This window comes from Lipophrys pholis, assembly GCF_963383615.2.
Source record: "Lipophrys pholis genome assembly, chromosome: 15".
Taxonomy (NCBI): domain Eukaryota; kingdom Metazoa; phylum Chordata; class Actinopteri; order Blenniiformes; family Blenniidae; genus Lipophrys; species Lipophrys pholis.
The window spans coordinates 4,962,477-5,018,538 of record NC_137642.1 but is presented as its reverse complement, the minus strand read 5'-3'; the positions used below and the strand labels follow the sequence as shown (position 1 = coordinate 5,018,538).

Below are 56,062 nucleotides of genomic sequence, written 5' to 3'. Positions count from 1 at the left end.
GAAATGCAAGAGAAACAATCAGTTACTCCCTTCAGAAAGTAGCAAAGCTCGCCATAAAGGACAACCACAAAGACATAATTTGTCCCTGGAAGATCTGCAAAATGCTGAAATTTCCATCGTCAGTTACTGCCAACACCAGAAGTTCAAACTGGAAATTGAAGCTCTTTCCAGAAACTCAAAGGTGAGCTGCCACAGTTCCATCTACAAGTTGGACCCCATCTTTAAGGACGGGCTGTTGAGAGTTGGAGGCAGGCTCCATAAAAGTGCAATGCCTGTGGAGGCTAAACATCCGATCATCCTTGGTAAAGAGCTGCATATTGCCAAACTAATTCTCAGGCACGCACACCGAAGTCTTGGACATGCTGGTCGATCTCACACTCTGTCGTCCATCAGGAGAAAGTACTGGATGCCAAAGGGCAATTCTGCCATTAGAAAGATAATTGGAGAGTGCAGCTTTTGTAAGCGCTACAATAGCAGACCTTTACAGCAGAAGATGGCCGACCTACCTGCCGCAAGGATTTTACCCGACCATCCACCTTTCACCAACACAGGGGTTGATTACTTTGGTCCAATCGAAGTAAAAAGAGGAAGATCCTGCTGCAGAAGGTATGGTGTGATATTCACCTGCATGGCGAGTCGAGCCATACACCTGGAAGTAGCATCTTCATTGGATACTGATGCATGCATAAACGCTCTGAGACGTTTCATAAGTCGGAGAGGACAGGTCCAGCAACTGTGGTCCGATAATGGAACAAACTTTGTGGGAGCGGAGCGAGAATTAAGGGAAGCTCTCGCCAAATTGGACCAGGAAGCAATAGCGGGAAACCTGGTGCAGGCTGGAGTAAAGTGGACATTTAACCCACCTGCAGGCTCCCATTTTGGTGGTGTATGGGAGAGGATGATCCGTTTGGTGAGAAGGGTCTTGAGCTCAGTGCTGCACCAGCAGACTCTGGATGATGATGGGCTGGCCACAGTGTTATGTGAAGCTGAAGCTATTTTAAATGACAGACCGATCACCAAACTGTCAGATGATCCCAATGATTTGGAGCCGCTCACGCCCAATCATCTGCTCCTGCTAAGAGGAAAACCATCAATTCCTCCTGGAGTCTTCTCGCTACAGGACCAGTATGGAAGAAGAAGGTGGAAGCAGGTGCAGTACATTTCTGACCTATTCTGGAAGAGATGGGTCCGTGAATACTTACCATTGCTGCAACAAAGACAGAAATGGAATGAAAGGAAAAAGAACCTTGCTGTTGGTGATATTGTGGCCATTATGGATCCATCTGCTCCACGGGGATCCTGGCCTTTGGGAAGAGTTTTGGATGTTCATCCAGACACTCATGGTTTGGTGAGATCTGTGAAATTGAAAACCAAGTCCAATATAATTGAAAGGCCAATTTCCAAGCTGTGTCTGGTATATGAGAACTAAAATATGAAAGGTGGTCAATACAATATTTGCCTCCTTTAGGTTTTGAGAATTGCCATGTTTTTTTTTGTTGTTTTTTGTACCATGTCAATTAGGGGCCGGTGTGTAGGAGCCAAATGTGATTTAGGATTGTGTACAAATGTTTGACCTGTGTGGGTGTGTCACTGACGTCATGCGCATTTAGATTGGGGCAATGAAGGAGGAGACAGGTGTTGACCCCGGAAGGGCACACAGGTTTTTGACCGCTCTGGCGGAGTTTAACGGAAAATGCTTGTGGTTTGTGCTCTGGACAATTGAACTTAAGAACTTAACTGAAATAAAGAGATTGTTTATATCTTACCGGAGCGTTGGACTCAATTGATGGACACAAAGCAAAAAAGGTAAACAATAGCCGCCTAGCGCGTCAGACCCACCTACCGAGGCAACAGCTCACCAGCCCAGTATTGGGTGGCTGGTATAGAAATGCTTTTTCATTTTCAGATTAAACTGCATTTTTTGACTCATAAATAAAAATTAATAACCAATCATCCAAACTACTTTTTAGTTTTCTTTGACAATACTGCTTATTCTGTGGCTTAATGAAAATGAAAAAGAAAATGATGATTAAGATTTAATTTTCAAAAGACACTCCAGCCAATAGTGACCAAAATCCATTTCGAATTGTCAAATTTGAAAATCAAAATGCATTTGCAAAAATACTTTTTCATTTCAAGGATATATGTTAAGAATTCTCCAAGTTATAGTGGAGTGTGGCTTCCTGCTTTTATTTTGAAGTGGGCGCTTTTATTGTTAAAGGCCGAGTGGGCACTTCCTTCCTCCTATGCACGTTCGGAGGCAAACACGTTTACGATGGTGAAGCAGTCACTGACGATGTGAGATATTATAATACTGCTGTGGAAAGAATGTGTATATGTCTCCTACCGTTTGTAGTAGTGTTGAGTTCGTGGAGGGATTTGTGTTCTATAGAATGTTTGTTTTTGTGCGTTAGCATCTTCGCGATTAGCATTGAGCTAACCAGGTTGATTTGATGACTGGATGTTTATAGACATTACGTGTTTATGGACATGGTTTGATGTTATAGTGAATGTTGTTTACTGCATTTGATTTACAGTGTGTATCATAGTAATTCTTTATTTTTCGTGTCTTTCAGAAAATGCTAAACCGTAAATCACCATGGCAAACTCTTACTAGTAAAATACAAAACTGTGTGCTCCGTTCACTTTATCGTATGCAGAATACTCATAATACCGTTCATAAGATTCCTCACTAAAGGACTGAAATCCTCTCTGATGTCTCGTGTGCTCTCTGACCGGAGCCCTGTAGTGGTCAGTTAGGCAAATTAATCAGCAACAGAGGTCGTATTCCTCAACAATATAGCTGCATTATCTGACTCATAAATGAAATTAATAATACTTTATTCAAACTGAATTTTCATTTCCTTATTCAGGTTGCACATTTTATGGCAGAACACCTAAAGAGGGAATTACTTTTTCGATGAGAGTGACGTCAGAGGATTCTCTACCTCTTCTGATTGTGCAGCGCATCTAATCTAATAAGCCAGAAGGAGCTGTGCATATTTGCGCTTGAGCAAGAGAGGAGACATGAGGGGCAAAGCAGCTCTTTAGAAGTTATTGAATGACGAGAATCAGTTTAATAAAAAGACGTGTTCACCAAATTGTTCAATGCTTGTTTTGACTTGTTTGGGAGGAGCCTGTGTACCACAGTACGTTCAGCCGCCGCAGTGCGTTTAGTGGTCGCGGTACGTTCAACGGCCGCGGTGTGTTCAACGACCACCGTACGTTCAGCGACCGCAAAACCTCACAGTACGTGAGCAGATCACTGAACAAGCACCGTTCCCTCGCTATGAGAGAATCTGACAATATGGCTCTGCCACGCTGTTTTTTTCATTTCCTGGTTTCACCGTTCAGATGCGAGGCAGTCAGAGGAAGGAGAGCGGCTGCTGACGTCACTCCCCTGCGCCGTTTGGAAATGCAAACTCAGATTGAATATTATATTCTAAAAACCCAGACTTATGTTAAACAGTTTATTTATTTATGTTTCTATTATTTTGCTAATCTTGGAGAGAAACGGTTTAATGCAAAGCTAAAAGGACATTATAAAAATAGTCTTTGAATTTAAATATAGTCTGTGTTGAGTCGTCATTAATATCGTGGTTTCCCTGAATAAATATCCATTACAAGCTCCAGTAGAAAAACAATGCGATTAATCGCAATTAATGACAGAAAATTGTGCAATTAATTAGTACATTTTTTAATCGATTTACAGCACTGATTCATACATAACAAATTAATTCAAATTTTTGTACAATAGTTTTCTAACGTGAGCAGCTGCACAAAGCCACTCTGAGATGGAAAGTTTTATTTTAGAAACTTGCGTGGGGGCTTGTTGAAGTAAGCGAAAGTGAAAGTCATTTGCACTCAGTAAAGCTGAATGTAACTACCACAGGAGTAACTCACAGCAAAACAGCAGGTTGTCGTGTTGACCGACCTGGAGCTCTCCAAAGTGTTAAAGCTGGATAAAATACTTGCAGGTTAGGATTAAATTATTATTTCTCCTCCCTCTCTCTTTGCCTGGCTCTTCTGTATATGTGATTATTGCCAGTGGCGGCTGGCCAATAGAGGACGCCAGGGCGTGTCCAGGTTTGTTAATGTTTATAAATGTTTAGATATGCTCATAATTATTAATAACTGAAAATCTAAGAGTTTAAAACAGCAGATCATTTATTTTGCAATTCTTTTTAAGGTTTCTTTCAAAGTATTCTAAAATGCTTTGAACGTTGTTTTGATGTGTTGTTTGAAAGTATACCTGATATACCTTTTGTTTTTCCTAAACTCAGGGTTTCAAGTAAACCAGCCTTAAAACACTTTCATTTTCTAAAAGGGACAAATTAAGCTTCTGCTTATTGTTAATGTTCACAATCACTAGAGTTTAATAATCACAGAGCACTTATTGTTTTATTTCGTTCTTTCTCTGGGTTTTCGGTGGGTTTGCGTGGTCCGTGTTTGCCGGCGACTGGCTGAGGCCATGTCGTCCGAGTTGAGGAAGCTCACCCGCAAACACGGGATCCGCATCTCGACACCTTTCCCCTGCAGCGTGGAGCAGATTGCGCTGGCTGTGGGGGAGAAGGTCGGGTACAGCAGCGTGAAGGCGGCGGCCCGGATAAACGGTGCCGTGGTGATCTTTATGGACCGGGTGGAGAAGGCCAACTCCGTTGTGGAGACGGGAATCACCGTGCTGGACAGGTTCGTCCAGGTGCAGCCGCTGTCCCAGCCTGCTGTCCCAGCGATCCTGTCCAATGTCCCTCCTTATGCTCCAGATGAGCTCTTAACTAAGGAGCTTTCCAGATTTGGAAAAGTCGTGTCTGGCTATAAGGAAATCCTGTCTGGAATTAAGTCTCCGCTGCTGAAACACGCGATATGTTTCAGAAGACAAGTATTTATGATACTCAACAACCGGAATGAGGAACTCAACCTCGGGTTCCGTGTGCGAGTAAATGATTATGACTACGTTGTCTTCGCGAGCTCGGCTGGCATGAAATGCTTTGGCTGTGGTGAGGAGGGACACACGGTGAAGTCCTGTCCGCTGCGGGCTGAGTCGGCTCAGCCCTGTTCCGCGGAGTAGGAGAGAGAGGAGGAAGGAGAAGGAAGGAGCAGCAGAGCTGATCAGGTGGAGGAGGCAGGAGGTAGCAGCAATGTAGATCAGGTGGAGGAGGCAGAGATGGAGGAAGAAAAAATTAAAAAAAATAAACCTGCAAAAAGGAGGAGGAAAAGAAAAAATAGTGAAACAAAGAAAATGTGTGGGGAGAATCGGGTGTCAGAAGACAGTGGAAACGAGTATGTGTCTGACAACAGTGACATTTCTTTTAACAGTTCCCAAAAATCCAAAACACCGTACAGTGCAGAAAAATTTAAGATATTTTTACAACAAACAAAAAACCAACATGGGGTGAAAGTAGAGGATCACTTCCCAGACCTCAGTCTTTTTATTTTTTCGGCCAGACTCCATCTGAGCAGCAGACAGGAGTCTGGCCTCACAGAACAGGAGGGTTGTAGACTAAGGAAACTTGTGTTGAAAGCCAAAAAACTTTTAGATGATGATGCTGGCAGCCAAGTTTGTTTTAATTAATGTAATTGTTTTTATCCTAGTTTTAAACATCTCTTTTATCATGGGATCTTTTATCTGAGAAAAAGACAAGCAATCTATCAGACAGCCACACTTAAAAAGATAGACGTCCTGTTCCTTCAGGAAACTCACAGTGATTTTAGTAATGAAGCTGAGTGGAGGAGGGAATGGAAAGGGGAGGCCATGTAGAGCCTCCACCCTCCTCTCAGTGGAGGAGTGGGCCTCCTCTTCTCCAGGGCTTTTAACCCCAACTCACTGGAGGTCCAGCACTGTGTACAGGGGAGGTTGCTTTTAATCAAAGCTCAGTTCCACCATTTTAAATGTGTTTTTATTAACTGTTACGCCCCAACAGCCGGTGCAGAGAGGAAGCAATTTTTCCTCAAGTTAAGTGAGGTGGTAAGTGGGTGTGGGTCGGAGGACTATTGGTTTCTGGGTGGAGATTTTAATTGTACAGAAGACGCGGCATTAGACCGCAACCATGCAGAGCCTCATCCAGCCTCTCAGCACGCCTTAAGGCAGCTGGTCCACTCTCAGGGCATAGTGGACGTCTGGAGAAGGATGCATCCTGACTGCCGACAGTATACCTGGTCCCACTTTAGAAAGAGCAGGGTCTCCTCAGCCAGGTTAGATCGTATTTATTGTTTTAAACGTCATTTTAATGTCTTTAAGAAGTGTGATATTATACCTGTTGGTTTTACTGATCATTGTTTACTTTTAAATAGTATTTTTATCAGAAATGTTTTACCTAAAAGCGCCTACTGGCATTTTAATTCAGTTTTAACCTTTGATAGAAGTTTTAGAGAGGCTTTAATGTTTTTTTGGGAGGTTTTTAGAGAGAGGAAGGGCGATTTTAGCAGTCTTAAGCAGTGGTGGGACCACGGTAAGACTCAGATCAAACTCCTGTGTCAGCAGCACACCCTAAATGTCACAGGTGACATCACCAGGTCTATGAAGCATCTAGAGACCGAGATAGTGGAACTGGAACATTTAAATGAGTCCACAGGAGATCGAGGTTATATTGAAAGCCTCAAAAGCAAAAAAAGGGCTTTAGCCGACCTGCTGAACGTTAAAGTGCAGGGCGCATTGGTCCGGTCCCGGTATCAAACCATCTCTGGGATGGATGCTCCCTCTAGCTTCTTCTTCAGCCTGGAAAAAAAGAATGGTCAGGGGAAAGTGGTCCACGCACTGCTCTCAGACACGGGGCAGGAGATCTCGGAACCAAGCCAGATGTGTAAGAGAGCGGTGGGCTTTTACACGTCCCTGTACAAGTCAGAGTACAGGGAGGAGCAAGGTCTCCTCGAGGGGTTCCTGCGGGGACTGCCTCAAGTCTCCGAGGAGACCAACAAACAGCTGGAGGCCTGCCTGGAAATGCAGGAGCTGCGGGCGGCACTGCAAGCAATGTCAACGGGCAGGTCTCCTGGGATTGACGGGCTCACCGCTGAGTTTTATAAAGCGTTCTGGGACATCCTAGGTAAGGATGTCCTAGACGTATTTAATGAGTGTCTGGCCTCTGGTTCCATGCCAGTGTCCTGCAGGAGGGCAGTCCTCACTTTGCTCCCTAAAAAAGGGAACCTGCAGGACATCAAAAACTGGCGCCCTGTGTCGTTGCTCTGTGTGGACTACAAACCCCTGTCCAAAGTACTGGCCTCCAGGCTGGGGAGGGTTATGGAGCAGGTCATCCACCGGGACCAGACCTACTGTGTTCCTAATTTTACAGTGAGCACCTGCCCCCAAAATGTCTGTGCACACCGAGAAGACAAGAGATGGAGGATCACATTAAATTGAGTTTAAAAAAACTCCAGTGTGGTTGAATTAAAGAGCGTTTCTTCAGAAAACAATGACAGATTGAAGTCAAACGAAAGGAAACAGGTTGAAAGTGAAACAGAACAAGGGTGAGGCTCACAGCTGCAGGTCTAACTCCACAACTTCTTCACTTTTACTTGAATCATTCTTGTTTCAGCTCCATGTCCACTAAAGTCTGGTCCCTATTTGGAAAACGAAGCAGGAAGCCTCACCAGAAAAATGACGGTCAAAACAGCCAGAACCGTGCGCCCGGCGGCCCCCATCGTTCTCCGCAGCGTCTGGTCAATCCTCAGCGGCCACACAAAGTCCTGGAAGTGGAGAAGGAGGAGGTAACGACGGGTTATCCTGTCTGTTCCGTCCCGAGTGGTTTCAGTGACTGAGGAAGCACCGCCGGGAGAGTCGCTGCAGGTACTTTCAACTCATGACGTGGACTTGTCCCCCCACCCCCCCGGACATAAATCCTCATCCCATTGTATCTTAGATGGGGGTAATTCCATTTTCTCCTCATGCATGGTGTTTTCCTTCAGAGATTCACAGATTGCACCCATTGCAAAATCCACCCACTTCAACAACACACAGGTGCGTGTGTTCCGGGCTCCTAATATGGTCACGCCAGGCGGCCACACCTGGTGAAGCAGGTACCTGCAGTGTGTGTGTGTGTGTGTGTGTGTGTGTGTGTGTGTGTGTGTGTGTCAGTCTCTCAGCAGCACGAGCTCACAAAAACAACTCAGTGTGTGAAACTCAACATTCATGTCAATCAGACTATCAGAGCTGAGTCAGTGGTTTCTCTTGAGGTTTGCCAGGACCTCTCTCTCTCTCTCTCTCTCTCTCTCTCCCTCTCTTCGGTGGATGCTGAGAGTGAGGAAGTGCTGTGGACTTTTCTTTTCTTTGTTAATGTTCAATCACTGTCGTGTGGAGCCTTGAAAGAGGAGACGGACAGAGTTGCCAAGTCTGTTTTTCCTTTATTGCTTCACAGAGCTTGACACTTCACTTGTCAAATATTTTGCTCTTGCATCACCGCGCTTCCTTCCGCAAACACGGGATCCACATCTCTGCTCCTTTTCCCCTGCGGCGTGGAGCAGATTGCTCTGGCTGTGGGGGAAGAGGTCGGTTCCAGCAGCGTGAAGGCGGCAGCCCGGATGAACGGCGCCGTGGTGATCCAGGTACAGCCGCTGTCCCAGCCGGCTGTCCAGGTGATCCGGTCTAATGTCCCTCCTTATGCGCCAGATGAGCTCTAGATTTCCAGATTTGAGAAGGTGGTGTCTCCCTTCAAAGAGATCCTGTCTGGAATTAAGTCAAGTATTTATGATACTCAATAACTGGAATGAGGAACTCAACCTCAGGTTCCGTGTGCTACTAAATACTTACGGGAGCTCAGCTGGCATGAAATGTTTGGGCTGCGGTGAGGGGGGACACACTGTGAAATCCTGTCAGCTGCTGGAGAATGAGCTTATCTGCTTTAGAAAGTTCTCCGGTGGATTCAGAGGAGTGAAACTGGGCTGTAAAGACGACTGGATGAACAAGTCCAATCCCTCTGGAGACAGGCTTTCATATACCTGAGTGACCGGACGTATCACTCTGTAATATGGGTATGTGAGCACAGGCAGCATGAAGTGGGGATGTTGGACACAAACTTTTGGCTCCACAACCTGAGAAAAGTAGCACAAGAAAATTCCAGGAGGACAGTGAAGTAGACACTGACAAAACAAAGAATCACAAACTGAAGAAGACAAAGGACAATACAGACATAAAACACACACACAGACACACACGCCCGACACTGACGGCTGTGACTTGACTGAAAAACATTCGGACGACGACGACGGTGTGGAAGATGATTCTTTCTATTAATTTTCAGATTCTCCTTCTCAGGATGAATCAGACTCGCACACTTTAAAAGAATGAAATGACCCTCTAGATGAGAGGTGCGGAAGACAATCTGTGGACATAAAGGTCTTCTTGTCAGACGTGGAAAATCCATCCACTCTGTCCTAGAAATGTAAAAACAGGCCAGGGTCAAGAAACCTGCCTCCACCAGTGTGACGCCAGCAGACCAAGCTGTCCCTCCGGCCACTCTGGGGGCCAAGAAGAAGCGCCGTGCCACCGAGAGTGCTGTCATCAGGGAGGGATGGACGCAGCCAGGCGCCAGCTTCATCCCTCCTCACAGATGATCCGTTCCACTTGTACAAATGGGCCTGTTCCAGCCCACACAAGAGTCGTGCAATGGCCGGGGAAGGCTCTTCACAGCCCGGTGAAGAGGAGGAGCGGCAGACCTGCAGAGAGCTCGTTGGAGCAGCCGAGTCTCACAAGCACACACCGGTGGCGTTTCCCTCCAATATAAACTCGTAACAAGGGTTGACTCAATTTAATCTTCTTATTCTTTTGCGAAGAATGGTTTGCTCTACATGAGTGTGAGTGGTGTGGCATTCAATGTAATCAGTTGTGTAGATCCTGATTATCTAGCATTAAGTGAATAATTGCCTCCGTCTGTGGCAGTGAGGTGAAGAAGTGAAGGACCTCCGTCAGCATCGTTCTTCCACACGTCTGCTGATTGGTGGTGATGACCGTCATTCTCTACGTGCAGTAATATCTAAATATCTCATCTGCCGTAAACCCTGCCGTTGTTCTTTACATACGCTGCTGTGTGCAAACTGGTTGTTTTGTTGACTCGGCCTTTTGAAACATCAGCTGGACTCTGCTGATCAGAATGGAGAACGTTTCACTGCTTTTCTCTGCTGCCGCAACTTCTGTTGCATAATGACATCACATACCCTCGTTGTTCCACGGCGTTCACAGCCTTGCCTACATTCTAACCGTACTCCCTGTAGTGGGGCCACGCAACAGACTTGGGTCTTACCGTATCGTCTCGGCCCGCTCCGCTCCGCACTCCAAAAGACCTCCATCTCCTGAGCTGATAGAACCTGCTCTGTAGTGTTCCTTGTCCAGTTTATTGTTCAGATATACTGTATACTCTGATAACATGATGTCACCATCTCTATGTCTGTTCCCTGGATGATTACCAGTGTTTTATGGTCATAAAGTGTTTTATGGTCATAAAGAACTTCCTGTATGTAACAGTGCTGCTCCATCCATAGATGGAAACACTCAGATCAACACAGTTGGGTCTTATCTAATCATTTCTCCATCTCTACTTCCTCCGGTTCTGATGCCTGATCAGCGGGTTCATTGTTCTGTTACCGTTGGTCTGGTGGAGGAAATGGCAACACCTGATAAATGACTTTGCTTTGTCAGTATTGAAGATCTGCCTTGTAACGTGACTGTCCTGTCCTTTCCCAGTGGGCCTTACTGTTAGTTTCTATTCTTTTGTTCTCTTTTAATTCAAGCTCGCAGCACAAAGATGACATGCACTAAATGGACATAACTTCTGATTAATCAACAATCAAAAAGGAAAAATATAGTAATATAAAATATAGTATCACACACTCACACAGAAGTTCCATCAAAGCAGATTAAATCATTTAATTCTTAAAATTCACACACCAGCACACTCTCTGAATATTGCACGTAACGTTATATGACAAACAAACAAATAAAACAGGTCCACAGTGTGGGCGGCATGGCTCAGTTGGAAGAGCGGTGGTTTACAAATTGTGATGTCTCAGGTTTGGTTCCCATCTCCACCTGTCCACATGTCAAAGTGTCCTTGAGCAAGACAGTGAACCCCAAATTGCTCCCAATAGATTGACAGTGCCTTGCATGGCAGCAGAATGGGTGAATGTGATTAACAATGTAAAGTGCAGTTGAAAGGTACAATAATTCATCCAAATACATGAACCTGTCTTGTAATGAAACTTAGATCAATAGACTGACACCTTAAGTACTGACAAATACAAGGAAATAGAAACTGGCCACCTTCTTACAAGATTTCAGTGTGAATTGATTCATTTAAACCAGAATGTTTAAATTATGAAAAAGCCTTTATATATCAGACCAAGTATTGTATTGTGATGAGCAGGAGACTCATCACTCTAGTGGCTAAACCGCTTATTTCCTAGTTAAAACCACTTTAAAGCGTTTTAAACATTGCTCCCTAGAAAATGGACTCTATTGTGTACTTACTGTTGATATAAATAGTAAAATGCACATGGGAATGAACTATATGAAGACTTATTTGGATGCTCTTCTCTCAGATCAGTGTTCCTTGCTGAGCTGCTTGGTGGGAGACTGAGTCCCAGCAGGATGCTGGTTGTCTGCTTCCCTTCAGGGTATCACTGGAAAAGTGCAAGATGCCATTGGAAGTCATGACCCCATCTTATTACCTGATGCTCAGGGAAATGACATTTGGAGTCAGAGGGAACAACAGGTGGATAGTATTCTTTTATTCTGCTGGTGCTCTGGGGGAGCTCGATCTTTCAGTGACGGAGCTGGGGAGTTTAGGGATCTCTACTTTATTTTCTACTGTAGCAACAACAACATGCTCACCGCACCGTGAACCTAAATGTCACTCACATACAGTCAAAGCTCAGCTATATAAAACATTACCATATGACACAATACGCAAGATATTTAGCCAAAGTGATGAAAAGTTTACAAGCCTGCCACTTCAACTCACCACTGAATGTCAACTTTAACACAAGAATGTCACTGATGGAGCCTCAACAGCAGCAGGAAGCAAAACATTTCACACACAAAGACACTAACTCCTGCTGCCAGTCACCAAAACCTCCACTGAAGGAAAAATGTTCTCTTCAATGCATGTTTTAGTGGTGTATCTATTAATAAACCACACAACAAATTGTAATGTTCACACACACAAAAATAAAATAAAAATAAAAAACCCTAAAATAACCACTTTAAAAATAATCATATATCTTGGGGGTGCTATGGCTATTCCAGGGGGAGCTACAGTCCCCGCCATTATGTTTACAAAAGCGGTTTGTTTGGTTATTGTTTTGTTGTTGTTGTTTTAAACGTTTATGAGGTGACCTTGGGTGTAGTGAAAGGTACCTTTAAATAAAATGCATAATAATAATAATAATATATCCACGGTTACTCACCTCCCCCCCTCGAGGAGCTGCTCCCCCGACTCACCACAACACCTCTCTCCACTCCAATAATTCATCACACCTTCATATCCCCAGGACCAACATCAGCCCCATGGGAGACCGGGCTTTCTGCTCCCTGTGGACCTTACTTCCACACCATTTGAAGTCACCACAGACCCAGTCTTTGTTCTGCACTTCTTCATTGAGTTTATACAGCAGTTTGAAGTATTTTATATTCTTGTTTTTAGCATTTTGAGATCCACAAATGTAAAATGCACTACAAATAAAATGTATTTTCATTATCATGTAAGCAAAAAGTATTTTGTTCAATGTAAAATAAAGAATCCAGAAGCAGCCTGACGTCTCTGATGATGCTGTTCTGCCTTGGGATGTGCAGGGAAAAGGTGAGCTCAGTGTTTTCCTGAGGTCGGGAACCTAAAACCTTTTCTGGTATTCTCCATGATTAAGCTGGATATGGTTACAAACACCAATAATAATCTTTAGTAATTTTAAAAACAACATATAGAACGGTCCCTACAAATGGAGATTCCATACAGCAAAATAAAAGCACTGAGTAACTAACAACAGAAATTAGACCTTGCATATGGGTGTATTTCAGGAAGAAGGCCCCACCTCTGCAGCCTCTCTCCATCAAAGGTACTTGGCCTTGAACTCACAATGAACCTGGGCTGGAATGCCCACACCACTGTCCTGGTGAAGAAGGCCCAAAAGAGGCTTTATTTCATCAGGCTGCACAGGAAGGCCAAGCTGACCCGTTGACCCCCCACACTGGCCTGCATAACCTTAACATACAAGTGTATTTATGGTAAATGAGAGGACATGGAGTGACTACTATATATATATCTTATAGCTATCTAACACATGAATAAGTGTTTCCCTGAGGAGATAAAGCAGCCGGTGAGGATGCCCTTAATATTAGGGTTAGATTGTGAAACAGGGTTTAACCATGAAACATCTTTGACAAGGCTATACATGACACTCATGGGCTCCAGTAAAGCATAATAAAGTTGTCATTGAAGGATTCACCCACTATGTTTAACAAAACGATTTCAGTTTCATTTTATCCAACTGAGCTTCACACGTCTCCCAGGAAACTCCACCGGCCACAGGGCTGCTCCAAACGGTGAAAATCTAGAATCTGTCATAGGACTAAACATGATACATCTTTGGAAAGGGCTTGATCAGGGGAGCAAGATTAGGTCAGTCTGGAAGTTCAAATTTGCTCCTGCTCAGAGATATTGTCCCTTTGGACTCTGACTTGGGTGCCTTTTTTAAAGCTTCTCTTTCAAGAATGAATGGCTCTAGAATCATGGGACCAACTGTTATATAAAGCTCTTGACTTGTACCACCATGCAAGCTGTGGCTTGACGTTAACACTAGTAGGGGGCATTACAAAATGTGGTCAAAATGTAATTTCACCTCTGTGTATCAATTTCATTTGTAAATGGAATTCAAATAAACGTGTTCCTCATCAATTTATACCCCTAAATGCACTTCCCGTTTTAGATTTCCCTCTTCTATTTAGGAAAAATAACTATTTTGAAGAAAGAACTACAACTTCCAATGTGATCGGACACGCCATGAAAGCTGTAGTTTTTTGGGGGGGGTTTAAAAACTCGGGTTACGTTCTTGAATTCAAACCCGAACAGGACAAGGGGAAAAAAAAAACCCAGTTGCGGTAGTGGAACAGCTGAAAATATGCTGCTGTGAAAGTATAACGCTTGTCGTGTGAAATAAGTGTTAAAAAGTACATTGTGGGAATTCTGTGTTTTTTTTATTATAAGTGTTTGGGGGATATCGCGCCCGTTACTGAGGCAACCGTGTCACTGGAGTCGTTTTATGCTTCTAACCTGAGGCCAGTGTGTGGGGAAGGAAACTATACACACTGAAATACGTCACAGCTTTTATTCTGAAACAAACAAAGACAGGACAGCATTTGGGCAACAGCGGCGTTTATAAACTTCTACAGTCTGTTAGTGAGTTTTTGAATATTTGTGGCTCTGCTGAAGAATGTGCAAGCAGCATGGTTCCAGTTATATTAGCTTTTTTCTTGTGTCATAGAGGAATGTAACCACGTTCAAATCCACACTTAAAAGAAATACACGTCGACAAAGTCAGCATAGATGCTTTGATTTGATTAGCAATATAAATGACATCCAGAACAGAATAAAAAACGAACAAACAAATGAAGGTACAATGTGGCTGAACGCTCACAATCTTAGTTCACATAAATATGTTAATACCAACCGGACATGCAGTATGTTGTATGTACAGGTACAAGAGGCAGATCTGACTGCAGGTACAATACCCGTGTAACGTGCCTGGGTCAGGGTGCAGGGAGTCAAAACCATAGTATAAAAACAAACAAATGATATAATGTAATGTTTGAGTCCAAGATTGATGATAAGATCAAGTGATGAACCACAACCCACTTTTTCATAAATCAGTGAAATAGAAACAAATAAATAAGAACAATCATTCTTTAGGTTTGTACAAATTCCAGTTTGTGTTGCTGTTTGGACATATTTTAAGATTTTCTATGACATATACTTTCAAATGATCACTGTGTACATAACCTAAAGCACCACAGGGTGACTTAATTGATAGGATTGTGAAGACTTCAGCTTCAGCAAACAGAAATACATTCAGCAGCATCGTAGTTATTTATACCTGTAGTAATACTAAACAATGACTGGATCTTTATCCTGCTAATGTTTGTGGAATGTACATGGGAAAAAGTTGGTATTTACAAATGTGGCACAATCTTACAGTGTAGAGGTCAGCACTCTCACCTCAGTGAGAAGATCATGGCTTTCAGCTGGCTGCCCTGCACGTCCAGTGTCCCCGGTCTCCTCCCACATCCCACTAACAGGCATGTGAGGTTGTGTTGGGAGAGGATATGGTTGGAGTGTGTGTGGACGTTTGCACTGTGAGGAATTCGAATGATTCAATTCAAACTCTGTAATCTGTAAGCATGTCCTGATGTCTGGACCAATGGAAATTTACAAATGAATATTCTGTTCTATCAACCTTTGATTATGGGTCTCATGCTCTACCAACTGAGCAAGCCGGGGACTAAGAGCCTGAACCGGGACTTGAACCCTTGACCCTCAGATTGAAAGTCTGATGCTACTGTGGAGAAGTGTCTTAATTCAAATGAATTCAAACATATGTGAAATGAATCATTGCACTGTGGAGAAAATTGTCTTTGAAAGTCAAAATCCCGTGACTGGAGCTGCAGTGAACTGTGCAGAGAGAACACCACATGAATAACTTAACCACACGTCGCTGGCCTCACACCAAGAAGCACATTCTGGTCAATGCCAGCTCTTTCTTTTCAAAATACAATATATGTGAGCAATACATTAGCAATAAATGACATGTCTTATCTGTTGTTGTCTCGAGGCTTTGACTCAGTCTTTGTAAATGGTGCATCTGTAACATTTATTATGATGGTGTTATTTCTATCTGTACCCCCCACCCGTGCTTCCATCACAAGCTGCACCCTGTAAACATGTCGGAGGTACCTCACCTGCTGGCTGACAAGCTTCTCTGGTTGGGTTTTATTTTTCTGTACCTGTGTGTGGGTTTTAGCCGTAACTCTGGCTTCCTCCCACAATCCAGGGTTGGAGGTTAAGTAGTTCTGCAAAGCTTTTAGAAGAACAACTCAAAAAGTGGGTGCCTTCTAAACAGTTTATACCAACAGACACCCCACAGACATCCAGTCCTGACCCTCTTGGAAACGCTGTGACACCAGTGTTACTGCGATTCATTGTCATCAGTTCTTGTAGGGTTTGTTTGTGACTTTGTCTATCCATCGCAGGAACCTGCTGACACGAGTGTACACCCCAGGGAATGATGGGTCACCACAGCCGTGACCCCAAGAGATGACACCAGTCAGTACCCAGCGACCCCCCTCCCCTTGGCAAACCAGCGGGCCTCCACTGTCACCCTGGCAGCTGTCCACACGGTGGCGCTCTGACAGGCTGCCGGCGCATAGCATGCGCCCAGTGAAGCGATCGCCATACCGCTTCTTGCACCTCCTGGCAGGGAGCAGGGGAACCCAGGCCTGCAGCAGGGTCCGGGAATACTCTGAGTCTGACGAGGGAAGCAGAGCGACAACTGTTATGGAAATCTTGTTTTGTCTCATAAAGAATGACGTGTAATTTTGCAGTCTGTGTTCAAGGATGACCTGTGTCAGCACTGTTCAAACATTTGTGCTGCTTTTGGTGTCCTTCAATGCAGTCTCAAAACAATTCCAGCCTTTAAGAAGGCACTGTCTGACTTCAGAGTTAGGCAAACTCCTTGACAATCATGCAGAGGTTGGACTGTGACTTTGTCTCTTTTTGCAAGAATAATGTAGTAAAATTGTCTTAAACTTTCTCAAATCGCTCTCAGTCTGATTCCTGTGTGTTCTGTCTCCCCGAGGAAAATTCACCTGACACAACACAAGAGTGAAGTGAGCCAGGAGCACTGAAATGTGAAGAATGAAGCGGGAATAAAAAGTGGCACAGGAACATTTTACACCACCGTGCTGCATCATGTCCTCTTTTCACAGCACCGGCCATGTTTGGTGAGGAAAACAACCACGAGCCGGCGTTTTAAAAGGAAAACTTTTACCCGACGACACTTCCTGAGGGTGCTGAGGAAGAACAGCGTCCCACAGAGACTGCTGGTGTCCTTCTACCAATATACCATGCAGAGCATCCTGACATACTGTACTAATGTGTGGTACAGCAGCGGTACGGAGGAAAGCGCTCCAGAGGCTCATCAGAAGATCGTCGGCCGGCCTCTCCAAACACTAGAAGAACTGCACAGTTCCCGCTGCCTCAGAAAAGCCCACAATATCATCAGGGACAGCTCACACCCAGGAAATTCACTGTTTGAACTGCTGCCATCAGGCAAACGATACAGGGCAATAAAAACAAGAACAAGCGGACTCAAACACAGATTTCACCCCACTGCAGTCACTTTATTTAACAACTAATGTGTCATATATTGTATAAGGGACCAGTGCAGTGGTTTCTATTAGAATCTATTCCCTCAGACTGGAAGCTTCCTGTGAGGTAACAGTGTTACCACTTCTCCCCCTTGTTTTTGTCTCCTCTGTCTCCAGTCCTTCACTCTTTCTCCTTTCTTTCTCTCGCCTCACGACTGTCCTCTCATGGGTATTTGGAAGAGCGTCTTTAGCTGCAGCCTCCTCCTCCAACACAGTGGCCACCGCTTTCTCCTGTTCAGCCTTGGTGGTCGCCATGAGGGGGTTTAACTTTGTGACCTCCTTCTTCTTCTGGCTCACTTCTATGTGGAGGTCGAGAAGCTGCTCTTTGAGCTCGTTGAAGATGATGCGAGCCGTTTCAACTTGGTGAGACTGGAGACTTTCAGGTCCTGAAGCTCCTCCTGCGTCTCTCTCAGGAGTCGGTCTTTCTCCTGGAGCTCCGAGTCTTTTTGCTTCTGTTCACGCTGTAAAGCAGTGACCTGGCTCCTCCTGCAGTTTCTCCTTCTCGTCCTCCAGGCTGCTGAAGCGATGCTGCAACTTGCTGTACTCTGCAACCATCTCCACACTGAAGTTGCGGTAGTGGAACAAGGCCGTACACAGGGCCTGGACTCGGGAGGATTTACTGCCGTTAACTCCTTGCAGTGTGCTTTTCTTTTCTTTTTTTTAACCTTTATTAAAAGCAGAATCGTCACAAAGCTGCATATTGATATCTGACACATTCTTGCCAGCCCCAAAATATTTTTCTTTATTTTATTTTTCATTCCTTAATCGTAATAATTAACAAAATATTCAACTCTTCAAGTATTCCCTTTGATTTTGTGCACCAGAGGTGATGAAACCCAGAAGCTCTGCAGAAAAAAGGTTTTGTTGAAATGATGCACCGTTTCCATTGTAGGATAAGCCCATCAATAATAATAATAATAAAAAAAACTAAACATATTTGAATAAATTCTTGCAAAAATTGTCACACCGACCGGGAACTCCTGTGTGGCAGGTGAGAATTCCACCACTGGGTTACAGCGTCATGACAAGCCGTCTTGCAAAGCTTCTGTAACCACACCTTTCACTTTAATCGCTTAACTTTTCTCTCTATTGAAGGAAAACGACATGAAGTGAGCTGCTACAATATTTGATTATTTGGAAAATATAAATCGGCACCTATGCTAAAGGAAATCAGACGTCAGCAGATTGCCCAGCATGCCATGGTGCCCTGCTGAATCGTGGGGCAGATAGGTAATTACCTCTGATACCCCAGCCAGTGATCACACAGGCAGCGGGCCTCTTCTCCCACTTGTTGCCCGGCTGTGGCAGACACACTGCGCCGGTGTGAGGGTTGAAAGACACACAGTTGCCCTCCGTGCCTTTGAGCCGCAGCAGGGCGATGTCGTACTCCCAGCCCTGAGTGCGGTACTTTCTGTGGATCTCGATGTGTTCAGGGGACAAGGTGCGTTCAAAGTCATCCTGCTCCTCCGTGTGGTAGTCTCCCAGGCGAACAAGGTAGCGGGCTGGATCTCTGCCGAACCTGTAGATTGGATATGAAGATTTAATCAACGCCAACATCGAGTGATGTCATTCTTATTTATGTGCAGACAAATAAAAGCAGCATTTTAAAGGATGTGAACATAAACAATATGTAATGTATGTCAATTCTGTAAACACACACACGTACTCTCCCGGTGTCCTCTGGGAGATGGCTAAATTTGTCAGGAGAGGCTAAATTATTTCTTATTCCTCATACAAGACCAAAAAGAAAAAAATAATGGAAAAGAATTGGAAGATAAAATCAAAACCATGAAACGACTTATGACACTTCCCAGGACGACCACTTATTGATTGAGCTCCGAAAATTAAAAATGGACTTAAATAAAATAAAGGACAATTGAATGAACGTATGGACGTTTGGATCCAATGTTTGTAATGACAGCATTAGACCAGTAGAGGGAGCCATCTCCTACCTTTTGAAGCAGTGTGCAGCGGTGACGACCCAGCATGAGTTGATTAATGACGCTCCACACAGCGGATGATTGCCTTTAGACTGTGACCTGAGCCACAGAGACACCTGCCAGGGCCACTCACCCCTGAAATCACACGGAACTCCTCAGTCAGCCTGTCAGACAGCTGCAAATTCCCCCTGACACGCCAGCCACTAAAACCTGTGCAGGAACACCTCTGCTGGGGTTCTATGTCATGACATTTGTGTGTGTTTGTGTGTGTGTGTTTAACCTCAGTGATTTATCTCCTCCTATGATCCTGCGTCGACGCCGCTGATTATTGAGCCTCAGGCCACAGGTCTGCATTGTCATGGCTCCATCTCCCAGGGGATCCAGAGTGTAATCGCAGATGACTCCGGCGTCCTCGCTGTGGCGACAGTCATGACCATTCTGACCGTCAGCCGCACACTGACCTAAGGACGTCTCCGTGCCTGAGCACCGCACATTGTCCAGATGGATCGGACCTTGACCCTCGCCAAAATACGCCATGGACCGAGCTTTAGCAGCACCTCTGAGAGGAGAGCACAAGGAAACACCCGGGGTTCACAAATATAGTCACATTTCTGTATTTTGGAAGCATTTAACAGATTGATCAGCCTGTTGAAAACTTTGATCTTTGTTAAAGCTTCACAGTTCAAGCACGAGGTCACTCTGGATTTTTGTTCCTTCTCTTCAGTGCATGCATTTACCTCTCACCCTAATGATATGTAATTAACTGAGAATGCCTTTCTTATCTGCTCTATAGATAATTCAGCAATAAATTAATGGATACATAAATATACAAATTGAATGAATGAATGAAATCAAACTTTTGAGGGGAAGGTGACACTAAAAATAACAGTAAGACTAAAGACAAAGTAGAGGACCAATCAACAAACCATTTAATCCATTTATTCTTGAAAATGGAGGTTAATCTGCTTACAAAGAAAAACTTTAAATCCTCTGAGGAACACATTTCTATGAATTTCCAATCTGAGAGCATTCATTCTCATGACATTTTTTATATAACAATAAATAATAAAATATTATACGAACTTGAATCCCAGCTGTCTGCAGACCACAGCCGCATTGATGTCGTTCCAGCCATCGTCGCACACACTCCCCCACTGGCCGTTGATGAAGACTTCCACTCTGCCCTCCTTCCTGCTCTCGCCAGCAACCAAACGCACCAGCGAGCCTGCAGGTAAACACTGAGGGTCAATTGTAAATCATCTCCTAAGATTTTGGTGGAGTGAGTAGCAGTGATTGTCTCTTTATTGTGACACCTGAGTTTGGCTGTACAAAAATCCATTGGGTGAACATCATGTTTCTGAATGCGCTGTGTGAGAAGTTGTAGAAAAATAGGCCTGCGTGATAGTTAGAGCAATGACCAACTTGTGAAAGCCAGATGACTGGGTCATAGCATCTCTACATTGCAGCCTGTCGCCATCATAGGTGGTCCAAGAAAGAGAAAACTGTGAACAAGTGGGCAACCAAGAGTCAGTATTACATGTGTGCATCTTGGTGCCAGTGGCAGTCATACCTCGATGGGTTAGGGCTGTTTTTTACTAAAGTAGAGATTCACATTAAGAAGATGTTTAAACATGGTATTATGGAACGTAGAGAAACTCAGAGATCTTTGTTCTTCTTACTCCTCTGAGCAGGACTGAGCGCAGCTGAAAGTCCTTCCTGCCTGCTGCCAGCAGACTGTATAACGCTGATATCTGACAAGTGTAAGGCATATTGCACTTTCTTGCACACGATGTACTTCAGCATGTCGCTGGTATAGTTGAACATTTAATATCTTGTGTTTCTCCTTGTGTGCAACTTAAGTGTCTGTTTTTGTATTTGCTGCTGGAACTACACAACTTATCTCAACTCGAGATGCAATCCAGCAGTTACAATATGATTTCTATTTAGATATTTATTTTAAATCCCTTTTCCATTGTCTAAAGTAAGGCATCCCAACATCATGGTGCTACCGCCATCATATTTTGCCAATGACTTAGGTTTTCCTAAGATGTTTTCAATGTTGGTAAGCAGTTCCCTTTCAAAACTCTTTTTCATTTTGAACAAAATCAGTTTGTTTATTTAGACTTGTGACTGAACAACATCTGTTGTTTTTCAAGTCAAAGTTCTTACCTCCAGAAGTCAAAGTGTTCGTTATCTCATTGGTGCCTTCCCATTCACAGCGCACTCCCACATCCTCATTGTGTGAGCAGTCATGCTGGCTCCAGTCGGAGTGTGAGCAGGCCAGTAAAGTGTTCTCTGTTCCCTGACACTGCACCTCATCGAGGAGGATCAGCCCTCGACCTTCTTCATAAAGCCCGTCAGGAGACACCTCTGCACGGCCCCTGCAAACAATCCACAAATACAGAAAATCTCGGTGAGTCCCGCAAGAGTGGTTTTATCAAGTGGTGATCAGTAACATCAGACCTCATGTACTCCCTGGTACGGAACACAGTCTGACACTTCAAGCTCCATGTATGCTGGTGTTTGTGTTTGTAACATGCAAAACATCTCCAGGTTTATTGATAAAGTGTTTTTCACAGATAAAATAAATCACAAATGCTGTACATGAAGTGGGAGCACTAAAACAACACAAGAATAATTTCAAAAAATTTGAAACTTTTTTATTTTGGAAAGGTTTTGGTTAATGGATTTTCCACTTTTGTTATTTAAGTGTTTTTTAAAAGAGTCCGTAGAGTGGAGCATGCGGAGGGACGGGAGCATGTCGTTCCATAGTCTGGGGGCTACAGCCTGAAAGGACACGACCCCCCGGGTTGTAAAGTGGGTCTTTGGGGGTATGTTCCAAAAATGCTATGTTTTCAAATTAAAACTAAATTAAATGAACTTAAAATTTTGATCATCATGCCTCAATTTGTCATATTGGGGGAAATGTCGAAGTTGCCCCATCGGCAGCAGCCAAACAGAGCGCCGCTCAGCGGGAGCTGGTGGGGACCGAGGCTCTTGCTCGGGGACCCGGGTGCCTGTTTTAGGGAGTGTGGGGGGAAACTGGAGAACCCAGATGAAACCTACTCAGACACGGCGTGAACATGCAAACTCCACACAGAAAGGCCCGGGCTGGTATTTGAACCATGACCTTGCTGTGAGCGCTTGTCAGGTCTCTGTGTCTGCCCCTGTGTGTCTCACCTCGTTTTTCCAATTAACCAATGGCCTTCTCCCTCTCTGTGCTCCCATCGTTGTGTTCCACCTGTGTCCACCCCTTCCTTGTATATTTAAACCCCTCTCACTCTGTTGTCATGGTTGGATCGTCTTGTCTACGTGTCGTCATGTCGCGTCTCTTGGCGCGTCTCTTGGCGCCCTTGTGTCGCCTTGTGTTCCATGGTCTTCCCTGGTCTTATGGAACTCTGCGAGTCTGCGCTTGGGTCCATCCACACACCACCTGCAATCCCTGACAGCGCTAAGCACTGCTCCACCATGTGGCCCAACGTCCGTTTGATGCCTAAACCATCTTCTATCTCTGCTGGCTGATTTCAGCTTGACAATATTTTCAGCTTAAACAAATGCAATATATGCTAGTTCTGCTAAATTATAGAATAAAATCCAAACAAATATCAGCCTGTCTGTGAGCTTGACACATTGGCAATGACAGCAGTAGGAAACTCTTCTAAACCCTTTGCGCATCAGGAGTAGTTCAGTCAAGTATCCTGCAAACGGAGCAGATTTTATTTTGTCTTGGACATGAAATCAGTTTTAAAGTAGTGCAGCCCTTCCAACATCCTCAAGAGATGACCAATTCCCTCCTCAGTCTCAGGCAGGGCCGCCGCGGCCACATTGACGTCAGACGCAGCGGTGGCGGCACCTGCAGTGATGTCAGGGGGGGCGTCGAGGTCGGGCCCACACGGGACTGCAGCGATGGGGGAGCTGATTAGATCGGACGCCTTCCCGGTGGACATATGTGTGAGGAAGGTGACTGAGGAATCTCATCAGGCGCTATTCACCTCTTCTGCTCAAAAAGGTTGACATGGTGTGGACTGGAGAGAGAGGACACACATGCTGCAGAGGACTGCTAGGTGAGGAGGGCGTGAGTGCAGCAGGACAGCAAAGAGAGTGTGTGTGTGTGTGGGGGGGGGGGGGGGGGTAATAAAATGGTTAAATGGGAAGCTGTGTCCGTTTTTCTATGCCCATCTGCAGAACCCAGGAGAGACCAGGTCCTGTGCTACAATGACATAGTTCCACATAACTATTTGTGTAACAACAGTTGCAGACAATCAGATTTTCAATGGGATGCCATAATGTGAAGAACATTAGAAAGTCGACATTTACTCATAAATTACTGCATGTTTCAGACAAAACATTAATCAGAACTGGATTTTCACACATAAAACCACCACCACCACATTCAAATCTGCAGACAGCCTTATACAAATTGAAAAAAGTGCAGTGGAGTTTGTACTTGAGACTTGGTTATCTGTGGAGGATGTTGGAGGACGGCCTGCATTACTTTAAGACTATTTACACTGATTTAAAATGAGTACAAGACACAAGGTGTTCAGGCTCAGAGGCAAAGTTATCAGGAGATGCTTGATGCACTGACCTGAAGCCCAGCTGTCGACACACGACCTGGGCATTGACTTCAGTCCAGTTGTCATCACACACAGTGCCCCAATGTCCCTGGTGGTAAATCTCCACACGACCTTCTCTGTGACTGTCAGCTCCCATCAGACGGACCGCACCATCTGCAGTCACACAGAACACATTGAACTGGACGATATAACAGCAAACGTTTTGTTTTTGAATCCCTTCACCTGTTCGACAGCCAAGTCATACACTGTTGTGTGATTGAGAGTCTTTCAATGTCAGAACAATTTTTGCTCCTGCAATAGGAAGAGATTTGGAATCTCCTACTGTTGCAGCCTTTATTAGAAACTGACATGGCTGCCAGACGGGACTGGGGCGGGACTGCTCAGAGAGAGAGAGAGGGGACAGCAACAGATAATGTCCTTGTTGATGACAGTTAAAGTTACCACGCTGATCCAAACACCTTCCAACAAGCAACCGTTGCACAACTAAACGAGCCTGAGCTGCATTTTCCAGGCATAAACATCGACTGAGTATCAAACAAACAAATACATAAAGGAACAAAAGAACAACACCCTATAGAGCAGTTAATGATTTAGATATTTTGCAGGATGGTGGCGTGCATGTGTGTGTGATATAGTAGCAAAACGTTTCAGCACCAGCGCCACACACACACACACACACACCAGTTCAATATCTGTTCACTATACATGTATTTTTACTTAACCTTATAAAAAAGACCTAAAGTTTAGTTTTAAGAAATGGTAAACTACGACACTAGATGAAGAGTGACCAGTATCAGTAATAGTTGAGATCGCCCGGCTCCTCCACCACCACATCCTAACCAATGATCAGCACTCTCCACCAGGGCATCGTCAGTGATCTGTGTCTTGGAGTTCACCTGCCAGAAGAATTAACCAGGGGGAGAAAGATGGAAATGAGTTCCGCTTAAACCAAACACCAGTTACCTCTGAGGCCACATGGAACCAAGACCAACACAAACTGAACCTGAACAAGTTTGAAAGTTCCTCAAATTTATTCCCAATTTTATTTGGCCTCAGCGATCCTTCTGATTTCTGCATGTTAGTAGAGAAGACTTATCTTATTTGTTTGAGAAAATAGTGATCTGATTTCCTGACTTAAACACTGAGGTGTGAGACTGATGTGTGAATTAGTGTGTTACTTTCCCTGGACCTTACCTGTGTAAGGATTGCAGGACACCCCTGCATCGTCCATGTGGTTACAGGTGTGCTGCTCCAAGTTGCTATGAGGACATTCTTCCAGAGAGAGTTCATTACCGGTGCACTGAACCCTGTGCAGGAAGATGGGACCAGAACCTGGTCCAAAGTGGGTCTGTGCCAATGCTTTAGCCACGCCCCTGTTGGTTAAGACAGAAATCTTTAACTTTATGAAGGTTCCACGTTTACCAGTTGTTTGTATTAATACAAAGAAGACATTTCAAATGTGAGAAAAGCTGCATTTTGACTGAAAATGCCTGTAAACTCTTTAAGGAGCTAAAAGGTTCCTGTGGCCAGTGTTGCCTGCGTTTCCAGAGCGGCCGGCATGTAAAGCAGCATGATGACGAAAGGAAAGAGAATCAATGTAAGTGCAATACGCCTCCAATCTGGGGGTGGGATGGGGTGATGAAGAAGTCCAGTCATACAACAACAAGCTCAGTTCTTGACTTTGCTTTATTGCATTGAAAACAGTGAATTAACACGATACTGAAAAAAAGTGAAGGGAATGTAAAACACCAGAAAGCTTAATAAAGAAAAAAAGGTCTGCATAGAGCTGCAGACCTTTATTTAAATGAGGTGGGTAAAGTACACTATTGCAAGTCGTCATCCAATCAGTTAACGTCAACCCTGCTTGAAGAACTCCCATCAAATCATTACAATTGAACTAAATCACATTACAATAGAAAAAAGTATCTGAACAAAATGCTCACTTAAAAAAAATCATTAAGATTGAAGAACATCTGGGGGTACTCTGGAGGCAGCAGGTGGCGCTGTGGCCGATGGTGGTTATCATCATATGTCTGTGAGCAGACCCGGACACTCATGCAACATGCAAAGTATGAGGCCAATCGGACCGTGGTCAGGATATTTCCACTGCACTTCCTTTTTCATGGCGAACAGGAAGATTTTAATTAGTTTTTCTCATCAGCCCTTTTTTCTATCAACTGGCCAAATTTCAGGTAATTTGGAATTCCCCCCCTAGGATGAGTTTGCCCTAGAAAATAATCAAAATGTAAAATTCTTCGCCCAGTCTGATGTGTGTACACAGTTCTGTCCATTTTGTCCTTCAAAAACGGTTGTATGTGATAAAGAACAGTTGTTGTTGTTGTCTATTGCAAAGATTGTAGAGAGGGCTTCTGTAATGTTAAATGATGAAATGGTGGCAACCTCTTGCCTTTTTCGTGGAGTTTGCTGGTTCTTCCAACAACCTGCACAGCTGAGCAATTTACTTTTGCTCACAGGGATGAATATGTGTCTGTGGTTATGGGATGGCTTGGTGTCAGGTGGGATTGGAATAGGACACGTCTGAGGGACGAGCAGGTTGAGACAGTGACCTTGGACTTAATTCCAGGTGTGTAACGTAAGGACAGGACGGGTCAGGATCTGAAAACAGATTGCAAAATGTTCTTACTTGCCAGTCAATCAAACATTGCCTTGCCTTGTTCTGTGCTTCAGTGTTGTGTTATGTCTCCTGATCTTACAAACAACATGCAGCGCCTCATGGAACATTCAGGAACAACCAACAAACAGTGGGCTCTCTCGTTCTGTTCACTTGGTGCCAATTCAAACTCTAACTATTTTTGGGGTAATATTATAAATTCCACATATTACAAGTTGCAAAATGCTTTTAACCACGCTGTTTGCACCATTTTCACACTGAAACAGACGTATTTCTTTCTTACCCAATGCCCAACTGTCGACACACCACCTCAGCATCAGTGTCATCCCACTCGTCATCACAGATGGTTCCCCACCTGCCCTTGTGGTAAACCTCAACACGGCCCTCAAACTCCTCAAGGCCTCCAACCAACCGCAGAGGGCTCCCAGTGCCTGTGAAGGAAAATGTGGGATTTTAAAACAAACAAAAACAAAAACAAACAAACAAACAAACTGATCTCTTCACAACCCTAAACCCTGCATTTGTGGGCAGTGGTGGCCGAGACGCTAGAGACGAGACTTGGGATCAGGAGTTCGCAGGTTCGATTCCTGCAGCAAACCATTCACCACTGAGCCTGACCCTTGACCCCCATCAGCTCCCTGGAGGGTCGTAGGCCACATGGCTGCCTAACGCAGGTAGAATTTCCCCGAAGGGATTATAACAGTTAAATGCAATATTACTGCTAAACAGTGACTTGTAACAACAGGAAACTCTGTTACCACAAGTCCCAGTGTTTTCTGGGAAATTCTGTTCACAATCTGAGTTTAATGAAACATCAGTGACTGTTGGAATATGTGCTAATGAGTGTCTTAAAACTAGTCTGACAATCTGAAAGGCTTCAACCTGTTTTAATTCATATATGGATGAATGAATATTTCATGAAAATGTAATATGACGATTATGAATCTTGTGTGTATGTAGTCTGAAGTGACACGATAACCTCACCTTCAGGTTCAGCACAAACCAGACCTGCTTCGTTGCCATGGCTACAGTCACCAGCGACAAACTTCATGGTCTGGCATTTTAGTAGAGAATTCTCATTCCCGCGGCAACTGAGCCGCTCATAGTGGAAGACAGATCCTGGGCCAAAGTAGTTATGCTGCAGGGCTGTACCGATCTCACTGCAGAGCGCACACACACACACACACACACACACACACACACACACACACACACACACACACACACACACACACACACACACACACACACACACACACACACACACACACACACACACACACACACACACACACACAAACACACGGACACAACTGAATTGAGCAGAGTGAAAGATAATACGTCCAGGGGTAGGTACTAATAACTTTTGGAAAAACGACTTAGTAGCTTTACTACGACATACTCTGAGTGACCAGTCAAATGAAGCCAGTCACGTGACTGTCCACAATCTTTGAGCTCATTGGGCAGCCTGCTGCCCGCCATTAACAACAATGGTGACAAAGGACGCCGGTGATCCGGAGCCGGAGGAGGCAGAGCACCTCTGGCATCACACACCACCAACGTTCACCTACAGTTATGTCATACGCTGTCAGCCCTGTCTGCACAAACATGGACATTTCAGTTAACAACTTAAGCTCCACAGAACTAATTTTAAACCAAAAGTAAGTAAAATTGTAAAGTTAGTTCTGGTTCTGGTCTTTGTGAACTGACAGCATGTTGCCATTCAGCAGCAGACAGGCCAGTCTGCACAGCCGCATCTCAACATCTCAGAAAACACTTGTCCAGGGCGTCCAGCGGCCAAGCAGCTGCTTTTTCCTACCTTTTTAAAATGTTATCCGTGAAGAATAGTCCATATTACAAAAAAATCAAACTAATACTAAAATTACCGAAAGCAATAAGTTAATACTAAAATTAACTCGCAAGCATGTATAAAAAATCCTAATCAAAACTAAAGTGAAATGTGAGACATGAAGACAAACCAAAATAAGAAATACAAACTAATGAAAAATTGAAAACTATTATAACTTTAACCCATAGTAAGGACTGGCTCCAGCTCCCGGTGACCCTGCACAGGATAAGGTGTTATACTGTAGAAGATGGATAGACAGATGGATTAATACAGTAGTTTCTCTGTATGTGGAAATAATACTGACATGATAACTGAGAGATATCCCCTTAACTGCTGTTGATCAAACAGTGAATAATGTATAGAACTTATCAATAAAACATCATAAAATACAACAAAATTGGTAGTGGTAGATAGTCATATGTTTCTTATAACCTAAACACATGTCAGAATGCAAAAGTTGCATAAATGTCATTATGAATAATATAAAACCAATGTAAACAGAAAACAGAAACAAACTTTTTTTTTTTTTTGAACAGGCTTGTAATAGAAAGTATTTGTTTTGCTTGTCATGCCAAATCTCATATGACAGTGACTCCAGCGGCTGCTCCTTTGGTCTGGAGTATGTCGTAGCTGGTTTAGATTACAGCCTGTCCGTGCCTCTCTGTGGACACGGCACTGCCGGCTGTAATCTCCAAACAACTTCGTCTCATATTTCAATGCCCGTCTGCCCACTTTCCACTACTCAACACGAGTTCCCCTAAAAGCGGGTTTGACAGTTCTACAACAGCTCAACTACAAAGTCCTCCAAACAATTAGAGCAAAAACCGAGAAGGGTTGTAACTGTCGTCTCGCTGTTCAGAGGCGTAGTCCTGGAGAATTTCTTTCCTCACATGCTCTTATACACGAGTGATAAACGTCTCTCACCTCAATCCGAGCTGTCTGCAGATGACGCTGGCGTCGCGGTCAGTCCAGTGAGTGTCACATACCGTCCCCCAGTTTCCATTTAGGTAGACCTCGAGACGCCCGCTGTCGCTTGATGACCCCCCCACCAATCTGACTGCTCCTGCAGGAGAGGAGACGAGAAACAAGGACGTCTCTTACTACATATAAGGGACATTTCAACTAAATGTTGAAAGGTAATAAAAGCTGACTTTGGTAAAAAAAAAAAAGAAGAAGAGGAAGAAGCCAAGAGTAACAGCTGAAGGCTGAAGGAGGTATTGAGACTGGTAAAATCAAGGTTGAATTGTCGGAGAAGAACATGCAGCATTCTGTATGTGGTAACAGGAGCAGCATTATTTTAGGCTGTTTTCTGCCCCACAGCTCACACTGCACACCATAGCGGAGGGGGAATGGTGGCGTTATGAAATGTATGTGGCCTACAGGATCATATCTGGGTTTCTGTCCATCAGCTGAAGCTTACTACAAGTTGTTTGAAGCGACAACAGATCAAACCCAAATATTTCAACAAATCCACTGAAAAAAAAAAAGCCTATAAAAATCCCCCGTTTGGAGCCCAGACCTGAAACCATTAGGGATGTTGTGAAATGAGCTGAGCGACACCTTCACAGCAGACACCATGAGAAACTGACTGAGCTGAAACAAATCTGTAAAGAAAAATGGTCCAAATGTTCTCCTGAACACTGCAGCTCTGATAACAGCTTGGACGAACCTGCTGAGGTAAGTCAAAGTAACACTTGAGCTAATTTATGACTCAGATCTTGATTTTAAGACCAATTCACACAGAAAACATTAAAAAAATTCAATTAAAGTCCACACATACTGCTTCCACATACTTTGTACACTGCAGGAAAAAACGTTTGTGGGATTCCTAAACCATGTGGTAACTCATAAGAAAAACCAAAGGTTCTCAAAGGTTAGGGGACCACTAGGGGGCACCAGGGGGCTTTATTACGGGTGCAGTGACAGAAAAAAAAAAAGGTCAGCACCCTCGCTGTACAGTGAGATGTTTGTCGGTTCAAGTCCCAACAGGACCTCTCCAGTTTCATTTCGTTGTCCAAAAACACAAGTTTGATGTTACTTATTCACTCTCATGTATTTGTAGTATTAGTCTGTATTTGTGGTTACCTTTTGTTATCAGACACTGTTTTCAGCTCCCCACAACCCCAAATGGGCTCAAACTGAACAGAAGATTGATTAATGATTAATCATTTTAAAGGTATAATTCTGAATAATTTCATGGAAGCACACATTATCACTCCATTTGTTGCAGGTCTAATGACGATGAATTAAAATCATAAATGAAGCGGAAGAAACTGTTGCTCACCCTGCCGGCAGTCGCAGTAGGCCCAGCTAATGGCACCAGAGCTCTGTCTGAAGAAGCACCAGGGCTTGACCTCTCGGTCCGGGTTTCGGCAGAAGCTGTGGTCTCCCAGCCCTCGGCCCGGATACTGCTGCATGTAGTCTGGGAAGTCAGTCCATCTCAAGCAAAGGGAGCCTGAGTCTGTGTGGGAGACTGAGCCGTTGTAGTAGCCCAGTTTCGTGAAGCCCTCTGAACAGGACCGCGGTGCTGTGGACACAAACAAACCTTCAGTCATACTCGCCTTTCAACACTAAATTATGTTGGAATTAACAACAAAATACTGTAGCTTGTAGCTATAAAAAATTCCATTCTATTTACATTAAATGACTAAGTTGACTTCAAGATCTAATGGGGTTCCAAAATAACTTGAATTACAAGAAAAGTTTTTCCTCAATGAAAAAACAAACGTGATGTCCAAATGTCTGATCCATACTTCAGAGCAAGGATTAACAAAAACAAAGCTACTGAATCCTGTGAATCCTTGATTATGAGATATTTTCTGTTTTAACCCTTCTTGGGAATCGCCATCCTTTTTGAATGTCGTCTGTTGTTTTTTCATTTTTTCTTTGACTTTGTGACAGATTATCTCCCAATTTCATTCGTCTTTCTTTATACAGTTTTTGCCAAATTAAAATTGATGGGAAATGTGTCCATTTTATACAAAAAACAAACACCAGGATGTCGGTTGGTTCAATATGGAAACTCTCGAAACTATGATGTGTCGGTTTTCCTTTGCAAAATCGTTGCTGTATATTTTATAATTTATGTTTTGAAAATGTTTTAATGTTTGTTATTGTAACTTGGTGCTGCTGCTGTCTTGGCTCAGACTCCTGACAACAAGATCACCTGGTTAAATGAAGATTGAATTAAAGATAAAAACTCAGTAGAGCGCATACCTTCACCAACGCCACATTTGTTTGCAGAACCAAGTTAGCAACGCTAGGATTGTAGGACAACTCGTCAGTGGACAACTTATCAACGGACAACTCGTCCACGGAGGAGATTTCAGAATGTTTTGGAGAAAATAATTCCTGTACAATGTAGTTTTACATATTAGTTCTAATTCATATTTTGTATATGTTTCATATGTCTAGTATATGTATATATATATTTAGCATAGTATTATAAGGCTTTGTGAAGAATGGTCTTCTTTGTGCACATGACGTCCACCCCACCCCGAAACTTCGGCACTGCTGTGTGCTGAACGTCCCAGCTCCCTAATGACTGTATCAGTCATATTTTAATCATGTTTATCATGTAACGTCGCTACTGTCTGAGCCCCGCAGCTCGTTAACGTGTTGGAAGGTGGGCTTCTGACAGTTTAACAAGCACCAGAACGCTTCACTCAAAGCTGTCATCTATGAAGCGGCGTTTTAACTTTACGGACTATTTCTTTTCAGAAATCTATTTCTGAAAATTGTATTTCTGAAGACCACATCTGAGCCGGTGCACGGTGCCCCTGTTGAGTTTGCGCTCTGGGCAGGTGCCAATGTTTATGTTTTGTGTCAAATAAACTTACTAATCCTTCCAAATGTGTCAAATATACTTTGAAATCCAATCCTTCAAATCAATAATGCTGAAAAAAATAGTTGTGGACGAGTTGTGTGCCGTTTTGGAAACACATACATACATGCTTACATACTAGCTTTTGTTAGTGAAGGTATTTACCCCAGAAGAACACTCAGTTCTCAGAGTGCTACTTATTGGAGGTTCCTAGGTTTTCTAAGGCCCTGTTTACACGACAAGTTTCACGTGACAACACTGCAGCAGCGGACACACTGACAATGATGTAGTTAGTATGCTGGGCCACTGGAGGGAGCTGTTGCTTGATTTTGTAGTGAAACCACACAAACGTGTGCAGAGAACAATTCGCTATAAACATGAAGAAAATGTAGAGAACCCGACATTCGCATGGACTGATGACACATCGGATGTTATCAGGGGTGAGTCTCAACTATTAAACTACTGACATGGACGATAAAACTAGAATACAGACCGCGAGTCGTACCACTACGGGTCGGCCATGTTTGTTTACAACTAGATAAGCAGTAGGGAGGGGGGAGATCTGCAGTAACAGGCTCCGTAGTCTCCAGCAGTCTCTGCAGGAGGGAATAGCGACCTTGAAAGAATCTTTCCACCTTGGGAGCCGGGATAAAAACTTTGCGGATACAGTGGATCCGCACACTGGTGTCGTGTAAACGGACCACCCAAAAGTGAAGAAAGTTTTGCAGATACAGTCGTATTTGTTGCCTAAAAGTAGAATGGAGGCAGAGGTTTCAGCATGAATGCTCCTCTCATGTGGAACCAGCTCCCAGTTTCAGTTAAAGAGGCTGACACACCTTTTAAGGTGAGGCTGAAGACTTTTTTATTTAAAAAAGTTTACAATTACAGCTGCTTCAGGACACCCTGGGACATTTTGGAGTGAAGCTTCTCTAGGTTTAGACTTTTGGGAGAAGCTTTACGATTGCTTCTCGGTTTCTCTCTTCACTACCTTCCTGCAGGATCTTTAAACTGAAGTTCCTGGTGTGAGCCCTCCAAAACATCTGCAGTGAGTGGATCTATGACTTTGTTATGGCAGTCTTTGTTGCTTGTTCCTCTCTGACTCTGTCCTTTCTTTTCCTCTTTCTATCCTCCAGTCCCCACAACAGAAAGGTTCCACCTCTGTCTGCTTCTGTAGAAAGTCTCTACTAAATGTTTTCACATTTGTCATTTGTAACATCTAAAATGGGCAACACGTTTAATACGTTTCACCTCCGTCCAAGACATTTGGTAGACATATGCAGCGTGTTGAGCTGCACAAAAATGTCACTGACACCCATACCCATGTCCGGCCCGGTACAGAATTTACCAAATCAAATCATCATAATAATGACTGCATTCATTTGACCTTGTCCTGTAATGCCTGATTCCACCGCCACCGTTGACCTCGCAACTGGAGTCCTTGGTAACAAGCTCTGTGTCATGTCAAACATGGAACATTTCCCATGTTCATCTGGTGAGCAGATGGTTAGCAAAACAATGGTGTGACTAAAATGTAGGGAAGACACTTAAAAGCATCCAGAAAGCAAACGCCACCGTAAAACTGATCCATAAAACTGCTTCCTGAGGAGACGCTGCATGGCTGGTTCTCTCTCATACACACACACACACACACACACACACACACACACACACACACACACACACACACACACACACACACACACACACACACACACACACACACACACACAGCTCTATCTGTGTGCCTCTTCCCTAACCACTGGCTTTAACCATCACAGCTAAATATCTAACCCGAACATACAACCTGACCTTAATTGTCAACGTAAATCTGTTGCTATGTGTAAATCCTTTAAAGAATGTGAACTAGGCTGCACCTGCCCTCCGGTTCCTGCATGGTTGGTCGGCTCTTACAATTTGGGCCCCATAACGAGCACAAACAAGGGCAAATGTATTTAGCATTGACTTATGATCACACCGCTGTTCTCGATGCTCAATTCCCATTTTTTGCTGGCATCCGATTTTTTTGCGTGATCATTTCAAATGCAACCTCCCATGAGCCTTATTTGTACAGACGTTACCTCAGCACCAGCAGATCAACAGTAAAATTTCTGAGTATCTTTCCATTTGTTGCGAAGCCTCATTTCTATAAACCATGAAGCATGAAAATCCTGATTTTCAGCTGGTCTTCAGGCACTTTAACCGTGACTTTGCACATGTGGCTGCTGGTAGGAGTGAGAAGAGTGTGAACAGTGTACGGGCATGCTGTGACTGGAGGAGCAGAAAGATGATGTGGCATGATAAGAGGAAAGTATAACCAAGTACCATGCAGGATACTGTGTACTTCAGACTGGTTCTAGTGAAGGATATTGGCATTCATAAGATGAGTGGCTGTGAGGTTCAGAAGCATTCTGACACACAGGTTAGATCATAGGTAATCGCTCAAATGTTGGTTGTTACATTAACAGGTCTTTAAATATGCATGTGGAGAGTCGGTGAAATGTATGTTCTTGAAGGGGTCTGCAACAGCCTTAGAGACACATGGAGCTCTTTTGCCTTTCATTAGTGGCGCTAAAGACTCGGTCCAGAAGAGACTTGGTTCCAGGTCTGGAACCTGTCTAATGTTGGACTGGTTTACGACATAAACTGTTCTATGTGATGGGAAAAGACCTCAATTCTGCATTACATGAAAAAAATGTCTGTGAAGTTTACTTGAAGATTTCCCCATTTGTGTATAGTAGAATTATCCATAACAGAATCACGTCCACATTTTGTGGAGGTCTCCCACCATGTAACCCCTTAAGGCTCCTGCAGATTTGAACAATCTCATAAGTTCACAGCCCGCCACACTGTGTGACGCAAATCTAAATAAACGAGGCCACAATATGAAGTTTTTTGTGTGCTGGCTGTACGATGAAACACAAACTGAATCGCAGCCTACGACGACGTGGGTCGACTTGATTGTGCAGGAATAGCGCGTCCTAAACATAAACGTGAACGGAGCCTCGCCGTTTATGTCGTAAAGCGCTCGGAATGAGAGGCCAACTTGGGATGCTAATTTTGTAAAGGGAGCTTGAAGTAAAAATGCATTAGCATCGACTAGCATTTAGCATTAGCATTTACTATTATGGTTTTTCATTTTCCAACAAAACACACAGCAGGAGCTACGATCACACCAAATGTCTGAAGCTGTCTGATATTAATCGCAGGTTGTCTTTGGTCGAGGGACCAGGACGTCGGCCGTTCTTGAACCAGTCTCACTGTGCGACGCAGGAACCCTACACTACGATTGTTATCTTTTGTCTGTGTGTAAAGGCTTTTAGGAACCTTACTGAATTTTTATATAAAAATATGGATGATTTAGATGTAATCTTTTGGGGGGGGGGGGACTTATTTGATATTTTAACTTTCAATTATATCTAGTATATATTTACATAGTAAATTGGGATTGGCTCCAGCTTCCTGGAACCCTGCACAGGATTAAGCATTATAAAAGATGGATGGATGGATGGAGGGAGGGAGGGATGGATGGATGGATGGATGGATGGATGGATGGATGGATGGATGGATGGATGGATGGATGGATGGATGGATATGCTATTCTGTGTAGAACAACAGCTGGAAAGAATTTCCCTCTGGGATTAACAAAGTATTTTGCATTCTATTCTTCCATTCTACACACTACCCATTAAGCACATTTTATGAATATTGAATAATGTCTGGTATTGTTTATGATCAAATGCAGTTTCAAACAGGCTCAGCCTTCAGCAGAGATGCTGCTATTTGCTGGCTGAGACTTTACTGTACACGTTCTCCTTTGTACAGTATATTCTTCAGTTCACCCCCTACACTGCGTTTTACTTATATTTCAGCTTTCAAGTTTATTCACTGTACTGATCAAGTATTTTTAACAACATCTTCCGTCAAAACATCAAAATCAGTAGCTTCATACAATCACCCCATGGAAAGTGCAAGTAAATAAAAACTGAGACAATACGATTTTCATAGTTTCATAGTTTATCTCAGCCGCTTGTTTTTAGTCATTGATTTAAGAACCTCCAACATCCAGATTATCGAGCATATTCCTCCTACTAACTGATGTAACTTCAGATTAACTTAATGAGTGAATCAATCCTCAGACTCTCATGGTGCGGACTGCCCAGTCAATCTGTCAGATTGACACTGCAGTGATACAGCCATGTGACCATCATTAATACTTGAGATATGAGAAGGGCAATGCAGGTCATAGGTGAGGTTATTCAAAAACGACAACATCACAGAGGCTGAACTGAATCCATGGCGTCACTCCGTGTCAAGCATTTAACACAATATATCAGAGAGGTTCAAACTGTTCACATTTCCCCTGAAAGTGACCCACAGAGATTTTAAGATGAGCCTTACCTGGAATCTGCACTCTGAGTGAGTATCCCGGTTCAGACACCTGCGGAGGAAACACATTGCAGAATAAATGATGATGTTGAGTTACGAAGAAGAACACAGCTGTCACATTGCTATCGTAACACATTTTTCCTCATTAACCACGAGCCTATTCTCTGTATGGACATGTTGTAGAGGAATTGCATTAACACAAATATGTAGTCAGACATTGTCATACTGAAGTAGTCCTGTGAGAGTGTTCGATTCACTTTCAGTACTATGATCAATCTACTAGATGTTAACCGGCCCAGTGCCACTAGAGGGCCTCCAAACCAGAAACACACATTAAGTGTGAGTTAGCTTCCTGATGGGGTTCCATTTGAAGAGCTCCAAAGTGAATGTTTGCTTTTATAAACAGTTTTCTACAAGCCATAACTTGGCCAACATTTAGCTGAGGGGCAACTACTGCAGAACTTCTAATCATGTTCAACAATCTCTGAAAATGTCAGGCATCTGACAGAAAGAATTCAGAAGTAATGACTCCGTGAGCTTTGAAAGTCTTCGCAGAGTAGAGCAGAGCAGAGTTTGATGTCACTTCCTGTTTCAAGGCGACATAACTTTTTTAGGGGGCCGCCATGGACGCCGTTTGACTATGACAGATTTTAACAGGCTTTAATGAGGAAGACCAGATGTATATGCAGGGCAATTTGATCTGTCTCTGCTGTTTGCAGAGGTGGATTGATGTTCTGGTTGAAGTAGTGTTGAACTTGAAGGTACCCGTACAAATCATTTTGTTGAAGACTGTCATGATTCCTTATACGCCGCCGGCTGAGGGGAGTCAACATGCTCCCTCATGGCAAAGCGAAACCACGTTTTTCTGAAGCCTAAACAAGTCTGTTATCCAAATCTGACAGGTAACTTTGCATAAACTGGGATACACGATGACATTTTAACACATTCTCAATGCTACTGTCAACCTTGTGGAAAGAAACAAAGCAATTCTCAAAAATTTGGTTTTCTTCATAGCCTAACTTCTAATTGTGGTAGAATCATAATCTTAATTGGCTGTACTTATGTTTTTCAGGTCAAAGAATCCAGTAATGCTACTTCTGACAAGTTATTTCTGACCAGTTTTAAGAAATCCAAGATTTTTACCATTAAAAAGTACATTTTTGAGTGGCCCCATTCACAACATATTTGGGGCAACATTATCACGATCATGCTGTTGATAAATGTCAACAACAAATACATGTGAATAGAGAAAAACAGTGTGTTCAATATTTTATCTTGAACAATCCTTTATCCCTCAAAACATATCCCTATTGAGCGAATCTTGCGTCATTGCTTATCACATAAACAATGTCGACAAGATTTACTGGTGTTTATTAGCACAGTCACGTATCCATTTGCTCTATTTAACTCACATTTGTTTATTATAAATTGGAAAATTCCCTTCGTGGACTGTGGCCCTGTCATGGTAAATGGACTTCACTTATATAGCACTTTTCAACTGCGTGAACAACTTTACATTGTTAATCACATTCACCCATTCACACACCAATGGAGGCTGCTGTCATGCAATGCACTGTCAATCCTTTGGGAGCAACCTGGGTTCAGTGGGCTCAAGGACACTTTGGTATGGGGACAGGTAGAAATTGGAATTGAACCTGCAAATTTCCGATTGCGAGACAACCGAGCCATGCTGCCTTGTGTCATGGCAGAAAGTCTTGTCTGGTGCAGTGTCCTTCAGAGTAATGGCGTCCGGAGCACATGCTCCTGGTAGTATCACCCAAGGCGGACAGGTCTGGAGTGAAGGCCCAGAATCTGGGGGTGATGTGGGTAGTGTTTGCCAACACTATATATATATATATATATATATATATATATATATATATATTTATCTTTTCTTCACAGGGTCTCACAATCACACATATTAATGAATTGTGTGTCACTATGGCGCTGCATGTCGTGCATTGTGACAGTGGCACTGTGGTGCTGGTGCTTCAGAATAAAAGGCTCACCAGATTGTCTTGGCGTTGCAAGTACGACGTGAGCATGTACGTGGCCATATTTGGCGGCCATCTTGACTGCTGCAGTCGGCCACATTAATGTGGATAAATGTTTGTTTTGAAAAAGAGAGATTTTTTTTTCAACATGAACTGTTAAAGGTGTATAATGAACACGTTAGGTGTATATACTGTGTATATATTCTCTTCTGTCTTGAGTCTGTTTGCTGCTCATGCGAAAAGAAACATGATTAATATCGAAAGGAAATGAATGATATTTAATTGGGATTAATCAAATCAATCAACAGCAACCCTGTGATTACTAAAATTACAAATTTTATCATTTCACAGCATATATGAAAAATATATCAATATTGAACTAAATCTCGTTAAATTTATGGCTCAGTCATTCATAACATTGATAGCTTCTTATGTTGATCCCTTAAAAATACATCCCACACCACACTTTAACTATTTACCTTATTTTCTAGACTGGAGACTGTTGAGGGAGGAGGAATCCTGACAGTATTCCAGAGTATAGCAAGATAACTGACTATAAGTCACATTTTTTAGTTTTAGTTTGGCTGGTCATGACTTGTATTAATAAGCAATTTATTGTATACGTCAAACTATACCAGTAAATACTACCTGGAACCACTAGGTGTCACTGTATGACAAAATAACAAATCTCCATCACTACCATAACTGAATTAACCCAGACCCTTGAAAACATCTGCACAGATACATATAAATGTAGTTTGGTGGCATAACTTTCACAAATATTGGTTGAGATTTCCAAATTGAGCAAGTTTAATATTAGACAATCAAACAGAAGTGCTGTGTTTGCCTGGGAGCCAGCAGACAGCAGGTTGGATATCTGTTGATTCCTGGATTATCTGCTGTTACTGCAGGATTGAGACTTTCTCCTCCTCCTCAGTCTTCATTCGTCCCAGAGAAGTGCAACAAGTTAGTCATTGGCAGAAGATGGAGAAAAGCTTAATGTGTTATTTGTGCACCACCCAAAACTTAATATGACTGGCCGCTTCCAGCTTGAGTCGTTTCATTTGCAGTTTTGGGAGCAACGTGTTACAAAAGTAATGCAATTACAGTAGCTTATTATTATTTGTGGTAACGCAGTAATATAATCCGTTACTAATAAAACTATGGTGATATCATACTCTATTACTATCGTAGTAACACACGTCACAACATACCTTTAACCTGCTTAGGTTACAAAACAAAACAATCAGTGGGTAAAAGTAATTTCCTGCTGCTGGAATTCACTAAGATGACTACAAACATATTCAGTTCATCAGAGAACAGGACAAGAACTAAAGCCACAAGCTCATTTTAATCTAAAGCAGAGTTCAGGGACCGTCTGCAAATTACAAACCGCAAAGACAGATATTACCAATTAATGTACCTAATAACATCACTGGTACTCACTGCAGTATCACCACCTTCACTGCAGCTTCACTGGTCTCCTGCTCATCACAATACAACACTTGGTCTGATTTAATACTTTTTTTTTTTCACAATTTAAACATTCTGGTTTAATTGAATCAGTTAACACTGAAACCTTGTAAGATGGTGGCTTATTTTTATTCCCTTGTATTTGTCAGTACTTAAAGTCACAGTCTGAACAATTTATTTATGTGGTCTGATTCTCTCTGTGAAGTTTCATTACAAGACAGTATCATGTATTTGGTCACACTGGTGCACTTTATTTCATTTGTGTTGTTTGTTTGTCATATAAAGTTACGAATGTGCTTGTGTGTGAAGTTTAAGAATTAAATGATTAAACCTGCTTTGATGGATCTTCTCTGTGTGAGGGTGTGATACTATATTTTATATAATACACAGTAAAATGGCAGGTCTAGTCCTTTTGGATTGTTGATTAATCAGAAGTTATGTCCATTCAGTGCATGTCATCTTTGTGCTGCGAGCTTGAATTAAAAGAACAAAAGAATAGAAACCAAAAGACAAAGAGATTGTGTGTCTTGTCATGTTATCAGGCTGCAGGTTTCATTCTAGTGACTCCAGCTCTATTGTGTTTTATATGAATCGGCCTAGACTTTAAACATCTGCAGCATCTCCTTCATAACTTACCAGACTCTGATCCTTTGTCTGCTTCAGTGATTCTGACGCTCGTTGTTACTCATCGTATTGCACCATGAGTCTTTACTCTGACTTTTATATGAGGTTGCAAGTAGTTTTAATGGCCGACAGTCATTATGCTGCATCACCTCCACCGAATGTAGAATCAGCTGCAATAAACTACATTTCAGCTATTTAGAATGCCTGCTCATATTTCTGTGGTTATTTTGCTGAAAGTAACTCAAAAGTAATACAGAAGTAGTGTAACTTGTTACAATTCAGAGACAGTAATATTGTAATGTAACTGATTACTTTGAAATGACAGTAAATAATCATATATAATACATTACATGTTGGAAGTAATTTGCCCAATACTGTTCCTTTGTATGATACTCTAGGATTTGTTCAGTTTGGAGTGTTATAGGGTCTTAAAATCTTGTTGTCCTGGGAAAAACACTTCAAACTGGTCCCTGTTGTTGTTTCACTTTCACACCGACCTGCTTGGGTGTCAGACAAACGAACCTGAACGTGAACTTTGACCTACTGATGATAAGACGCAAACACAACTGCTCCCAATGGAGGAATGAATGGAAAGATATTGAGATAATGGAGAGACCATTCAGGTACTTTAAACAGAATAAAAGCATCTCAAAATTAATTCTAAAATCCATGAGCAGTGAGTGGACGGAAGCCAAGACAGGAGTTATGTGTTTCCTCTTAGGTGTTCAAGGTAGTGATTTGCAGCGTTCTGAACCAAGACACGTGTGAGGGAGGACTGAGGCTGACTCCAACATGAAATGCATTGCAGTAATCCAGCCGAGATGTCATCAAAGCATGAATTGATGTGTCAAAGTGCTGACATGCAAGAATGGGATCGAACCACTGCACTTATCTGTGAGTTCATTTAAAAAAATCACTGTCCATTTTAAAATGTTGGTTCAAAACGGTCCACATATGGAGCCAAGGGCCCTAAGTCAACTATGTCATCGAGACATAGCAACAGACGGTGTCAGTGAGGAAGGCCTCTTTCTTCTTCAGTGGTACAAATATCTGGCGATCATCCACGGGGCAGTGAAACAAGATGCCTTCTAAGAATAGAACCCTGTGGCAGGAAGTCGAGTGAAAAAAAGCAGGGGCCCTAAAACTGAGCTCTGTGGAACCCCATATAGAAGAGGAGCAGAGGAGGATTCAGAGCCAGAAGGCCAACATGCAGGTTCTGTCTGCCAGATAGGACCTAAACCAGGGCTGTCAAACTCAGACCCTGGAGGGCCGCAGCCCTGCATGTTCTCCTTGTCTCCTTTCTTTATCACACCTCAATGTCACAATGGTTCCATCACCAAGTTCAGCAGAAAGCCTGATTACAATCAGCTGTGATGAAGCAGGGAGACGTGGAAACATGCAGGGCTGCGATCCTCCAGGATCTGAGTTTGATAACTCCGACCTAAACCAAGCATGTGCAGTACCGCTGATGCCCACCAGGTTCTGCAACCAGGATACCAAGATGTTATGGTCCACAGTGTCAAACGCAGCAATTCGGTCCAACAGTACAAGAACCACATGATCACTAGAATCATTAGCCAGGGGGATGTCATTAAAAATCCTGAGTCATGCTGACTCAGCGCTATGCAGGGTTTCAAACTGGAATACCTCTAGACTATTGTGTTCGTTTAGGTAAAACTTCCGCTGCAAGTAGACAAACTTCTCCAATATTTTAGGAATAAAAGGTAGTTTAGAGATGGACCCAAGATTAGGCAGAACAGTCTGATCATCTCCAGGTTTCCTCAGAAGTGGTTGTACTACCACGTTTAAAATTTACTGGGACGACACCAGAGGACAGACTGTTGTTAATGATAGCAAGGACGAGTTGCCCTCTGTGGGATTTCTTTTAAAAGATGAGGAGGGACAGCGTCCCAGGGGGAACCTGGAGGCTGCAACCGAATCCCCTAAAAATGCCAGAGTCCCAGGCTGAAACTTATCAAACACAGCTGGACAAGAGGATCAGAGGCTGGAGCTGCAATCAGCCTCTGTGGGAACAACTTCATCAAGAAAAAAGTGCAGGAAGTTGTGACTCATTTCAGGGGACGATCTTAAACAAGCAGACTGTGGGGCTTTCACTACAGAGTCCATGGTCTTAAAAGCACATGTGGGTCATGACTGTGAGACGTAATAATGTTTGATAGGTGTTCCCTTGTAGCGTCTTTTTTTAAACTTTTTTATCGATTCCGGCAGCCCTTTAAAATCTATAGTGAAACATGCAGCTTGTCCTTCTTCCACCTGCACTCAGCCCTGTGACGCCCCCCGCTGGCTGCCCGAGGTTTCTCATTGAACCAGGGCTCCTGTTTGGCTTTAGGCGGCCTGGAGTCAGAGTCCAGCTCAGTGAGGCAGGAGGAGTGAAACCAGGAATCCAGCTCCTCTGTCACAGTTGATTCAGGCTGGACGCAGAGCCGGTCGCAGGTAGCAGAGAAACAGTAGAGTTAACTCCAAATCATACGTCATGAGAGCAAGAAGAAAGTTCGGCACTCGCGTCCAACGCCGCGGCCTGGACACAAACTTTCTCTTTTACTACTGAAACAGTTCAGAGAAATCTGTTTCTGAAAACATTAGAAGCGAGAAATAAGCTGCGAGACTGAAAAGTTAAAATGCCTGCTGTGAGGGGGTGTGGCCTGTTGTGAGGGGCGTGGCCTGTTGTGAGGGGGCGTGGCCTGTGAGTTCAACAGCTTCTTCTCTGAGTATGGACTCTCCAGCTGAACAAGCATTTTTTTTCGGCAGTTGACTGACTTTTCTTCTTGTTCTTATGTGTTCTTATTGTCTGCAGGCGCCTTTGAGGCTGTTTTAAGCTTGACGTGTCCGCATGGAATTATGTGATTTTAGAAGCCACGCCCCCTCACGAGGCCCCTCCAATTTGTTCTAGCAACACGAACGGAGAAGCACAAAAGAAAAGATGGAGCTGAAGAGGAAGACTGAGGATCCGGTTTTAAAGACACTACAAAACAAAGACAAGGAGAAAGTTAACCCACATGGACACTGAAAACAGGAGATTTGACTTCGAGGCGCCCAAATAATAATGTTTCGGTTGGATCGGCGCCTATGATTTGACTCTGTTGTTACGGACATGCTGGAAAATATCCCCGACCAAAAAGAGGAAGTATTTAAAATGTACCTGCTTTATTCGGCTGTTCAGCCAGATGTATTGTAGTTGATGTCTCAGTTGTAAATCAAACATACAAGTTTTGTTTACATTCTTTTGATACTTTATTTTCTTTGTCATAGTTTTTGGACAAACAATAACGTGTCACTTGTTCAAGAATGTTACTGGCATTAAAAAAACGGTTGCATTTCAAATTCATTGCAGTTCTGTATTTTCTTCAGCAGACCCTTTCTAAGCACATTCTCCAGCCAGTGTAAGTTCCCGTGGCATCAGGAAGAAGTACTTAAACTACTTTCAGGCTGAGATCGCGGCCTGAGTGACACAGGAAGTATGAATTCACTTTAAATGCCACACACGTTCTCTCCAGTCTTATATCTGCATGTCACGTCTGTGCTGAAAGCATAATTCAGCCTTTAAGATTCTGACAGTGCCAAGCAGGAGAGCAGTTTTATAACTGCAGTGCAGTAAAAACCAACGTCAAATAACAGAGAGATTGAGCCAGATCACACACGGTCACACATCTCCACAAAACAATGACAGAGAACCAGGTCTAATATATGTCCACGTTCGTGTGTGGAGCCAGACACACACTGAACAGGTTAAAAGAGTCAAGAAGAGATTAAAAAGTCCTTCACCAGAGGCTCATCAGGAAAGCATACATGCAGGTTAAAATCTCTAAGATGAAGGACACGATCATATCTGGTCATGATCCCAGCCAGAAAGTCTGAGAATTCATTTTTTAAATCCTTGTGGTATTCTTCGGGCGACCCACCTCAAATAAAGTCAGGTCGAAGCTGGAGAATGAAGATGAGCCAGCACCAGGGGCGCCTGGCCAATAGAGGGCGCCACCTCCCACCTCCCGAACCCAGGAGGAGAATTTCTTTATTTTATTTTAAATAAGTTGATAAACTGTATTAATATTCAATATATTTATGCCAAAAAAGTAAGGATGGACCCTGAACTGTATGTGCTTCATGTTCTAGAAATAAACTACGATAAAAGAGCAGATATGTTGAATTCTCTCCCGCGTGCGTGTGCTTGTGCGCGTGCGTGAGCGTGTGTGTGTGTGTGTGTGTGTGTGTGTGTGTGTGTGTGTGTGTGTGTGTGTGTGTGTGTGAGCGAGCAGCCTTGGGCCAGACCTGCTCGGTCATTGGATTAAAGTCAGTTCTGGTTGTTCTCACGTGTTTCTATGCGATGTTGAGATGAGAACAAGCAGTAAGTCCCTGATTATTACCTCTGTCACGTCTCTTCCAATTTCCTGTTTGAAAGAAGACATTTGGCTGAAAAGCTGCAGGTCAGGTTCAACTTTCTCCTGCACAGTTATTTTTTAAAATGCACACAAACATAAACGTGTCTGGAATTTTGCAAATGTGTTCAGGTTGATTGATGTTTATAAATGTTTAGATATGCTCATATTTATTAATGACTGAAAATCTAAGAGCTTGAAAAAGCATTTTATTTTGAAAGTCTTTTCGAGGCACAATCCTAAACTGCTTTCAAAAATGGATTGATGTGTTGTTGCTGAGAATCTACCTGAGGTTGACTTTGGTTTGTACTAAACTCAGTCTAACTGTCATTTCCAGTAAAGCAGCCCCAAAACACATTGATTTTATAAAAGAGACTAATCAAGTATCTGCCTGTATTTGTTTACAAGTATGTTAATAAAAGAGTCTTAATAAGTGCTCTCACTTTCATCACTGGGGGCTCTCTCCACATAAAACTGTGCTTTCTAAACACACTTTATTTAAATGAACTTAACACTGACTGCAACTGAAGAATAAGAGCCCAGGGAACTTCACCTCCAGCCGCCACTGAACAGCACACTGCTTACATTAGTCATTTTTTATAAACAGTCGCTGTTCCACCTGCATTGTACATATTGTTTTAATGGTTGCTGTATTGTTTTCTTGTCTTTTTTCTCTTTTTTTCATCTGCCATTAAGGGGCTTGCCAAACTTTGTTTATTTGTTTGTTTTTGGAAGTCAGGAAAGCTAAATATCTAAAAGAACTGCTCATCCATGGTCGATTGGAGGTTATTATATGAGAGTAAACATGAGGTGGTTGGAGCTGATATGACTCGGGGTGAAGGCTGTGCTTCCTATCAGTGTCCTCCACTAATCTGCTGGACTTTGTCACCTCTCTTCTTATATTTATTCCTCCATTCGTCTGGAGCCAAAAGCAACCTGGGAGGTGCTGTGCTGTCTGAAGACTCGCTTGTTGACAAGTGTCCCCTGAAAAAGTCTTCCAGGAAAAGACACGCCAATGATTCCTCTGTAAAGGACAGTGCCACGGGCAGTGGGATTAAATAGACCTGTTAGTTTCTCTGACTGTGTTCTGGCCACCAGAGTTCTGCCCGGGGAAACCAGAGTAAACGTGAGCTGTGCAGTGGGACGTGGAGACAGAGTCGGACCGGCCCAGCTGGCAGCCGGACAGAACTGCTTACCTCCGCGGACGCGCACAGAGCCAAGAAGAGAGCGCAGCAGCGGCGGACGAGCCCGGGAACGACGTGAGTCCGGTGACGGTCCATCCTGCAGGGAGGGACATCTCCCCTCCCTCACACACACCCACACACACACCTCCACACACTCACACCTCCACCGAGCCACCCAGTCCTCCTACAGCTTGTCCTCCGTCAGGAGCGAACTGAGATCAAGTCCAGACATCCAAAACACTCCGGAGCTAAAAATGACGCGCTGCTGGGGAATGATACGCATACCACCAACTCTCTCTCTCTCTCTCTCCCTCCCCTTCTCTCTCTCTGTCTGTATCTCTCTCTCTCTCTCAGTCTCTCTCCCTCCCTTCAGATTTTTCTCTAAATGTAACTGCTGCCTGATCTTTCATTACAACCTTAATATATTTATATGTATTTCTTCGTTGTTCATCTCACTGACTTATCTGTCATCCAAGTAAAAACAGTTAAAACTCAATTATTTTTTACACCAGAGTGTGTGAAGGAGGAAACATGCGTGGTCACAAGTTACATTTAGGAATAGAATTCTATATTTAAAAGGAGTGAAATCTAATCATGGGCAACAAGAATAAAACAAAACAGAAACATGCAAAAGATCTGACAGCACAGAAGCAAATGAATGAATGAATGAATAAATGTAATAAAAATATCAAATTCAAAATTAGTTTTGAAAACAGGAATATTCAGTTGCGTTTTCAGATCCTAAACTGATCCAAATTTGGGGGTCATTTGAAATATCTACCACTTCATCTGATGTTTTTCTTTATATTAAACAGTCTAAGTTCTCTGGAATAAAACCTCTCTGCTCTCCCTTCAACACAATCAGTTTTCAGAATAAGATGAAAAAGTCAGAAAAACATACTTGGTTCCAGATGCATGAGGGGGGGGGGGGGGGGGGGGGGTCCAGGTAATTACAAGAAGAAGTTGGTTACAGGAGCAGGTACAGTGTTTTATGATTGAAAGCTTTGTGGTGTCTGAACAGCTTTTTGTCAGGACAAGATTGGAATTATTCTGTTGCAGCCTTTATTGGAGACTGGCATGGCTGCCGGGTAGGACCGGGTAGGACCGGGTAGGGGATTCTTGGGGAATCTTAGCAGAGAACAGACAACAGCAGCATCTTCACATATGGATAAGAGCGCGTTTGTGCGTACAAAGTGCTGCTTACAAACTTTGAAACATTCATGTGAAATCAATGGGTTGACTTAGAACAACAACACTAAGGAGGAATGTAGAACATGCCCAGATGTACAGATCTGAGTGCTTTGGCAAAGTGTCGGGCAGACAGGCAGTGCAATGCGTCTCCATAAAACAGGAAGTGACGTGTAAGTCTGCTCCACATGATGCAATCGGCCCAGATGAGCTTTACGTATGTCGTTACTTTCAAACATGGGCTGGGCGTAAAGACTCCACAGTGCCACCGAGGAGGATTTAAAAATTCATGAAAGATCTGTGGCTTGACAAAGAATGATGAAATATGGGAGGCATGAAGGCATGCTCAGATCTGCATGCTTGGACGTCATTTTTGGTTGATTTGTTTTTTTTCAAAATGGCATGATCGCAAGACATTGGAGTTTAACAAACTCCCCCTCTGGGTTTTATGTGATTAAAGTGACATTGAATCATGAGCTTTGGTCAAAGACTGTGGTTGTCGTCTGTTGAATTCCAATGTTCTGCCATAAACAAAGTATTATAACTCCAAGAAAAAATGGCCAATCTGGAAATTTGGGAGGCATGGATATCACAAATTATTTGATTTCATGTCCATTTTGTGCATTAGTGTCAGTTTAAAATCTGCATTTAATAATTGGATTAAAGATTGAAGAAAATACCCCAGGAGTCACGCTTATATTGTATTATGTATTATGTATTAAACTCTATGCATGTGAAGGCATGCTCCACCACAGGAAAGTATTTCCAGTCAACCACACATTAGCTGCCATCTGGTTTAAGTTATTCACAAGGTTCCTTCCTCTTAAGCACTCGCAGAACTTTAGGGCACTTTAAATGTTCACCAGCACACAGCACTTTAAGATCAGGCTATCTGTACAGATTAATAACATTTGCACACAATTGTTGTTTTTAACTTGTTCATTAAATCTTCTGTTGTCGTCCGTAGATGCGGCAGCCTGTGGAGGCAACACAACAATTAACTGATGAATTGAGCATCGTGCATTATAAGTGGATTTAAGACTGGCTGATTCTTTTAGTTGTGTGTGTTTGAAGATGCGGGTGAGAGGAGTTTTCACTTAACCTTCCTCTCTTGTGTTCAGGCCGGTGTCCAGGTAAAAGATTCCCCCTGGAACAGATGCTGCTAAAGAAGGTTCCGGGCTGAACCAAGAGGGGTAGAAATGGGGGGTGTTGCACATAGTTTTAGCAGGGTTTAGGATCTAGTTTATTATTTAGGTGTTTGGTTTTTAGATTTATTTGTTATGATGGGTTTTCTTTCATTAACCTATGATTCTGGTTTTGGTTGGGAGGATTTTAACTTTGTTATATGAAACTAATGTTAACTTTTATCACCTGTGGAGTTTTTAATGGTTTCATCCAAATGAGTGAACTGTATTTAAGGCGCCTTTAAACATCATTCATGGTTCTGCTGCTGGGGAAGCCACATCCAGGATCCTCCCATGCACTATTTGTTGTTGGGCACTTTTTGATAATAAAGAACAAAAAGACTTGGACGACCCAAAATCTGACTCCGTCATTTCTTGTTGCTACTGTTCCCACCACTCTCTGGCCAGTCTGACGGCCAAGTCGAGAACGTGAGGCTTACAAGGAGAAAGAAGAGAAGTGGAAGGAGGTTCCGTCCTTCCATCAGCCTCGTCCAGCAGTTCCCATCCTGGATTCCTGCAACATGAAATCAGAATTGGCAGAACTTATCTAAAAGTACAAACAGTTGATGATGATGATCACTAGAACAAACTTGCAAGACTTTTGCTGTGACCTCATGTACTTTGGTTTTTACACGTACATGATCAATTAATGAGCCTTTTTCTGTCACCAGCTGAATATTCCCTTCAACTACTATAAAGTGGGAGATTGGTGGTTTTAAAGTATCATCAGTGAAGTCTCTCATTACAGTTATGATGGTGCTCCGTGTCTCCAGCCAATCAAGTGACAGCCCAAGGTTTTCTTAAAATAAAGACAAGGATAAAGATGGTGGTCGAGAAACGACTGCCACTATTATGTCATGGCTCATCTAACGACAGAACAAATATTGTCAGCACTTTAATTACCATGAATCAATGCTGGTTCACTGTTATGGTACGATAAACTTGGTGGACAGTTATAGGAAGTGTAACCATCAATCTTTACCGTCTCACAAGATGACGCTGCAGTCAGCCATGTTTCTGTGACTGCAGTACAGTTCAGCTGTAAATACTACGTGCACACGTCGAACAATATCATACGTGCCACGTATTTTGTGCTGGAATCCAGTTTTCCCCAATGGGGGCATGATTTCAGTGGAATCTTTAATGTTGTTATGACAAATACATCTTTTTGCATTTAAATCTTTAATAATCAAAGCCAACAAAGTTTTGACTCTGCTCAGTGCTTCATATGGCTGGCCAGCCACAAATATTTTATCAAGACAAACTGCAGCGCTAACAACAGTAACACCCTGTACTTTATGTACAGTACAAGCCCAAGCTAGTTCAACTGGAACCTTTTGTTGTTGCTCTTTCTTCCTCGTGCTCAATAGAGTCAATTCTCCCAAAACACCGTTTGCTTCTTTTTACCAACATTTACCAACCTCATCATTAAATTCAACAAAAGCTTTTTTTAGGAAACTGGCTTTTTTCCTGGATGAAACATGTGTGACTGTACCACAAACCCCGCGGACCAGTCCGTCATCAGCGTCAATCTTGTTGCACAGCATGACTCCAGCACCTTTCCTTCACAACAGCTGCTCTGCCAAACATGTATTAGATGCTTTGGCCTGATGCCCTTCAGCTTCAGTTCCCCTGTTGTGTTTGACAAAATCCTGAGCATTGGTTTTTATACGAATAGGACGTGTTTCAAACAAGTGCTCAATGCTGGGCTCACCTACTGGTTCCTTAGCTGCAAATATGTGCAAAGCTGAACTCATTTCACCACTTTCACGATGTTTAAAATCTGAATATCACTTCTCAACATTGCAGTTTGTGTTGAATGAGTTTTAACCCTGTTCAAAAACGCTTCAAACATCTTTTTTTTCCTCAATCTGTCAACTCAACATAAAATAAATCAGACCACAATTTACATCCTAAATTATCTACACAGAGCAGCTTCCTCTTAACGGTGCAACCACACTAACATTTCCAAATGGTGAAAATCCCCAGTTTTTTTTAATTTGTCTCAATCTATCGTGAACATATGACAATACATTTGAAAAAAAACAAAAAAAACCCATAGATATTTCATTCACTCTCACCCCCATCATCATGAAGTGCTTCGAGAAACTGGCCGGAGTCACATCACATCATGCCTGCCACCCACACTTGACCCCCACCAATTTGTCTCCAGAGCCAACCGGTCCACAGAAGACGCCACCGCTCTGCACACCCCACTGACCCACCTGGAACAGCAAGGGCGCTACGCAACGCTGCTCTTTTTGGACTTCAGCTCAGCTTTCAACACCATCATCCCGAGCAGACTGGTCGGCAAGATGTCCCCCACAACATCTGTACCTGGGTTATGGACTTCCTGACAGACCGCTCCTAGAGGGTGGGAGTAGGACACCACCTGTCCCCAGCACTGAGCACCAGCACCGGTTCTCCTCAAGGCTGTGTACTAAGCCCCCTACTCTACACCCTCTACACCAACGACTGCACCCCCACCCACCCGAGCAACACCATCATTAAGTTCACGGACGATATCACAGTGGTGGGGCTCATCTCTGGAGGAGATGAGGCTGCTTACAGGGTGGGGGTGGGGGTGGAGAGTCTGTTACGCTGGTGCACCACCGACAACCTCATCCTGAACACCTCCAAGTCCAAGGAACTGATCGTTGACTTCAGGAACCGGTCATTCAGCCGATCACCATAAATGGGGAGGGGGTGGAGATGGTGTCAGACTTTTGGGTCCTGGACATCCACATCAGCGAGGACCTAACCTGGACTGTTAACTCCATGGCAATCCTGAAGAAGACACAACAGAGACTCTACCTCCTGAAGAAGGCACAACAGAGACTCTACCACCTGCAGAAGACACAACAGAGACTCTACCTCCTGAAGAAGACACAACAGAGACTCTACCTCCTGAAGAAGGCACAACAGAGACTCTACCACCTGCAGAAGACACAACAGAGACTCTACCTCCTGAAGAAGACACAACAGAGACTCTACCTCCTGAAGAAGGCACAACAGAGACTCTACCTCCTGAAGAAGGCACAACAGAGACTCTACCACCTGCAGAAGACACAACAGAGACTCTACCTCCTGAAGAAGGCACAACAGAGACTCTACCACCTGCAGAAGACACAACAGAGACTCTACCTCCTGAAGAAGGCACAACAGAGACTCTACCTCCTGAAGAAGACACAACAGAGACTCTACTTCCTGAAGAAGACAACCTAACAACCTAAAACCGGAGGTCTTGTGCTTCTACCGCTGCTTGGTGCAGTCGGTGCTGAGCTATGGCATCTTGCTGTGGTTCACCAGCTGCACCACAGCTGCACCACAGCTGCACCACAGCTGCACCACAGCTGCACCACAGCTGCACCACAGCTGCACCACAGCTGCACCACAGCAGACAGGAAGAGGCTCCAGAGGGTCATCACCACTGCCCAGAGACTGATTGGCTGCCCTCTTTCATCCCTGGAAGACATCTACAACACCTGTTGCCTTAGGAGAAACCGCAAAATCCTCATGGACTCCTCACACCCCGGTCATCACCTCTTTGAACTTCTGCCATCAGGGAGGCATTTCAGGGCAATAAAGAGAAAAACAAACAGACTTAAAAACAGTTTCTACCCAAGAGCTGTTGTGGCCCTGAACGCCTCAAACACCAACAAACCCTGAGCTGCTGTTTTATCCCCTCTGTCTTGTAAATACCCCCTTGGACTGTACAGTTTTTATGTCTGCACTTTTCTATTTATTTTTGCAGTTTTCTAGATTTCTGTTGTTTTTATGGCATTTGCACTTTCTGTTGTTTGCACTGTTTATGAGAGCTGCTATCTTTTTATTTCGTTGTGCCTCCGAGGAACAATGGCAATAAAGGAATTCTGATTCTGATTCTGATTTTGATTCTGAATTCTGATTCAATAATAATCAAAAGCTGAAGATCTCTATATTTAGTGTGCAGAGAATTCCGCTTTTCCTCACCAAATAAGCGTACCTCTCCTCCAATACCAAATTGTTGAATGGATGGTGGTCACTTCAAATGGTAAGCGGCTGTCGCCGTAGGTACAGTTAACAAAACACAAGTATTGTGTGATGATGACACACTGCTGACAACAACCTCATTAACTCATACTGTTTTGCTTTAATTAAATGGCTCTTGCCAGGCCCTGCACCGCCTGTGATAAATACATGGAAGAGATTTGGATTTTAATCTAACCACCACCGTCTGATCTGATGAAAAAAACCAACAACAGAACAAACAGCTGTGTCTCAGTCAGCGACCGAACCAGAGTGAGGCTTTAAATTTGAATATCCTACAATTCATCCCAAATCACAAATCCCACACAGGGAAATTCTGTGCAAATGAAGTTATACACATATCGTCAAAAGTATTGACATTTCTCCAAAAGGAGTCATCAACATGTCCGCTGTGTTAAGGCAATGCAAGGCAAATGTATTTATAGAGCACCATTCAAACACAGGGCAATTCACAGTGCTTTACAAAGACATAAAAGAAATACAGAAAAAACTTTACAAAGACATTACAAATATATTAATAAAAGAAATAATTGAATGCTTTAAAATAAATTAAAGATGAAAGCAGCATAAAAGTTTTAAAAACAACATAAAAAGTAGAATAAATAAGTAAAATTTAATAAAGTAAGTAAAATCTATTGTTTATTCGAAAGTCTGTGCGAATAAGAATGTTTTAAACCTCTTCCTGAGGACCTCAGAGGTCTGGAGGTTTGATATTCTACAAGGAAATCTGAGATATGAGATCCATTCAAAGCTTTATAGACCAGGAGGAAGATTTCAAAGTCAATGGTCACATGATGTTTTAAAACACACAAAGGTGAACTTATCTTCACAGTATTATCTCCTGTTGGTACAAACACTCCGTCACGTGTAGATTTATTATTCTAGAATCTGCCATCTCCATTGTACAAATACACACTGCCAAGAATCTCCAACGCATCTTTTAAATTACTGCAAACAACACACACATATGCATTAACACATCCTGGATGTCAGTATTAGCCTCCCAACACCGCAGTAACAGTTAACTATACTGGTTCATCCAAACCTCATTTACTTGTTTTCTGGGCAAAGCCTTTATAAGCAGCCTCAACCTGTTCTGGAATAAACTCAACTACCTCCTCGTCTGTGTTCTGATCAACCAGTGGTGCAGCTTCTGCCCACAATAAACAATGAACATGAGAATAATCACGCCTTTTATTGAAAACGTTTTTCAAACGGGTCACAAGAAATAGAAATATAGAAAACAGGGACACATTTGTTATTTGTGTACACAATAGTATGACAACAAAGAATACAAAACTGTACAAAATACGCCAGCGGAACTCAGCAAAAAGAAGAGAGGAATAATAATTATATAAAACCATTAAAAGCTTAAAGGGGACATATCATGCTAAATCCACTTTTTTAGCCCTTAAATGCATTTTGGTGTATATTTAGAGTGTTTAGAAGTACAGAAAAGTTCAAAGTAGTCTCTTCAGGTGCTCCGTTGATATCTTTATATTCTGTTTTGGTCATATTTTGCGATCGGTTTCGATTTTTCTATTCTCTATTACGTTTTTTGAACAATGACGTCACAGTATTCTCAGCGGAACTGCCAAATTAGGACATCGACGTTTCGAGCAATCCGCCATTTTTGTTTCTCGCTGCGATTTTGTAGTCCAACCGAAGTTACGAGAGGATAAGTCGAAATGTTCGGTTGTTGGATGTAGTAACCCACAAGCTTCGTTACACCGTCTCCCAGCATCAGAACCTTTTCGAAGTGCCTGGTTGAGTTTTATTTTTCACAGAAATGTACCCACATCTGTGGGTAAGGTCATTTTTGTGTGCGCGAATCACTTTAAGGACGACTGCTTCAGCAACCTCCGCCAGTATAAAGAAGGATTTGCCGAAAGACTTGGTCTGATTGAGCGGTCAGTTCCTTCTATCTATGGAGACGACGAACAGAGCACTTCGGTAAGCTGTATATAACGCTACAAAGTGTGATGATAAGACGTCCCTGTCATTGTTTTGTTAGCATTAGCAGTTGCACCGTCTTCATATGTTAGCGCTGTGTGCTCGTTTTAGATTATAATGTAACTTCTGTGTTAAATAGTCGTTGTAATACAGGCAGTATTGTAGTAGTGGGCATGGATGGAGAAGTTAGTGTAAATATAGTAACACACCATTGCGTTACATCCATATGAAGACGTTGTTCTGAAGGTGCATCATCGTCATTTTCATCTCGCTCCGCCGGGTCCGACTCTGGCTCCAACATGTATGGCTGGATGGACAAATCTTCCGTTGTTGACATTTTGTAAATAATGTGTGAATATAAAGTTTCTGCGCCGCTAGATAATTGTATCTGTTCTATCAAACTACAAAGATGGCCGAACAGGGTGACGTTGAACCGAGTGTGACCTCTGCAACCTGGAGAGGAGGCGGGGTATGAAGTGTCTCATTTGCATTTGAAGAGACCGCCCCAAAACGAGTTGCTCTCAGAAGCGCATCAGAAAAGGGGTTGAAAAGGGGCCTGTGGAGCTCTAATAATGAGGAATTCAGACCCAAGCATTGCAGTTTCGCGTTGTATAGACCACAATTGTATGATTTATATGTAAAAAGGAAGGATTTAAAAGCATGATATGTCTCCTTTAACTGAATGACAGGTTTTAATCAGATTGTACTCAGTGCTTTCAGACATTAAAGAAATGTATTATCTGATGTTCACATGACCAAAATAAATGAGTCCATTTCCCACAAGAGGTACACTTTACATCTCTATCCTTTGCATTCTGACATTAGTAGTGTAGAATCTGTGGATCATTTTAAAGGAGAACTTTAACTTATTGGTTAAAAAATACTTTGGGCCAACAACTAAACTTCATTCCAACATAGGTAGAGCAATAAGATAAGGCAGAGCGTGTACTCATGATGTCTTGTTGAACTAGACGTCAAATAATTTGGTTTCTGTTCTCGGAATTACCTTAAAAACACAGTTTTTCTTGCATCAGTTTTTGGCCCTGTCCACACAACAACACCGTTTCATGTGACCACATGGTTTTTGGCCGAAGGTCCACACGGCGCTGTGATTTAGGAGCCTGGAAATTCTTTTAAGAACAGGTTCCGGAGTGTAGAAATTTTAAAACGCTGCCTTGGCTATGATGCGTGGATGGGCAAAGTGCACATTCGCTGAAAACAATGTCGTCGCCCCACCCCTCAACCCGATACCCCCGCGACCCTGTCCACCATGACACCGAACGACAACAACAATGGCGGACTACCTGCTCCAGGTCGAGCTGCAGAAGCTGCTGCTGATGTTTGGTTTAATGAGGCCAAATGGGAGATTTCTCAAAATACAAGGATTTTGACTTGCTGTCTTCTTCTCTGTTGTTAGTATATTTCTGTGGCAGA

The 56,062-nt window shown here is 43.1% G+C and overlaps 1 protein-coding gene across 1 annotated transcript; it reads right to left on the bottom strand.

Moving 5' to 3' along the window:
• Nucleotides 1-14,289: 14,289 nt before the first annotated feature.
• On the bottom strand, nt 14,290-46,585 carry LOC308120504 (neurotrypsin). The gene is made up of 14 exons (XM_080481137.1): nt 46,287-46,585; nt 36,618-36,657; nt 30,681-30,923; nt 29,321-29,459; nt 27,532-27,707; nt 26,831-26,978; nt 25,110-25,288; nt 23,927-24,068; nt 21,508-21,719; nt 20,422-20,563; nt 19,619-19,897; nt 19,351-19,473; nt 18,637-18,917; nt 14,290-16,497 (listed from the first exon to the last, which is right to left on the bottom strand). The coding sequence occupies exons 1-14, from the start codon at nt 46,368-46,370 to the stop codon at nt 16,178-16,180; spliced, it is 2,508 nt and encodes an 835-aa protein (XP_080337263.1). The 5' UTR covers nt 46,371-46,585; the 3' UTR covers nt 14,290-16,177.
• Between the last annotated feature and the right edge of the window lie 9,477 nt (nt 46,586-56,062).

Excerpts from the sequence above, each read along its gene's own strand:
- LOC308120504 (XM_080481137.1), bottom strand. The coding sequence starts at position 46,370 with ATGGACCGTCACCGGACTCACGTCGTTCCCGGGCTCGTCCGCCGCTGC. Across the intron at positions 30,924-36,617 it reads ACTCAGAGTGCAGATTCCAG|CACCGCGGTCCTGTTCAGAG; the intron begins GTAAGGCTCATC and ends TTGTGTCCACAG. Across the intron at positions 26,979-27,531 it reads GGTTTGTGCTGAACCTGAAG|GCACTGGGAGCCCTCTGCGG; the intron begins GTGAGGTTATCG and ends TTTCCTTCACAG.